The sequence below is a fragment of the Nicotiana tomentosiformis genome, chromosome 11 (assembly GCF_000390325.3).
Source record: "Nicotiana tomentosiformis chromosome 11, ASM39032v3, whole genome shotgun sequence".
Classification (NCBI taxonomy): Eukaryota; Viridiplantae; Streptophyta; class Magnoliopsida; order Solanales; family Solanaceae; genus Nicotiana; species Nicotiana tomentosiformis.
The window spans coordinates 92,382,474-92,454,562 of NC_090822.1; the positions used below are offsets into that span (position 1 = coordinate 92,382,474).

At 36.8% G+C, this 72,089-nt stretch overlaps 1 protein-coding gene across 1 annotated transcript; it reads right to left on the reverse strand.

The window, feature by feature from the left end:
• Positions 1-8,651: 8,651 nt before the first annotated feature.
• Positions 8,652-17,486, reverse strand: LOC104099256 (uncharacterized). Its single transcript, XM_009606192.4, has 4 exons — positions 16,268-17,486; positions 16,088-16,138; positions 15,879-15,951; positions 8,652-9,195 (listed from the first exon to the last, which is right to left on the reverse strand). Exons 1-4 carry the CDS (start codon positions 17,050-17,052, stop codon positions 9,043-9,045), a joined length of 1,062 nt encoding a protein of 353 aa, XP_009604487.1. The 5' UTR covers positions 17,053-17,486; the 3' UTR covers positions 8,652-9,042.
• Between the last annotated feature and the right edge of the window lie 54,603 nt (positions 17,487-72,089).

A 72,089-nucleotide genomic window follows, 5' to 3' on the forward strand; every position in this document is an offset into this window, starting at 1 on the left:
ATAAAGGTAACAAGGGATGAATACATGTTAAGAACATCAAGAAATCAATGCGGACAAATACAGGTAAAACAAATAAGGAAATAACAAAACTTGTTCAACCAACAAGCCTTTTTAACATAGAGTGTGCAACAAAAATCACAATCGAGGTACCGCCTCGATTCCACATTTCACAATTTCAATCACAATCTTTCCTTATTTCACCGCGTGAGCCTTATATTTAGTTTTGAAAATTATTTTTTTCGAAATAGCTACACGGGTTTTAGTCCACCTTATCTCACCGCATGGCTTCAAGTAGTTCCCCTACTAGCAACACACGTATCAAGCCTACCTTATCTTATCGCATGTGTATCAATCCCTAGTCTTATATCACCGTATGTGTATCAATATCACAACACGATCACAACTCGTACCGCAAGTGCCCATATGCTACAACTTGCCAAAAAGTCAACAATATCAATGTTTTCATAATAATTAGCCCATGGCTCAATCACAATGTGTACAACAATCTCAACAATAACAATACGAATGAAAATTTTCTCAACAAGGAAAAGTATCTCAACAATTAACAACTTCACCACAATATGATAATGGCTTTTACAACTTCAACACCAATAACTCAACAAGGAGATATTTAATGAAATAACAACTTCAAGTAAAAGTAATTCAACAATTAAAGAGGTAACAAGACAATAAAGAAGGCAATAACTTCAATTAAAGCATATAAGAGCAAAATAACAAGTAAGAGGTAGAACAAGTGTTAACAACATCAAATAAAATATGTAAGTGTAGATTAACACATGTAAGAGTAGACTCAATACCAATATAGCCCGTGTACACACTCGTCACCACGTGTACACGTCTTCCACATAAACACAAACAACACAAAAATCCAAATCTTAAGGGGTAGTCCTCCCCCTCCCCCCCCCCTACAAAGTTAGGCAAGATGCTTACTTCAACCAGGCCAACTCAATGCTCGAAAATAGCTTTTCCCCTAAAATTTGCCTCCACACAGCTCAAATATAACCAAAATTGACTTAATAACATCAAACAATGCAAGATAAACCAATTACAATAGATAAAGGCATAAAGTTGTGATCTTTATACTTTTCCAAAAAGTCAACAAAAGTCAACTCCAGGCCCGCCCGGTCAAAATCGGGTCCAAGGGTAGATTCCAACTACTCATAACCCCACGAGTCTATATATGTGTTTTGTTTTCAATTCCAAGTCCAAATCGACTCTCAAAACTCAATTCTTCATTTTTCAAAAACTTGACAAAATTTTCCAATTTTTTTGTTTGATTCTCATAAATTTGATGTTAAATCTAAGATATAATCATGAAATATAGTTATACATTTATTAGAATCACTTATCCAAAGTTTGTAGATGAAAATCCTTTCTCCAAATCACCTCCTACTGAGCCTAGGGTTCTAAAATATGATAAAATAATATGAAATCCTGGCTTTCTAACCTTTTGTTCAGTTGCAGATGTTATAATTGTGACACCGGGTTTGCAATTACAAATAATTTCTCGTAATTGCGGCACTGACAAACCAAGGGAAGCATCGCAAATGAGACAGTGGGATCGCAAATGCGAACCATGTTCCCATCGCAAATGTGATAGTAATCATCGCAAATGCGAACTATCCTACCCAACCCAAACTTTGCAATTGCGAACCACGCATCGCAATTGCGACACCTGATCCCCCTGGCTATGTTCGCAATGCGAGGATGGTGCTCGCAATTGCGACATCAGAGCACTAACACACCATGAAGTTCAACTTCAGTTCAAAACATTCTGAATCATGTCTGAAACTCATCCGAGCCCTCAGGACTCCAAACTAAACATCCACACAAGTCTAAAAACTCATACGAACTCACTTGAGTGATTCAAACACAAAAATAACATCTAGAACTATGTATCGGACATCAAAACACATGAATTTCGAAGTAAAGTTCAAAATCTCTAGAATTGCAACCAAGCGTCTGAATCCTATCAAATCAACTCAAATGACACCAAATTTTGCAGACAAGTTCTAAATAGCATAATGGACCGATTCCCAATCCCAAAATAAAATTTTGAACTCGATAGCCAAAAGTCAACCTATGATCAAACTTCTAACCTCAAATTGCCAATTTTCGGCAAAATAATACAAATCAACCTACGGACCTCCGAATTCGATTCTAGGCATACGACCAAGTCTAAAATCAAGATACGAAGCTACCAGAGCCATCAAAATACCATTCCAGGATCATTTTCACAAAAGTCAAAGTTTTATCAACATTTCTAACTTAGGCTTCTAAGCCAAGAACCATATGGTTTAGATCAACCCCAAATCTTTCTGGAATAAAATCAATCAACCCCGTAAGTCATAAAGCCAAAATTACACATGTGTGAAGCATCAAAAAGGAAAATGGGGTATAATAACACAAAATGACTGGTCGGGTCGTTACATATGTATTGGCTAAGATAAGGTTTCTAGACTTGAGATTTGCACTATCATATTGGGATGAGGAATATTAGGAAGAATGATACCATATTTCTGCTCAAAATTGGGCACTGGTCCTTGTCAGATAAGAGAGCTTCTTGAATTGTTGATGTCATGTGTGTGGTTTTAAGTTTCTGCATTTTTCTTTTATCACTAGTAGTATTGCGAAGGTCCAAAATGAGGTTTTATTTGATATGAAGTGTATTACCGGTACTGAGATTGTTGTCGGGCAGTTATAGTGGTCGAAAGTTATTGCTACATGGTATCTGAGTTATGTGGAGTATCACGTGATCACACCTTGGGTTAAGGTTGTGGCTTGATTCAGCCTGGTCATGCTTGTACATTGTATTAATGCACCATTCAGGTCTTATGATGAGTTTCAGATGTTGATGATTGGGTTATAAAGTTTATGAGTTAAGAATGAAGTAAAATCTTCAGTTAAGTTATGTTGTCAGGCTTACATGGATTGGGGTGATGTGGGATCACCCACGGGTATGTGTATGGTGAGCTCATGCAGTGATTTGATGGCTTTGGAATGACTATTGACACGTTCGAGGACGAATGTATATTTAAATGGGGGAGAATATAATGACCCGACCGGTCATTTTGAGCATTTGCATTGAGTTCGGCAGTTAGAGCCTTTGAGGTCATGAGTAGCTTCGTATGATATATTATGACTTGCATGTATCGTCAGTATCGATTTTCGACTGGTTCGGGATTGATTTAGAAGGATGATTCTCACTTGAGATGCTTGAAGTTGAAAGAGTTGACCAAGTTTGACTTTTGGTGTATTTGACCTCATATCAGAGTTTTGATGGTTTCGGAGGTACGGATGGTGATTTTGGGCTTGGGCGTATACTCAAATATGCATTTGTATATTTTTAGAAAGTTTCAGCACTATTTGAAGGTTTGGATATTCATAAGTTTGACCGGGAGTTGACTTTGATGCTATCAGGTTCAGATTTTTGTTCAGGGAGTTGGAATAGCTTTGTTATGTCATTTGGAACTTGTGTGCAAAATTTGAGGTCATTCCGAGTTGATTTGATATGGTTCAGTACGAGTTTTGGAAGTTGAAAGTTCAAAAGTTCATTAAGTTTGATTTGAGGTGCGATTCGTAGTTTTGATACTGTTATGTGTGATTTGAGGCCTCAAGTAGGTCCGTATATATTTTTGGACTTGTTGGTATGTTCGGATGGGGTCCCGAGGGGCTCGGGTGAGTTCGGGGTGGTTTTAAATCATTTCTAATTGGCTTGGAGTTGCTGGTTTCTGTTGTTTGCTGACGTCTCCGTTGTTCTTCGCGATCGCGAAGATGTTGTCGCGATCGCGTAGTGATTCATGGAACTGGGGGATTTTCTTCAATGCATTCGCAACAAGTCGACCGCGCTCGGGTAGAGTTTGGGGTATATCTTCTTCGCGTTCGCGTCTGCTTTTACGTGCTCGTGTAGTGTTGGGCTGGACTGGCAGGTCGGAGGTTCCTCTTCACGTTCGCGTAGGTCTGTCTGTTGTGTGCATCGCGTTCGCAAGGCTTGTGCCGTGAACGCATAGAGTTAATTGAGGCAGTGTCATTTTTGTTTATCATGAACGCGAGGGTTTTTCCGCGTTCGCGAAGAGTTCACCTGGGCAGTGTTTATAAAGTACTCTATTTCGAAAGTTTTGGTCATTTTATCATATTTTGAGTTATGGAGCTCGGATTTGGGCGATGTTGAAGGCGATTTTCACCACATAGATTGGGGTAAGTATTTTTGACTCGGTTTTGATTATATTTCATGATTTCCATATTTGATTTTGGCATTTTATTGATGATTTCAAAAGAGAAATTTGGGGGGGGGGGTGTCTAAACTTTCCTAAAGTGATTAGTTGAGTTTTTAACATCGATTCGTAGTCGTATTTGAGTGAAATTAGTGTGGTTGGACTCGTAGTCGAATGGGTTGTCGGAATTTGTGAGTTTTGTTGGATTCCGAGGTGCGGGGCCAAATTTGACTTTTTGGTTGATTTTGAGTATTTGAATAAAGATTCGACCTTTATCATTTGGGATTGCTTCCTATGACATTATTTGATGATTTCGAATTGCTTTTGGCTAGTTTCGAGTCGTTCGGAGGTCGATTTGAGCGGGATGACGCTTCTAGTGTATCGATTTGGCTTGTCTGAGGTAAGTGTCTTGTCTAACTTTGTTGGGAGCATTTTTTCTACTAATTAATATTATTTCTACTTGCGGGGGTGATGCATATATGAGGTGATGAGCATATATGCATGTGTCAGGGTTAATCATACTTGGAGGTAGATTATACGATTATTTGTTGCCTTGTTGGAATATGTGACCTTCTTGCTTCATGTCTTACTTGTCTTCTAGATTAATATGAATATGAAGTTAAATACTAGAAATCATGATTTAGCTTATTATAACCTAACTAAAATTTGACTAACTTTTTGCGAAACTATTGATGTGCTAAATTCGACCATCACTATACTTAACCACAAATACATTGCTACGACCGCTATTCTTGAGATAATTGGATTCTATACTTGAGTTGATGATCGCTTTTGAGATTTGTTGAGATACTTAAACAATAAGGTTCTTGAGGTTCATTGAATTATTATTAGCTTGAAAACTGTGATTGATGTTCATTTGGAGTATCTTCTTAATCACTCTTCTTGATGTTATTCATGCTTCCTACCTTGCTTGTTATTGATATACATATGCTTGAAGAGGAAGAGTGTAAAGTACGAAGGGTGATGTTATGCCATTGCATATACATTATCATGTGAGGACGAGTGTAAAGCACGAAGGGTGATGCCGTGTCATTTCATATACATTATCATGTGAGGAGGAAAGTAAAGAATGAAGGGTGATGCCGTGCCATTGTATTTTTATTATCATGTGAGGACGCGAGTAAAAGCTCAAATGGTGATACCATTATTTTTATATTATCATGTGTCCATGGCACGAAAGGTGTTTTCGTGCAGGCGAGGACGAGAGACATACATTATATTGTGATGTATTTACCTTGTGTTATGTGTATACATTTATGCCTTTATTTTTAATTGTTCTCGTACTCTTCTCTGTTATGTTTTAGTATTGTTTCTATTACAATTCTAATGCACAAGTTATATCAGTGAGTATCTTTAACTAAAAGTCTCGTCACTACTTCACCGAGGTTAGTCAAGATACTTACTGGGTACATGAGGTCGGTTGTACTCATACTACACTTCTGCACCTTGCGTGCAGATCTTTGAGTTGATGTTGTTGTGTACAGTAGGAGCTGGCGTTGAAGACGTACCTGCATTCCGGTTATAGCTGCCACTTGCCCTTGGTAGCTTTAGATTTGCAAATGTGTTTATGTATATTCCGAACAGATGATGTATCTATTTCGTACCATCTTTGTAAATTCTAAATCTTAGAAACTCATAATTTGTACTACCAGTCCTTGAGTTATTATATGGAATTCAGTTATATCATTTGTTGATCATTTTTATTTTTATTGTACATCTTCCACTACTTGAGGCCTCCAGAAAGAAGGCGTTCTCTTGCATTGCACTTCTTCATGTCTTGGTTCACCGTCATTCAGAATAAATCAGATAGTTGATCGAGAAAGCACCGCCCAAAGGTGCTCATTGAGCCGGTCCCCGGTGGCTAAAATCATCTCAAAGCTGAAGTGAAGAAAAACGACAAGTTATTGCAAAACAACAAAATTAAATTTTATAAGGTAGGGATTTAGTTTTTCAGTAGAAGCTCAGCCTAGAGTTGATCGACAGGTTAACTCCGAAATGAGTTGATCGACCGGTTACCCCCGAAATTGACCCTTAAGCTCGGGGGAATCGAAAACTATTGTATCTTTTCTAAAACGACACTCTCCTTGATTTCCACAATAATGTTTGCTTATGAAACCTTTTTTCACGTGGTTCTGGTCTCTTTTCGATTGCTTGACAAAGGGGAACAAAAAGAAAAACTTTATACACCAAAAGTAAAAAGGGGAAATCCCTTGATCAGGTCTTGGATGAGACCGAAGGTAAAGAGACCCCCCCTCCCCCCATGAAAAAGGGGCTATAAAAAAAGGACGAACTAATTTCGTATTTAAAGATATGGGTTTTTGGGTTTAGAAATTACATCCCCGAAAACCAGGGCTGGAGTATTAACTTGTTCTGCTTCGATAGAGTACTGTAACAGTAAGTGAAATAACAATCATTCGGCAGATTGCTCTTACTCTCATCCTTGGCTTGGGGAGTGCTCTCGTTGGGCTTACCTAACGGGTGAGGTTAGGTGCCATTACGACTAGTTGAATTTTGGGTCGTGACAAGTTTGAGCACATATCAATTAAAAAGTTGAATAGAACAGCATTGTAGCTAGCTAGCTTATTCTTCTGGCGTACTGGACCCTTTTAAAATGCGGTCCTTCCCCGGATTTTACGTGAACACGAGAAGTTTTGTGTATCAGACTGTCTTTTTCTTTACCGGACCCTGTTGCAACTCCCCCATGCTACAACAAGAAGATCACACAAAATTGAAGATTAAGTATTTGATTGGGGTATACACACAAATATTTTGTGTGTAATAAATTAATATTACGTATTACATCATCAACACAAAAAAAATTGTGTTTGTTTGGGGTATATAAATGGGTTAATACATTAATCCTGTTTTATTAAGTAAATTAGTTGATTGGAGTGCCACGGTCAGCTTTTGAGTGTGATTTTGAACAATTCAGCCAACTTTATTTTTTAGTTAACCAGAGCATAATAGCGCATCACATAATACAGCCTTCCAATTGCAAAATAGATTAAATGCTTAATTATAAGTCATACTGAGAGCTCTGAAAGTAAAGTCAAAACATCTCTTTTTCCTACATTTGACTAGTAGGACTAATAAACAACTGTTTGTTCGTTTGTATATTGTCTGTGTGTATACTAGGGTGTGAGTGCATGAAGAGAAGATGCTGTAGATAGATGACCTCTCATGCGATATTCAAAACTTTTTATTTATTTTTTCCCATTCAAAATTATTTATTGATGGTGGGATGAAAACGTAATCTAAAGTTAAAAAATTTGTCAATTCTTATTATATATTGTCGCACGGTGTCAATTTCCCGTTTGTTTAATGGCACTTTCATTGCTATTCGAAATTGAGCTGGACTAATTTGGTGGATGTTTGAACTCCATAATCTTTTTTCCCTGGCCCAGCCTTTTTTTTCCTGGTCCCTTATTTTACACCTAGAAGTAATTGGACATGGATGAAATTTAAAAATTGTCAGATTTACAGGTTTAATTGAAAAATAGTCAGAGTTTTAAAAGTAAACGAAATTTAGTCACTTTTTATGTAAAGATAATCTGAACGAAAATACTGTTCAAAATCCGAAAAATATTCCAGCATAATATACTGGAGTTCCAACATAATATACTGGTCCAGCATTATATAGGTGCTCCAATCTCCAGTATATTATGCTGGAACTTTCTGTGTGTCGGAGTTCCAGCATAATATGCATGAAGTTCATACACAGGTGCACCAATCTCCAGTATATTATGATGGAATTTCCGTGTTGCAGCAAAATACTGACTATTTTTCAATGACTTTACAAACGCTGACTATTTTTTAATTATCAGTTCGAAAACTAGCTAGCCGGTACTATTTTTACATTCCACATTGCTCTCGTGCATTGAGCTCCCAGTTATGCTGATTGTTGTTTGAAACTTCTACCACCCCACTTCCCCTTCTCCCTTTAATTCTTTCCTCTGGGATTGTCTAATGTCTATCATGCACTGTAACACAAAACATACTCTGTTAGTTCTTTAGCCAAAAGGCCGAGAAATGTATCATGGAAATATATGCGTTGTTCAGTTATCTTCTCTTGCTTAACCATGATTAATTGATATGCATTCTCAACTCATTAATTCATTTAGTTATGATAAATTCATATGATTGGTGTAAGCATGGAGTGCGAGTAAAATTTCACGTCAATTGAGGTGAGGTCTGTAGGAGGGATGGTTTTTGTAACTAATGGATAAAGTGTATTAAGTTTCCAATATATATTTATAAGCACTTATCCTTGCGACAAATTAAATGCCTTTTTTGTTTCCTGAAAAAGAATCTCCATCATGAACAGCATGAAAATAAGGAAAAGAAAAATTGGGGAACAATATACACGATAAAGTAAATCGACTAACTAATTGGTAATGAAGAAAAAAACGTCGTTAACTCCACACCCTTATGTGTTTAGGTATAAGTAATACAATCTGGTTAAGCTGTCAGCCCAAAACTTTATACACGTGTGTTTTGGGGTAAAAAAAAAAACATCTTGAAACTATATTTTCCTTTTCTTCATCTAATAAGAGAAGAAAGTTGATCCCCACACTTTCCCCCCAAAGAGGAAAAACAAGTTCCAAAAGAAGGAAAAAAACTACTCTTTGTTGGTGACAAAGATAATAAACAAACATTAGCGAATAGCGATAATTAAAGGTGAGTAAGAAAGTGAAGAAAAGTGGATGGAGTAACAATAGTTTAACAATAATACCATGATAAAAAAAAATGAAATAATTTAAAAAGGGGAAATTGATTGGCAGTTAATTTAAGGAGCAATTCTTCTACCATAATGTAGAACCATGACATGATTAGAAGGTGTTGTGTTGTCAGCAGCATCAGTAGTACTCCATATATGATCTCTTACATGTTGCAATGTCAAGAAAGGTTGTAGCTGTTGGCCTCTACATGTTATCTCTATCTGAAATTACGTACAGAGTCATTCCCATTCCATGCAAAAGCCATCACCACCACCAAATTTTTACATGCACCAACTCAACTCTATTAGTGAAATTAAACAACTTTGAATACAAGTGCAAACAAAACATGTAAATCAATTACAGAGCATAAGATACATAAATTGATTAATTATTTGCTATAATTAATCAAGCAATAGTGATTATGATTCATGATTAACTATAAACTGTGTTAGATGTGTGTATCTTATGCTTTGCATCTTTCTTCTGGATTTCATGGTATTCTTATTTTTCCTATGATTGATGTGGTGATACTAATATTGTCTCCTTTTGTCTTTTTTTTTCTTGAGCCGAGGGTCTTTCGGAAACAGCCTCTCTATTCCTTCGGGGTAGGGGTAAGGTTTGCGTACACACTACCCTCTCCATACCCAATTAGTGGGATTTTACTGGGTTGTTGTTGTTGTGTTAGATGTGTGTAATTCGGTATTAATTAAGTAGGGATATAGTTGGGGATATTTAACTTTTGCTTAAGTTCAGGGACTTTTGAGACATCCTCATAAAATACTCACACCTATGATACACTCGTTAAATGTGGGAATTTTAAAGCAAATGAAAGATCAATATAAGCAAAAAATAAAAATAAAAATGAAGATTAAGCAATTCAAACACTTCTTTCTTTGCTTCAACATGAACATTGCACATTAGATGTGCAATTGGTGATTTAAAATATACATGTAGACATACAAAAGCATAAAATGGACGAGGAAGATGTAATCTATGTTGTTTTTATCAAAAGTAAGATTAGTGGCATGAATTGTCACAAACCTACTGCCTTTATAACCATTTATTCTATTTTCTCTGTTCCATAATACATATGCAGTGCCTGCTTTACCTATCAATTTTCTCCTTTGCTTTACTTTCTTTGCATAACATTTTCGCAAAAGCTTAACATCTATTCAGTAATAGTGCAATTTTCTTATACAATCATGTAATCTAACAGGTTATAAACTAAATGCAACTGCCAATAATAAGTAAAACTAATAACTTGAACATATATCAATAACATATTATAATATTGTAGTATTAAATTAGACTGATAATGAAATCTTTTTTACACTGTATATGATATATACTAGTGAAATCAACATGCAACTTATAAATAAAGGAAAGAAATAAAGCAAGTGAGAAAGAGTGGTCAGCCATGAAAACCGACCAAATGGGTCGGAGCTGGGGCGGCCCACCCAGTCCCACGGTTGAAAACTTCCCCAACTTTAATCATGTTAGAGGCCATTTTAGACTTTGCTCTTTATCCAGAATGATTATACCTTAGACTTCTTCAAATGAATATGTACTCCCTGATTATGATGCAAAGATTTCCCATATTTTATTAATTCCGAGAATATTTATTTATCTTGACATTGACAGATAAATAATTTAGGGCAAAAAACAAAAGACAAAGAAAAGGTGAAGGGCCCAAAAGGTACGGCGAGGAATCGGCGTTTATCTCTATATTTTTCCATACTTAATACTCCAGTAGTCCAGTTATCAAAATCATATACCTATCAAAAAAAAAAAAAAAAACTCTACATGACTTGTACTACATATCGGTTACTTTATTATCCTATATTCATGCACGTCTCATTCACGTTAACCTTATAATAAACCAATAAAGGAAAAAGAACATAAAAATGTGAAATGAAGGTCAATATTCCTTCATGATTCATGAGGTGACTCTCTCCCTTTTTTAAAAACAATTTATGCATAAAACTTGGTTTCATTATTTTTTAAAAAAATTCTATATTAGGGGGAACTAAATATTTATTGATTGGTACATTTATTCCTTGTCTTAATCTGTAGACAACTTATTTATATTAGTCTCTTCGTACTTTTGTCTCTTCTGAATCATTCGTAATGATACTGCTGTAGACTAAATAGCTCATGCATTGCTTTCCTCCGACGTGTTCTTTCTTTTTAATTTAATTTATTTTCCTTATGGCTTGTTTTTTTTTTAAATGGACAAATGGTTGGTCGTGGATGAGATGATGGGATCTTTTTGATTATATCAAAGTGCAGCACTTAAGAGGAAAAAGAGAGGAAGAAAAGAAACGTTTTATTGAATATTAATCCAAAAATAAGAGGGAGTTGGGTCCTACAATTCTGCCATGGGAGAGCTGAGTTGAAACAAGCGAAAGCATGACGAAACTCATAGGCATATATAGAGTCATAATATTGATAACAGATAAGGGCATGCAAATTTGGGTTATTGAGAAGGACACGTGGAGGAAAAAGGATAGGATCCACGTGTGTTTTTCGTGACCCTACGATATGATTTCATGGCTTGTTAACATCAAACTTCTCACCTATGGTTTGTTTACCTACAATATAATTAAATAATTAAAAATAAATTTCTTATCGACTAAATTTTTAGATGAAATAATGAACCTACGATATGATTTCATGGCTTGTTAACATCAAACTTCTTACCTATGGTTTGTTTCAATATAATTAAATAATTAAAAATAAATTTCTTATCAACTAAATTTTTAGATGAAATAATATCACATACTTCAACATGATATTATAATATACAAAGGTCATGTCCTACATGTTTGGTAGGCATATTGAGACATAATATAATTAATTAAATAAAAGTAAACTCTCTTTAGCATTTTATGTTTTTTGATAAAATGATCATATAATTTAACGCTATTAATATATTTAAACACATTTTTATTTAATTACTTCCTATCATATGCACACTTAATTTTTTCATGAGTCAAAGTCAAGTACTTAGAAATTATTCTTGATAATGGGTGATATTAAAACCGTCCAAACAAAGATAAATTGAACATGTTCACTTTCTCTTTCCCTTCTTAAAAGTCAATGCACATTTGCGCTCAACAAAATCATTATTAAGCGCAAAACAGACCGTAGAAAAGGGAAAGAAAAGCGACCTACCAATCTTAATTTTGACATTTACTCTCTCATACAATTTTCATTGCTTAAGACTATTATCCTTAATATCAAAATGCTCCCTACATTGTGCTAATGATAATTACGAGACATAAAAATACGCACATGATATATATAAAAGTACATACACACCCACAAAACATTATAGTGATTAGTATGAGAATAAGTAATCCTAAGCAACCAAATCATTCTTAAGATTCTTTAAGCTACTTTTTTTCCTCTTTAAGCTATTTGCATATCTGTCTTTCTATGTGAAAAATTTAAACCCTACGTCTCTTCCATGCTTAATTCTAAATACAAAAAGAAGGGTATATGTGAGTTATATAATTAGGTCCAATTCGTGATATGGTTATATGCATCATGTCAATGGTCCTAACCGCTTAGATGTAAGTTGTAACCAATAGTGGGTTAGGTTAGGTTAAGGGAGAAGAGATAGAATTGTGCAAAGGAAAGAGAAAGATAATATTACAACATGAATTATCATTGATACCCTATTCCCTACCACTTAAAACTTTAATCATTGGTCACTTAGTTGCCATGACGTGTGGATTTATGGAAGTTTGAGTAACATAGACATGATAACCATGTCCATATATGATACCAAAACTGAAGTCAACTTGGGTAGGACATAAAAGAAGGGGCAAATAACATTAAGACGGCAAGGATGTAGCCGTTCGTGAATACTAAGAAGCAACATTAAATAAGTAAAAGCTACATTCTACGAAGGAGGCCACAATTACATAATGGGAATGCTTACAAATATATATATATATATATATATATATATATATATATATATATATATATATATATATATATATATATGCAGCGAGTAACACATAGAAGTAGAATTGGTTCTTTCTTATTTACTTGGTCAGTAGTTTACGTAAAGAAATATTTTCGTTGAGTTTAGATAGAGATTGTTGTAGATGCATATATTTAGGTGCTTTATTTGCGCTAAAGAACAAGGGTTGACCTCGTGGATACATATAATAAGTCCTAATTAACAAGTAACTAATAAGTAGGATGGAATGTTTAGGAAAAAGAATGTTATGTGTCATACATCCTAACAACCTAACATTAATGTATACAAGGTCTTATTTTTTAGTATGCGCTTTAGATAAAACCCTAATACCAGTTATTTCAGGTAGGTGGAGGATAAATTAATTTATTCCCTAGAAGCAACAAGGAAAAGAGAACGAAAATTTAGTTAATTATTTAGGAAGCATATATATATGGATTCTCAACCATAGCCGGTTGTTTCCAGATAATATTATCATTTAATTAATATGGAATGAATCTTAACGATATTCCTAACATCAAAATAAAAAAATTGAAGAAGAACAACAACTAAATGAGTGACGGTTTCTTTTGTCTACATGCATGCAAATCACTAAGGTCAAAGGAGGAGAAAGAGAAAAAGTAATAGCATCTTCATTCATCAGACATCTTGGTATTTTTATAAGTAATTAAAAAACAGTTAGCCTTGAGGGCAAGTAACAAACTTTCATATAACAAATTGATTTCCTATTTATATTATTAATCTTTTATCTTTAGATTATCAAGAGAAGTTGGCGAGATGTTGAGACAATAAGCGGTAAATATAGCTTCCTTTACATGGCTCATTTTGGCTAACTAACTAATAAAACGCATTAATTATTTTCATCAGCAAATAGACACAACATCATATGCATCTACAACACCATATATAACAAAATTATAAATCATTAATTTCCCATTGATGTACTAAAATGACAAATATAGCCATCTTCCGTTCTATTCTTCTAGCATTTAAGTCATTAGTTAAATGCAATTCTTTTGAAAGGGGAAGTGAAAAAAGAGTCATTGAGGAAGTATAGCTGAAAATCCAACACTCGACAAGAACCAAGAGTAGAAAATTTTCCATTGTTCTAACTAAGGTAAATGCAATAACGGATATTGAAATTATTGAGAATGATAGATGATACAATTTGGAAACATTTCGTAATGCTAGCATGCACTATATCCAGTATGCATCTACCTATAATTTAACGATTATCCTACAACTTAAGCTTGGCCTTCTCCTCCGATCTCTTAACTTGAAAATAACCTAATCTTTTCAGGATAAGCATATTTGGTAAGCAAAAAGAGAACAAATTCTTTTTAAAAAATCATTTCTGACCAGTATGATCAGGAAAAGAGTAGAAGAAAATTTGCAAGTCTAAAGGAGAAAGAACGCATATACAAGTACTGAATTATATTATCTTTTGAAGGAAAACAAAAGTTCTCATTAGCATATTGTTTACCTGTAATTGCTAAGTTTTTCTTTTCTAATTAGAACTTTATTGCTTTCTTCACTAAGGAGAAGAAAAGAAAAAGGTGACCGATCACTATACGAATTCTAGAGACTCTTGAAAACTCTACGCGATAGACTTGTTTGGTCTAATGAGGAAAAGGAACTGAAGAGGGAAAAAGAAGGTTTCATTTAAATAGATCTCTAATGTGCTAAGCATCCATATTCCCTTTGAGCACCTCATCAAAATGGAAAAAAGAACATATAGGTTTGAGCCATGGATGAAAAGGAAAGGTGGCGAGTAATTATGAGATGTCATGAGTGAAAAGAACTATTCTCCAAAAGAAACATAGCCATGATTCACAGAAGATTACAAAAAAAAAAGAGTTTAAGTTCAGATAATGCATTGTTTCTTTCTCGTTCGTGATGCATTTCTTTGATATATATAAGATTATTTCCAGCTCGCTTTTCTCTATACTTAAACAAGTAGTTATGTGCTTAACAATAGACACACTTAATTAACGCCATGCCGCCCTACTTGTTTCTAACGGAAGTCTTGCTACTAACCTTAGCGGCTTCATTTGCTAACTCTATACCAGGCCAGCGAATGCAGGATCTAGGGTTAGTGAGTATAGATTGATTTTGATCTTATATATGTATATATTTTAAATGTTTTTTATATGTATACATAGTTTGAACGGAAAGTAATGAATTTAGTTGACCCACGGAACCGTTCTCTATCTGGTTATGAGTTTGTATATCGGCTGCTTAGAATCCCAAAGGACTAAGTTCTCAAAGCTATCGGAGTAAAATGGCAGATGTCATTACAGAAAGATTGGAACATTACTTTCTTGGAAGTAAGAACGAAGCGAACCGTGAAAGTCATCAAAAGAAATGTGTTAAGGCTTATTCCTATTGTTATGTAATTTGAGTGATTTTGGGGCTGATAAGGTAGTATGTAGTTTTCTCCTGCGTTTCTTACTTTAGCCATACTCTAAAATCATTCAGCAATAGAATAAAAAGCATGGAGCTAATGATCCCTATATAATTTTTAGATATGCATTTCCTTAAGATGGAACAAGTTAAGATCGACCTTAAGCTAATAATACAAAAAGAGAAGAATTAATGTAGATGGCTACCTAGAAATGTACTTCCCACCTAATTATGAAGTTCTCTTAATCCATAAATATTACCCAAAATAAACCATTAATTAGTTCTGCTGTTTCTTTCATGTTTTTTGATCCCCACCAACCGTTGTAACATGTTATGGATTTACTGGTCCAAACAATTTGGTCTTAGTTCTACCTTGGAGTCTTACAGTTAACGGTTTTCGAGGCAAATATAAGGCATTTATACCAACACCATAAGGAAAATATCAAACGATAGAGTAAAATGAAAATAAATAAAGGAGCAGCTGTAGAGCAAAAATGGTACTTTACATACCTCTGATTCGTTTTCCAATTGGAGCTTATTGACCAAATACTTCAACACCAATCGTATCGTCATCCTCCCATCTCTTGAACAATTAGGAACCAACCAGATTAAAAGAAAAGTTGTGTCAAAATGAAAGAAATATGAAGTCCAAAAAAGAAACCAAAAAAATAGAAAAAAAGAAAGGAAAACTTCAAAGTAGATGGGATTATATTTCTTACTTGATTCTAAGGTAGCTCTTCGATATCTGTGGCAAAAGGGGTTCTTTTGCTCTGCATTATAAAGCAAAGTAGACAAATTAGTCATGCATACTTTGAAGTAAAATATAATTAAGAGAGTAAATAAGCAAGAAAAAAGACAATGGAAAAAAAGAAGAAGCAACATTTTTGTTTTACACTTACTGATTTAAGGATGCTTGTAGGGAAAACCATAACCCAGAATGTGGTCTTTTTGGAGGATCAATGACCCTGAAATCTATATTAGTACTTGGTCCAGGAACTCCTATTCCGGCATGAAGTACTGGAAATGGCCGAGGGCTAAAATATGATCCTGCTGCTGAAAGTAGAGGCATAAAATTAGGATCAATATTTTGTTGGATTTGCATAGGTCTAAAACCCCAGTTAATCTCTTGGTGATGTTGTGGAAACATTGGAGAAGAACTCGTAATTCCTGGATTTTGCAAAAACAATGATGTACTAGTAGTCATAACAAGCTGCTGTTTGGGAGGTGGTGGTGCTCTAAATTCAGGAATATTATGATGTTGAAATATGGATTTTCCTTGTAATTCAGAACTACTTAGTTGCAATAGATCAAGTTCCACTGGTCCTCTTTCTGGCTTGTTCTTCTCATTGTTTGTGGCTGTGCCAATACTCAGCTGAAGCCACCCTTCATCTTCCTCCTTGTCTTTAGCCTTTTCTTGAATGTTAATATCGTTGTTATCTTTGGAAGTAGAACCGGTTTCGTTAATACTTCCGGTTCTTGATTCATCTTCAGCCATTGAAGAATTTGGCTGCTGTTCAATCAGTGCTAGATCAGATCCTAATAAACAATCTCCTGCACGTTGGCTATAATATTCATATCCTTCTTCTGCTAATTGGCTCATACGACTAAAACTCTCGTAATAACCATAAACACTGCTCTGATGATTCTGTTTAGAAAGGTTTTGAGAAGGATTAATCATGGTCATATTGAAATCCCCACAAAGTAATTACCAAAACCCAAAAAGGAGAAGAAGGCGCTGTTGTTGAAAGTTTCCTTGATCTCTCTAATGTAAGCCATGAATAAATGAGAACTCAAGAATATTCTTAATCTTCTTGTTTAACTCTACAAATTGGAAAAAGGAGGAAAGATCTGCTTTAGAGGTTCTGGGCAGAAAAACCATGCTTTCTTGGTATTATGGAGATAGAGATACCCATTGACTAGCAGAGGATAAACTGTGTCTAAAGTTGTTTCTTTTATAATATGTGCTGTTTTTATCCTCGACAAAACATCAACGGAAAAGTAGGAGAATAATACCTGCAAATCTCACTTTCCATTAATTCTCTTTGTTTGGAAGCTTGTAAGGGATGAAATAGTTTTTTCCGCAGAGAGGTAAAAATAGACGGTGGTTAGTCACTTCTTCTTGCACATCTCTCTATATAAAATATAACATATACTCTCTCCGTCCAATTTATATAATGGTATTTCTTTTGTAATCTATACCAAAAAAGGTATATTTTTATCTTTAAAAATATTTTATTTTAAATATTTTATTTTATCTTTGATGAGATAAAATAATTTATAACTACATAAATATTTACGGCGTATTTATTTTGACTGTAAATTTGAAAAAAATTAAACTTTGTATCCAGTCAAATTCTATCACATAAATTGAGACAAAGGAAGAAATACTAACTAATAAGTACGCCTTCCATTCACTTTACTTGTCCACAATGGACTTGACACACCCCTTAATAAATGATAAATAAAGTATATATTTTATAATAATACATATAACAATAATAGCATTTTAAGACGTCTTGGAAATAATTTAGGAAATGAATAGTTAATGACGAGAGTAATTTTTTTTTTAATTTTTTCTTTATTTACTAAAATTGACAAATAAAAATAAATATATATTTTTAGTATAACGAACAAGTAAAAATTTGACATTGTAAAACTTAGTCTATTATATCTATCTTTTATTTTTATTGAAGGTCTACAAATATTGATCTTTTGACTTAATTAATGAAAGAAATACATGTTCCACCTTTATAAAAGTGCAGTAGCCCCCCAAGGGGATGGGGTGGAGAGAGAGCGGGGAGGGGGTGGAGAGAGAGAATGTCAGCCCCAAATTATCACAAAAGTTATCTCTTTCTCCAGATATCACATAAAGGTCCTTTTTAGCTTTTAATCCATGTCTTTTGGGCATCTAAGCCTTGCTTGGAATTCGCAATTCTTTTTTGCACTCAATTCATGTTTGATTAGAAATCTAATCTTACTAATTAATTTTCCATTCCGTGTAAGCAGATTACAGATCATTGAAGCTTTTTAGACAAAACGGTAACTTCATTTTCATTAAAGATTTTCTAATACAAGTATTTGTTAATTCAAACAAGCTTATATATGCCCGGTAATCTAGTGTTGGAGTTTGTAAAAACATAAAATAGACACAAAAAAGTAACTAATATTTTCTTTATCTTTTTGCTGCTTTTCTTTTTTGTACTAGTGCGTTCAGTAAAATATATGTACACGAAAGAAATGTAAATTGCCTTTTAAAATATGTGTCTAGAGTCAATTAGTAAAGAACATGCAAAGAATTTTAAAATGACTACACTAAGTTAATATTAAACAACAAGTAACTTAATAAATAAAAATATATAAGAAGTTGTCATTTGTTAAAGTGAGTACGAAAAGAAAATTAATGACAATCCACTTAGTATTATTTTAATTTGTTTTATTCTTATTGCATAAAGTTTGAATTTGCACCAATTGGGCTTTTAATACTATATTATACAGATTTATATGATAAATTTTAAAAAAGATGACTGGCTTGTTTTTTTTTTAATTTTTTGCAAATTAATTAATTTACAGATTTTTTTTGTTAAATTGATTCAAGGACTTAATAATTTGTTCTAAACATTAATGAAAATAAATTGTTGTTGTTGATTCAAATCTTAATATTAGCTCATCCTAAGTTTAAGTGTATGTTTGTAATTATAATTATTATTCAATAAGAATTTTATGCTCAAAAGAATAAAAAAAATCATGGCATTTCACTTTTGGTTCTTTACTTGAGTAGTATCATTAGTGTTATTGACTTTTACCAACAATTCTTTTTATTTTATATTCTTAAAATTAAAATATTCTTACTTAAGCTTGATACATAAATTTTAGAAATTTGAAATCAATGAATTTTGAGATTACTCTTAAGCATGGTTTAATAACCAAAACTTTATTTAATTTTAAAATTCTAAAACATAAGAAAAATAATTAATGACTATTTATTATTTACAAAATTATTCATAAACCTTTAAAAAAGAACTCCTAAAATTGGAAAAAGAAAAGAAAAATAAGGACTCCTAAGAAAGAAAAGAAAAACAAGGATTACAAAACTAATAGTCGGAAACATTAAAACATGACACCTAAACTGCTACATCCAAATGTAGCTGATGATATGAATGACCCCTAAAATTGGAAGGAAATTGAAAGTAATGGAATTAAATGATATAATTTTTCATATCAAAATTTTAAATATTAGAGAAATAATTAAATAATTATTTCAAATATTAGAAAAAGGAATTAAATGACTATTCCCACATATTAAAAAAATAACTTAAATTACTATTTTGTCTAATATAAAAACTTCTTTTACTAGATAAAAAAGATGCTTCTTTCCTCAACACATACCAGATAGGAATATGTAACTTCTAAACTTCTTCAGAAATCATGATCTTTCTTCGTAGAAATCTTTGGCATGTCTTAACTGTTAATAAGTATGACAGAATAAGCAAAAAGGAACTAAAATCGTAGAATAAAACAACCCTCACTTACTTAGTTTTCATACTATGTCTTTCTTTGCTCCAAATACTCAAATTGAGTAACACCAGAGAAGGACCACTCTCGAGTTCATCACCGAAGAACTCATGGCAAATAAATAACTTGATGATAGGTACAACCGATATGTATCTTTGGCCAAAACAATGAAATAATTCTAAAATTTAATATTTATTCACTTCTCCTTATTCGAAAATCTAAATTATGTTGATGAATACATTAACCAACCATAATATAAACCCTGGTGTTCATAGAGAATACAGAGTTATTAACCTCTTTAATAACGATATTAAATAGTAATAAGTCTCCTACCAATTTTTACGTATTCTTTTTTCCTTTTGAAACCACACAATTTTAACTTCTCTTTCATAGGGATATATTATATAATATGTTTCCTGTTATAATATCCTATATATTTCTTTCCCTTTTTTTAACCTACAGCCAATCTTTCTTCGTATGGGACTAATTATTTGAGGAACGTTTCCCACTTCTTTGTTTTCCTTTTGTCTTATGACAATTTATTTTTTGCTATAAATATTTGTATATTAAATAGTAATAAGCTTCCTACCAATTTTCTCGTATTCTTTTTTCCTTTTGAAACCACACAATTTTAACTTCTCTTTCATAGGGATATATTATATAATAAGTTTCCTGTTATAATATCCTATATATTTTGTTTTCCTTTTTTTAACCTACAGCCAATCTTTCTTCGTATGGGACTAATTACTTGAGGAACGTTTCCCACTTCTTTCTTTTCCTTTTGTCTTATGACAATTTATTTTTTGCTATAAATATTTTTATTTGTATTTACAATTCTATCCCATTTAGAGTACACCTAACGAAGGGTAAAAATGACGAACGACATTTCGCTAAGGGCATTCGTGCTTTTAATATAACTAGCTTTACTGTATGTGCGTTGCACTTGAATTTTACATATGTCAATAAAAGTATATAGAATATAGATTTAAAAAGAATTATGAATATAAACTTGAACTTATAATAAGGATTAAACAAGATTAGAAAAATTTAATCTTTAACTCTCTGACTAAAATAAAATAATAACTAAATTGCTTTCAATTACTGTAAACCGTGTTCATAAGCTAAATATTCAGTAGTATTTTTCTATAATTTATAAATATTTATTAACCTTGCTTGATGGTCTAATAACTATGGAGAAAATTACAAAATGTCGTAATGCACTTCAAAGTATCTATAACTAACATTTACATTTTTAAGTTTCTTTATTATATTTATATTTACGTTAACTTCTCTTCAAATATATACATCATAAAGAGTCTTAGCAAGAAAATCATTGTTATTTGGTAAACCCTTAATTTAAATAATAATTGACTTCTTAAAACAAATTTAAAGCGACAATGATGTTCTACGAGGTAATACATAGAAGGAAATGGGTTCAAATATTATTTTAAGGAAATAATTCTAGTTAAAATAAGAAAAAAATTAATAAGTACTAAAATTTTAGTTGATTTCAAAGTACTATATTTTAGGAAAATGATTAAATCACTATTCAATAATATTAGGGAACTAATTAAATAATTAATCCTACATATTAGAAAAAATATGAACTCTATTTTTAAAGGAATAAAAAAGGCGAACACATTTCGGTAGGAGGTTTCGTGTTTATATATATATATATATATATATATATATATATGATTATCTATTTTTCCTCGCAGTACGTGCTTCGTAGGAAGATCAAAGACTTTAGCTGGAGAAAGATACTCATAACCAAGAAATGGAGGCTTTCCGAAATCTTCAAGAAAAAGTTCACCTTTTTGCAAAACTTTCCCAACAAGTTAATCGTTTTGTTTGTCCAATATAATGTGTACAGAAAACTATAGTCTAGGGTTGATAAATTTGGATTAATAATCTTAGAATTATTTAATAAGTACTTATGATTTGCTTGGTTTATTGAATTAAAAAGTGATATGCGTACGAGATATAATCTAAAATGTTTTTGGTCTTAACTAGATAGATTTAGATAAATTTTTGTTTTCAATTATAACCTTAATATTTTTTATTTTAAATTGGATAGATTTAGACAAATTTTTGCTTCCAATTTTAACCTTGATCTTCTTAAGAATAAATCTGGCAGAAGGGCGATTTTGTCATTGTACTTACTTAATCCATATATGGCTTATCCTAGAACTGTAATCACAATCCATGTATAACCGGTATAAGATTATAACCAGATTCAACGACAACAATTATACCTCAATCCTACATGAATATTTAATATCATAAATGTGTTGTTTGAGTCCATCATATTCCAATACTCCTTATTACATATTATTTCGCAGTAAGAGTTCTCTAATATACTGTAGTGGTTATATTTTTAATCAGCTAAGAAAATTGGAATCACCTATAGGGATGTTCATCTTCCATTATTTTCTATCTTACACTAAATCTGTCTGGATTCTTAGATTCTTTTCGAGCTAACTTTTTGTTACTCCCTCCTTTTCAATTTATTTGAACTTATTTGACTGGACACGGAGTTTAAGAAAAAATGAAGACTTTTGGAATTTGTGATCCAAAACAAGTTAAAAAGGAATCTAGAGTATTTGTGTGGTTATAAAAGCTTCTCATTAAAGGTACAATTGTAAGTTTAAGTTAAATTATTACCAAATTTAGACATGCGTCATTTCTTTTGAAACGAATAAAAAAAATAGATTCATATAAACTGGATCTGAGGGACTATATGATTATTTACATACTCCGGGTGACCAACGAGCCCTTAGATTTTTTTGTAGTCGACTGATAAAAACTCAACAATATAGGCTAACATGATTTCTGTGTCCAACAATAATAATCAAAGGTGATCCTGTCAATCCTTATTACTTGGCATTTAATATTTTGGCACATTTATCACGAAAAGAGCATATTTCTGTTCACTGATAGAATAATTTTTTTTTTCTTTCTCTATCAGATTAAAATGACACGTGCAAGGTGAGCTTTGGCGTAACTGGTAAAATTGATGTCATGTAACCAAAAGGTCACAGGTTCGAGCCGTGAAAATAGTCGGACTGCGTATGATAGACTTTTGTGGTCTGACCCTTCCCCGAACCCAGCACATAACATGAACTTAGTGCAACGGACTTCCCTTTTTAATTAAAGTGACCTGTATATAACAATTATCAGTGGAATGACGTAAAGACATATAATTAGTCTATATACATAGGGTTATAGTATAGTAGTCAGTACTTAGTAATAGTATATACACTGCCCATATACGAGTGCAATGAAAGGCTCAAATTACTAAGTGTGCAATTATAAAGAAATGAATGACATAAAAAGAAAAGAAAAACATAAAAAAGGGAGGGTTTTGGAAAACATGATGGCGTTTTCTCAAAACACTAAACTGCAGAAGACATTCCCTTCTTCCTCTGAGTTTTCTCCTTCACCCGATGCTTTACATTCAGAAGCATGGAGCATGTGCTTCCCACTCTCCCTGCAAACCAACTGTACATTTTTAATGACTTGTCTAACTATTTAAACTATTTCTGCAATTTTGTTGTACTAAAGTTATTGTTCAAAAACTCAAATGCTTGTACTTGAGAATTTATTTTTAATGAGTGATATCAGAAATGGAAGCCATTGCTGGTCTTTGCTGCCTCTCTTGCTAAAAAGCTGAATCTTATTCTTTTCCAGCTAACCCCATATATATAATACTGTCAACTTCTCTTTCTTAATTAGCTTGGGGCCATTAGGTCACAAGGATTTGTGGTTATCCTGATATAAAATTCGGGATTAAATTTGTGCAGTGTTTAGTTTTGAAAATTAATTAAAATCATAATCAAAATTTAAGCAAAAATCTCGAAATTATCTATTTCATATAGAAGGTGAAACTATAATTTCTGGATAATTTTATCTTGAATTAACTAACAGATACCTTTAGCACTTTCTTTCTTTTGTATGTGTGCGCTAGAGCGTTGGTCTCTCAGCATATAAGTAGGTTGTTCTCATAAACTAAACATTTATACCTTAAGAGATAGAAACTTATTTCTAATAATTAATGACGCCATTGGAAAATTGTTGTGGACATCAAGTTAGGCATAAGTTAACTGCCGCAAAAAAAAAAAAAAGATTGGAAATATTGCAGTATACAACAATAAAAAGAAAAAAAGTTGAGGCAAGGAGCTAGGGTCGGAAGGAGCCGGGTTTTATTGTCCTATTTCCCCTTTGTAAGAAAAAATTTAATTGATAGCAAGAGAGATGAACTGTCAATATTCCTCATGATTTTACCTTTTGTCTGCGAACAAATACATACTTTAGGATTAGCGAATGAAGTTTCTTAGACTGACGTTAGTATGAAGTTGAGGCACATAAACAAGTAAGTGTTATATCGGGTAACCTAAAGTGAAGTTACACTACACCGGGGCGGGTTCAAAATTATAAGAAGATGAGTGCACTGTTACATGAGTATGGATTGATTTTGTCATACCCTTTAAACTCATCCAGCTTTGGAATTCTAGTTCAACCATCGAGGAGTATCGTTAACCAGAGTTATCGAATTTAAGCCCTACAAATGGAGAACTTTTTGAAGAGGAACATTTGACACCTTTATTGCGGAAGATTATGGATCAACTAGCATATAATTACACAAAGTAAATAGAGAAGAAAAAATTACAAAAATTTAACAAAGTTCAATTAAGCCTAATTCTCCGGATAGAAACAGTAAACAGTTTTAATAGACCTATTTGATCGACACAGATCTAAATTAATGAGTTTCAAATATTGAATGATTTAAAAGAAAAAAGGACTCTAGTTCAAAAAGATCCCTTTCGGGGACCCGTTTGTGTTTTCCTTTCCATTAGAGCAAGTGGTAATGGCTTTTCTTTTTGTTTGTTTAGTAAAATTGTAGTCCGTGGTGTGTCCCCGCTTGAGATAGTTGAAATGAGACTTGACTTGAAAGCAAATTCATGCAAATATTGTTTCATTTGTTTTTCTTAAAAAGTTGCACTCCATAAAAAAGGATGGATCTTTCCATCTCGTCATCATACCATCATCATGACTTCTCAGTTCCACACTCTAAGTGCGATCGGAACTCTCAACTCCTAATTCTCATCTTATATTTTATGTTAGACGGATTTTAGTCCTCTGATCTCCATCATTCTAAATTCTTACTTGAATAAGAGATACATGTCTGACTTTAAATTAATGTTCATAATTAAAAAATAATAATGGTCTAGCTTTAATTAATTAAAACTAGGTCTTAACCAAAAATAATTTCATGTATAATTTTCACAATTTTTGATATTTACTCCTACAGACTTCATCTCTAGCACCAAGATTTATCTTAATAATTTGATAACAAAGAAAATCCTGCATTAGAGAAATCTTATAGATTTTTACTGTAGAAACTTAGTTATTTAGGAGAAGAGAATAAGCTTGTATTCAGTGTACCACAGTGAGTACATTAAGCTGTCACGATCCCAATTTCCCTCAATAGGATGTCGTGATGACACCTAGTCTCTAAGATTAGGTAAACCTAACACCTACCGAAATGATAACAGATTCTACTAAACAACTATTAAACATCAACTGAAAATTTCGATATAAGCCAATAATCTCAACATGATACAGTATCCCAAAATCGGTAGTACAAGTCATAAGCTTTTCTAAGAGTCACTAGAAATAACAATACATCACTTTCCCGGAATAATAGGAAATATTGGAAATAAAATACAACAGAAGGTGACTTCGGAGCCTGCGAACATCCAACATGTGTACCTTGAAGTCTCCGGCCGCACATGCATAAGTCTCAGAACCAACTCGATCCGAAGTACCTGGTTCTGCACAAAAATATGCAGAAGCGTAGCAGCAGTACACCACAGTGGTACCCAGTAAGTAAAAAACCTAACCTCGATAGAGTAGTTACGAGGCTAGGTCAAGACACCTACCGGATATGAAAACCTGTACAGGATATGACATAAAGGTAACAAGGAAGGAATATCAAAGTAGGCTAATATCATAAAGAATTCAAATTACAATAAATAGTGAAGATAAGGGGAACACGAATGGCAACAAGAAATAGCCAAGTAATTAAGTAACAACATAGTCGGAGTACATATGAAGTATGAATGTGTTCAAGTAGGAAAAATAATGACAACTCAACCAATCAAATCATTCTTAATACACGAATTTCAATAATCCCACTTCTAGTAATCTCAGATCATAAATCACAACTTCCAAACCTTTAACACATATGGTACCTTGCGCCCACATTTTCCATATCACTTCGCATGGCAAAGTCCACGTGCTACCAGGTACATAGTATCCGTGTCAAATGCTATAAATAATATTCGAGAGATCTATTCATATATAATAAAGTAAAATTACAATTTCTGAACCAAACAAGAAATCAATGAGAAATGAGTTTATTTTGGAAAATATTTAGGTGAAGAGAATAACATTTTCAAATAAAATAAGGCATCGGATAAGCTACTGATTTGAATACAAAATTTAATAAATTAAAACATAATATCAATTCCTTTTTAAGTAAAATAGAAACATCATACAGGGTAAGGAGATTAAGTTGAGATATCGGTTAAAGTGAAATATGACGACTATTAAAAATAGTAAGTTACTGAATGAAACAACGAGTTTTAACTTAAGAGTCACATAAGTAAGCATGTTATTAATTATTTTATTTAAAACTATTGTGTTACTAACAACTCAACCGGGTATGAGATAATGACTCAACGTAGCAAATTCATCTTGAAAATTAATTCACCAAAATAATAGTAATAGGAAAGGAAAACAGGAAATGACGGCAAAGTAGTAAACTAATAAAAATAACTCAATCCTCGAAAATCACTAAATACAAAAAATACTAATCCTCAAAATCTCGTACGAAAGAACCGAAGCCAACATAATACACCAAGGAATACAAAACATATAAACTGTTGCGGCGCGCAACCCGATCCCACCGTACAATAGTATCCTCCCTTATTCCACTATGTAAATATTAATAACAATAACTAAATATATGTTGCGGCGCGCAACCCGATCCCACCATATAATCAGAGTCAATATCATAATCCTCCCTTATTTCACCATATCAATCCACCCTTATTTCACCTATTGCAGCGCGCAACCTGATCCCACTGTATCAATACAAATCCTCCCTTATTCCTCCTGTTGCGGTGTGCAACTCGAACCATAAATAAATCAATAAAATCAACAATCCAATACTCAATTTCCAAGAATTTCTACAATCACAGGGTATGAGTACACGACAATGAAAGAATCACGTAAAAATTAAGGAACACAACAAATATTACAAAAGCAACATGACAAATGAAGCACGAGACAACTAAGGCGTGCAATTACAACAATTAAAACAAGTAGCAGATAAGCACGAAGACATGGAAGGATCGCAACAATTAAAAGGTCATAAGACAATAAGAAAGGCAACAACTTCAACTAAAGCATATAAGTGCAAAATATCAAGTAAGAAGTACAATGAGTGCTAACAACGTCAAATAAAGTATATAAGAGTAGATTAACGATGAGAAACATAACAAGTCATGACAATTAACTTAAAGGCATGGAAAGAGTTTAGATAACCTAAACTGGTAAAATACCACATATAGCCCGTGTAACCACTCATCACCCTGCGTACACGACTTTCACATAACACAATTAGCACAATCAACACGAATCCTAAGGGGTAGTTCCCCCCCCCCCCCCCAAAGTTATGTAAGACACTTACCTCAATTCGGCCAATCAATATTCAAATTAGCTTTTTCCTTTATAAATTCCCCTATGCTCGGCTCAATATGGCCAAAGATGACTTAAATACATCAAACAATACTAGAGAAAACAATTTCAATTAACAAAGCTATGATCTTTATACAATTTCTAAAAGGTCAACAAAAAGTCAACCCTAGGCCCGCCCAGTCAAAACCCGAGTCCAAGAGTAGGTCTTGACTACCCATAACCCCACGAATCCATATACGTGTTTTGTTTTCAAATCCGATCCAATTCGAATTTCAAATCCCAAATTTTCATTTTTCAAAATTTTAACAAAATCCCCAAATTTTTCCCTTAGATTCTCATGAATTTGATGTTAAATCTAATGTATAATCATAAAATATAATTGAAAATTGATTAGAGGCACTTACCCAATGGTTTGGGATGGAAAATCCTTCCAAAACATCGCCTCCCATCGAGGCTAGGGTTCAAAATATATCAAAATGAAGCTAAATCTCGGAATTACTCAGCTATATGCAGGCTGCAGATATCGCATTTGCGAATGCGAACAAGGCATCGCAAAATCGAACCAGGAAGAGTTATGCTAAAGTCGTATTTGCGACAAAAATATTGCAAATGCGAAGACAACTGCCATCGCAAAAGCGACATAAATCTTTGCAAAAGCGAACATCCCACACTCACAAATGCGAGGAATATCTTCGCAAATGCGAACTCTTCCCCAACAGCCCAGTTTTGCAAATGCGAGGGCTACTTTGCAAATGCGATAGCCGCATTTGTGGCAAAAACATCGCAAATGCGATGGAACCAGAACCAGAACCAGCACTCAAAATTGAAAAAAGCAAATCCTAAACCAATCTGAAACTCACCCGAGCCCCCAAGGCTCCAAACCAAACACCCATACCAGTCCAAAAACATAACACGAACTCGCTTGCGTGATCGAAGTACCAAAATAACCTCTAGAAGCACGAATCATATGCCAAAACGCATGAGAATCACAATTAACTTCAAGAACTTCTAGAAACACAACCAAGCATTTGAACCATATCAAATCAACTCCAAATGACACCGAATTTTGCAGGCAAGTTCCATATGATGAAACAGACCTATTCCAAGTCACAAAATCAAAATCCAAGCCCGATAGCCTTAAAGTCAAACCATGGTCAAAGTTAAGAAAATTCTAAACCATTAAATTGCCAACTTCCGCCAAATGATGCCAAAACCCTCTAGAAATATCCAAATGCAAATTTGAGCATACGTCCAAGTCCAAAAACATCATTCGGACCTACTGGAACCATCAAAACTCTGATCCGATGTCAAATACTCAAAGGTCAAATCTTGGTTAATTCTTTCAATTTCGAGCTTCTCAAATGAGACTCACTCCTTAAAAATCATTTTCGAACCACTCAAAAACCTGAGTCGATGATGCACGCAAGTCGTAATACACTATATGAAGTTACTCTGACCTTAAACTGCCAAACCAGACGCAATTGCTCGAAATGACCAACTGGGTCGTTACATCCTCCCCCACTTAAATATATGTTCATCTTCCCCCACTTAAATCACTACATGACCTCACCATACATATACCCCGGGGTGATTCCATGTCACCCCAATACATGTAAGCCTGGCAATGCAACTTAACTAAAGATCTCACTTCATCCTTAGTCCGTAACCTTAGGATAGAACCTAATCCTCAACATATGAAACTTATCATAAGGCCCGAATCTGGCATCAATATATTGTATAAGCCTAAACAAGCTGAATTGAGCCACAATCCCAACCTAGGATACAACCACATGATGTTCCACACAGCTCAAATGCCCGCAACAATAACTTCCAACCACCATAGCTGTCCAATAGCAACCTGGGTACCGGTAATACATTTCATATCGAATAAACCTTGTTTCGGACCTCTGCAATGCTGCCCAGGTAAAAGAAACATGCAAAAACTCATAACCACTCATGAAATCAACAAGCCAAGAAGCTTTCTCGTCCGTCAAGGGTCATTGCCCAATTCTGAGCGAAAATAACATCATCCTTCCAAACACTCCTCATCCCGACACGATATACAAATCTCAGGTCTAGAAACCTCATCTCAGTCAATAAAAGCATCCCAACTGGCAACTCATCCCGAGACCACACGGATTCTCACACAACACGGTTTGTACACCAAACTAGCAATGACTCAGATATGCAGCAAAAATAGAAGGAAAACAAGGTACGAGGACTATCTAACAAGTACGACAAATATAACAACAAAAGTACAGTTTCATAAATTTATCCCATAGAGGGAGAACAAAACACCAAATAAACACAAGGAAAGGTATCCCACATAATATCCGATGCGGCGTGCAACCCCAAACTAACTAGATAGGAACATATATTTCTAACTCTTATCTATATCCTCAACACTTTCCTTCAAGTTAGTGAGGGGTGTTTTCACTACTCCTAGCTTGCCTCAAAAAGCAGTGTATTGATCCTTAGGAAGGGCCTTTGTATGGATGTCAGCAAGTTGATCTTTGGATCGCACAAACTGAGTAACAAGTTGCCCTTCTGCCATTGTTTCTCTCACAAAATGATAATCAAGTTCTACATGCTTAATCGTGGCATGCATGAAAGGATTTGAAGTCATGTAAAGAGCATTGAGATTGTCACAGAATAGTATTGGAGGTGTTTTCAAGTATATGCCAATATCATGTAGGATATATGTGATCCATGTTAGCTCAACTACAGTGGAAGCTAATGCTCTATATTCAGCTTCTGCATTAGACCTAGCTACTGTATGTTGCTTTCTTAAAGACCATGAAATGCAGTTTGCTCCTAGGTAGATAGTGTGGCCTGTAGTTGATCTCCTTGTTAAGGAACAACCAGCCTAACTTGCATATGAAAACCCATATAATCTGAGAGGTGATTGTTGTATAAATCTCATACCATAGTCCAATGTACCCTTGATATATCTAAGTATCCTCTTACTCCATGTAAATGTACTTCAATGGGCCTCTGCATAAATTGACTAGCTAGATTTACTGCATGTGTGATATCTGGTCTAGTAAGATACTGCATAAATTGACTAGCTAGATTTACTGCATGTGTCATATCAGTGAACAACTAGATACTGCAGACTGCCAACAATGCTTCTGTAGACTGATGGATCAACTGGATTCCCAACTGCTTCTTACAGTCCATGTTTTTTTAGCTAAGGGAGTCTTAATTTCCTTGACATATAGCATATCAGTTTTTTTTCAACAAGTCAGTTGCATACTTGCTTTGGTTTAGATGAATACCCCTGTGAAGTATGTAACTTTAATGCCTAAGAAAAAATTCAAGGATCCAAGATCCTTCATAGCAAACTCTCTTCCAAGCTGCTGAATTATCTCAGAGATAAGCTTAGAGATATTTTCTGTTACAATGATATCATCTACATAAAGAAGTATTGTCTCCTTCTTGTAGTGTAGAATAAATAGAGAAGAATCTGCTCCACTACACTTAAAACCAATGTGAAAAAGATACAGACTAAACTTCTCAAACCGGGCTCTAGGTGCCTGTTTCAATCCATATAATACTTTCTTTAGTAGGCACACTTGATATGGATATTTGGGATCAATGAATCCTAGAGGCTGGGACATGTAAACTTCCTCTTGTAAGGAGCCATAAAGAAATACATTCTTTACATCTAGTTGTCTTATAGGACAATATAGTGACACAACAATGGGCAAAATAACTCTTATTGTGGTGGATTTAATAACTAGACTAAAAGTTTCCTCAAAATATACTCCTTCAAGTTGAGAATATCACTTTGTAACTAGTCTAACTTTGTATATTGCTATATCACTATCTTGTTTTATCTTTGTTCTAAACACCCATTTAAAGCCTACTATATTTATACCTGCATTCTTAGGAACAAGTGTCCAAGTTTTATTTCTATTAAGTGCATCTAATTATTCTTGCATTGCTGCTCTCCAGTGAGGGATAGATAATGATTCATTTACTGATTTTGGTTCTACAACACCTCCTTCTGCTGCAGTTAATAAGATATGGGAAATTGACAATGTTCTTGCTTTGTATCTGATTACCATAGGATGCCCTTTTTCTTCCTTTAATTGATCCTGCTAGGAATTGTAGTATTCTGAGTTGATTAATTCTCAAAGAAATGTGAGAGATCCACCTCAAGTTGAATGCCTTGTGGATCTTCTACAGAAAACATCCTAAGTTCTTCATTGGGACCAGAAGTGGTTTCAGCATCACCATCTTGTTCTTGAACTGAAACAACATCACCATCTTATTCTTGAACATCACCATGCTCATCATTTTCATTATCTTGAGTCTGAACGACATCTACATATTCAACATCTATATCTGCAATTGAAAATGAAGAATGTGTTGTCTGATTATCCAGTTACACTTCCCCCGAAGGCTGAGATGGCGTCCCTACAACATCTAAATTTATAGAAACATCAGAGTTAGAAGCCTTAGAGAGAAACTCAAAATATGTTTTCATATGACTAAAATCAGTTGTGTTGTCTCCTTATTTGTCCATATGAGCATAGGGCAGTGTTTGCTTATTAAAGACAACATGCCTGGATACATAATTTCTCCTGCTAGCTGGATGATAACACATATACCCCTTGTGAAGATTGTTATAACTAATAAACCCATAAGGATATGTCTTGGGTGAAAACTTATTTTTGTCATTCAAATATGAAAAGCATCTACAACCAAATATGTTCAAACTATTATAGTCTGAATGTTCACCAAATAATTTGAAGAAAGGTGTTTGTATTTTAAGCACATAGGATGGCAATCTGTTTATCAGATAGACTGCAATTAGAAATGCTTCAACCCAAAGAAATAGAGGTAACTTGGCATGAAATAGCATTGTCAAACAAGTCTCTACTATGTGTCTGTGCTTTCTTGCTACAATGCCATTTTGTTCAGGTGTATTTGGACATGAAATATGCTTCATAATACCACAATTGTCCAAATGTTTAATGAAATCAGTTTTACAAAATTCTCCTCCACCATCACACTGGAAAATCTTTATATTCCTTGAGGAATCGCAGCCGAAGTTTGCTAAAGAGTCTGCCATTTTGTTATTTTCTCTAAATGAATAGGCGATTTTGAAATGGCCAGCCGAAAATTTGGATGAAATGAAGCTCCACCATGAGTCTAGGTAATTGGTTTTCTGCCATTTTTTGGAACTTGAGAAATATTTCAAAGAATTCAGACTTACTTCTCAAGGGATAAATCCAGTTATACCTGGTATTATCATCAACAAAAATAAGATAATACTTCATACATCGGGATGATTCAACAGGAGTAGGCCCCCATAAGTCACAATGAATTTTCAACATAGGTTCTTTCTCAATCTTATTTCTTGAGTCAAATGACAATTTACAACTTTTTCCTAGTTGACAGCTAGCACAAATAGTAGGATTCTTATTCCAACTACTAATATTAATGCACTTATAGCTATTTAAAACTTTCACTGATCTAAGGTTTGGATGTCCAAGTCTTGTGTGCCAGTTATTATCTGAATCCTTCTAACTTTGTATTGCTGTCAAAGCCTGCAAATTGTTCTCCTATAATGCATAAAATTCATTCTTCATAGATCCCTTGGCCACCATCATCCTTATTTTCTTGTCCTTAACAACAAAATCAGAATAAAAAAACTCAATTGTGCAGGCATTGTCCTTTGTTAGCTTACTAACTGTGATAAGATTCTTCTTAAGTTCAGGTACTACAAGCATTTCATTTACTTTTAATCTAGACATTTTTGTACTTTCAACATTTGTTATACCAAGTTCTGAGCCATTCCCTACTACAATTCCATCTTTTCTTTTATAAGTTTTGAATTTTGACAGATTACCTACGGAGTTTGTCATGTGAGTGATTGCACTTGAGTCAACATACATGTTCTTATCCTGATCTCTCATTTTGCAGATTCATTGTGGCAATGGCTTGAGGAAGGTCTTCTGCTGCCTGATAGGAGAAATCCTACCTGTAGAAATACTTAAGAGCAGTATGATTGTTCCTTCCATATATCTTACAAGTTGCAGTCTCCTTCATTTTCTGTTGGTTTTGATTCTGAGCAGCCTAAGTGCCTTGAGAATTGCCTTGACTAGCAGGTCGAAAACCTATTCCACTAGATGATGAAAATCTGATTTCCTTTTTTTTTTTTGTGAGAAACCACCACGACCTCTATTTCCATTTTCTCTTTGCACTTGAAAAGCCATGTTGTAGTTTGTCTTCTTTTCGGAGCGGACCAATCTTTTGTGCCGACCCCCTACTCTCTCTCTCTATAAAAGAGCATACGGTAAGCACGAAGAGCTAAGCCACTAATGTCGTGGCGAAGGTTAGACGCGTCCTTTCTCAAGAGATGGAGAAATTGTCACTCCACAGCTCAAAGCTGACTGATACAACTCGCGTGCTTGCCTACTCATCTTTCATCGGCCTATTTGTACCCAGCTACAATCTCTTCCCTTATAAAATCAAAAGATCCACTCGGCCAATCGTCACTCGATAACTCGAAAGCGGATAAGTACAAAACCATGTGATCTGTACTTGCTTATGTACTGCCCTTTAGGCCTAGGGCTTCGTCGTACCCTGCTTACCCCTTTTTCACTTTCACTGGCTTCTACTTATCTTTTTTTATTGGCTTATTTATAAAATGGTATCAACATTTGAGACGATTTTCCTCGGCCAATTTTCACTCGTCCGTCATTGTTAGGAAAAAACCGAACCACTATCTCTTGATTGATCTATTTTTTTCTACCTTTACAGCCCGCTCTATAATTTTACTAGCAATACACCAATACAACACTAACACTAGCTATAGCAGTAACCAGTACAATGAGTCAGGAGTCGGGTGAATTCAATAATAGACGCCTGTGGGCGGTAGTATGTAGTCCCGAATGATTCTATATCGATGGTTATTCTAGAAGTGGTCTAGGTCTAACTCGCCCATTCTATTAAGAATGTTGTTCTTTATATCCACAATTCGGTCTATCTCAGAATTGTAAATCGAGAAATTCCTCTGATGACCTAGGCGGTGCATAAGTAACCTCTGCTTGATGACACCTCTAGCTGCTCTACCTCTCTATTTTCAAAAGCCCTGCTCACTTATAGCCCTATAACCAAGCAGGCAGGCGAGACATCAGAGCTGCTGTAGAATGGAGATTACAATTCCATTTTTTTATATGAAAGGGGTGGCATGCTAATAGAATATATCGTTCATACACATCTCCTTACTTTATAACAGTTATTTCTTCGGTTCCACAAGGTATAACTCTCGCATCAGCTTTTTCTTTGAAATTAGAGACTGTTCCAATTTCCTACTGAGATAGGCAATCGGAGGGAGAACTAGACGTATCTTACTAGGCAAAAACAGGTTAGAAGGGATAGCTCACAGGTGGGATTGACAGGATAGATCACTATTACAGAAGGAGGTAGAACCGGGGGAAGAATTATGGCTAAATGTCCTCGCCCTCTTAGGCACATGGTACTATCTTCATCTTCTCTTATATCAAATCCTCTCATAGCATTTACAAATTGATTCAAAGTGAGATAAGGAGCATTGCCTAACATCACAGTCCTAAAAGTCTTATATTTAGGACCTAATCCTCTAGCAAAGTTAATCACTTTGTTGTACTCGTCCTCAAGCTTGTGTATGGCTGCTAAACCATTACAGATGTTCTTGAACTCCTTCAGATATTCATCAGTTGTTCTGGAACCAAATTTGATGTTCTGCAACTGTTGTTTGAGTTAAAATTCCTTTTCTTTTGTTGCCTGAAGATAGGTTTCCTCAATATTGTCCCACATTTCATTTACTGAGGAACATCCAACAATCAGGTACATACTTTCTTCTGTCATTGTACCTGAGATCTAACTTCACAGCAAGACATCCTTTTCCTCCCAAGCATTCATCGCTTCTATAGTTTCAACAGTGGTTGATCCTCCACCCACAGTCACAACAATGCTTGACTCTGCTTTGCCTTCTTTGATGAAATGAGTTTGTTTCATGGCTTGAATCAACTACAACATTTAGGAGCGCCAAATCAAATATTTTGATGGCTTCAACTTTATTAGGCATGAGGCAATGAGGTGGTGAAGTGAGGCAGTTGAGAGTGTGGTTGCTGGGGTTGGTGTTTGGTTTGATGGAGTAGAGTTGCGCAATGGAGAGCAAATTCCATGTAGAAACTTAGTTATTTTGGAGAAGAGAATAAGCTTGTGTTCAGTGTATTAGATGAGTACTTTAAACGTATATTTATACGAACAAATAGATGACTGCCTAAATGTTCTACTCTTCCTAGGATACAATGAGTTCTACTCTAACTCAAATATAATAACATCTTGTATCTTTATCAATATAAATAATAACTAACTAGATAAGAACATATATTTCTAACTCTTATCCATATCTTCAACATTTACAATGGAAATCAAATTTTTGACAAAAGTAAATGTAATGACCCAATCAATAGTTTTGTGTAATTTCACCCCGTTACCCATTTTTATGCTTCACATGTGTGTGTTTATGATTTTATGACTTATGGGGTTGGTTAGTTTCGTTCCAGGAAGCTTTCCGGTTGATTTGGACCCTTTGATTCTTGGCTTAGAAGCCAATATTAGAAATGTTGACCAAACTTTGACTTTTAAAATGACCCCAGAATTGAATTTTGATGGCTCCAATATCTTCGTATCGTGATTCCATACTTGGGCGTATGCCCAAAATTGGTTTCGGAAGTCCGCAGGTTGATTTGTGTTGATTTACCAAAATTTGGCAACTTGAAGTTTAAAAGTTTGATCGTAGGTTGAGTTTTAGATATCGAGCTCGGAATTTGATTTTGGGACTTGGAATAGGTCCATTATTCTATTTAGAACTTGTCTTCAAAATTTGGTATCATTTGAAGTTGAATTGGTTGGATTCAGACATCTTGTTGCAATTCTAGAAGTTATTTAAAGTTACTTTGAAACTTATGCATTTTAGTGTTCGATTCGTACTTTTAGATGTTATTTTTGTGTCTCGATCGTGCAAGTGGGTTTCTATGATATTTTTATACTTTTTTGGATGTTTGGGTCTCTAGCCCCGAGAGCTCGAATGAGTTTAGGAATAGATTGCATTAAAAATGAACTACTGGTGCTGCTAGTGCTCAGGCATCGCAATTGCGAGCATAGCATCGCAATTGCGAGCATAGCATCGCAATTGCGAAGGTGACAGTATGGGCTCAGATGTCGCAATTTCGACAACCCCTTCGCATTTGTAATTTTGCTGGCTTATGACTTGGTTCGCATTTGCGAACATTTGTTTGCTTTTATGATGCTGTCATGTTCGCAATTGTGAAGCCTCTTCTCGCAATTGCGATGTTGCATGAGGCTGTAAGGGTTCGGAAATTCAAGCCCTTGTCCGAAATTGTTATGGTTCGCAAATGCGAACCCTGTATCGCAAATGCGAACCCTGTATCGCAAATGCGGCAACTGCAGCGGGTACAAAGGGCTGGGAGATGAGATTTTTCAAAACATTCTCTAATTTTTGAACCCTAGACTCGGTAGGAGGCGATTTGGAGAGAGGATTTTCATCTACAAACATTAGGTAAGTGATTATAATCATATTCCATCAATATATCTTAGATTTTAACATCAAAATCATGTGAATCAAAGTGAAAAATTGTAAAACCTTGTCAAGTGTTTGAAAAATAAGAATTTCAGTTTTGAGAGTTGATTTGGACTCGTATTTCGAAACTAATCACATATATGAACTCATGGGGTCATGCGTAGTCGGAAACTACCATTGGACTCGGGTTTTGACTGGGCGGGCCCCCAGTTGACTTTTGTTAACTCTTTGGAAAAAATGTAAAGATATTAGCTTTATCTATTGTAATTGATTTTCCTTGCATTGGTTGATGATGATAAGTCGAATTTGGTTAGATTTGAGCCTTGTGAAGGTGAAATTTAGGGAAAAAGCTACTTCTGAGAGTTGAATTGGCCTACTTGAGGTAAGTATCTTGCCTAACTTTATGTGGGGGAACTACCCCTTAGGATTGGTATTGATTGATTCATTTGTGCTATGTGAAAGCTGTGTACGCAAGGTGATGAGTGGGTACATGAGCTATACGTGGTATTTGACCAGCTTAGGCTACTTAGACTCTTTCCATGCTTTAATTGTATTGTCGTATCATGTTCTAAATTCTCATAGTCAATCTATTCTTACTTGTGTTAGTCTATCCTTACACGCCTTAAATGATTTTGTTAACCCTTGTTCTACATCCTAATTGATAAATTGCTCTCATGCTTTAGTTGAACTTGTTGCCTCTTTTATTGTTACATGTTATCTCTTTCATTATTGATTATCATTATTTGAAGTTATTGTATGCATTATCTCTTTCATTATTGATTGTCATTACTTGAAGTTATTGTTCTTGTTATCTCTTTCATTGTTGATTTCCATTATTTGAAGTCATTGTTACACGTTATCTATTCCATTACGAGTTATTCTTATTTACTATTGTGGTTATACATTACCTCTCATTGTTGAGTTATTGATGCTAAAGTTGTGAAAGTCGTATCATTTTGCAGCAAAGTTGATAATTGTTGAGATATTTTTCTTGTTGAGAAATTTACATTCATTGTTATTGTTGATATTCTTGTACACGTTGTGGTGGAGCCGTGGGATATTGTTGTGATAATATTGATATTGTTGATTGTTGGCAAGTTATGATATATGGGCACTTGCGGTGTGAGTTATTATTGTAGAGTGATATCGATGTGCATGCGGGGTATAAGGCTTGCGGTTAATGTGCATGCGGCAATATAAGGTGGAACTTATGTGCGTGTTTCTTATAGGGGAGCTACGTGAAGCCACGCGGCTTAATAAGGTGGGCTAAAGTCCATGTAGCTATTTAGGAAAAACTATTTTCAAAACCTATTTCAAATGTAAGGCTCACACGGCGGTATAAGGAAAGATTGTTATTGAGATTGTGAATACTGAATATGAGGCGGTACCTCAGTTGTGATTCTTTATATATATACACGAGGCGGTACCTCAGTGGTGATTCTTATTGTACACAAGGCGGTACCTCGTTGTGACTCTTGTTATTTTGTTCTTTATTTTTGTTAGTTATTGTCCGTACATGATCATTGTGGTTCTCTTCAACTTATTTCTTTATGTTATTTCCGTGCTTACAATTCCGGTATTAGTTCATGCTGTTAACTGTTTCGTATAAGTTATTTCTCCGCGTTCCATTATTTATCCTTATTACATTTTCATACAGTTTATTTATATCCTAATAGGTGTCTTGACTTGGCCTCATCACTACTCTACAGAGGATAGGCTTGATACTTACTAGGTACCGATGTGGTATACTCATACTATGCTTCTGCACATCTTTTTCTGCAGATCCAGGTACGTCTGCTCGTGCCAGTCGTTAGTGATCATCTGTTAGCTGCTTTACAGAGATTTCAAGGTATACCTACTCGGCCTCCGCAGGAATCAAATTCACCTTCCTTTACTTTTATTACTGTTGTATTTTTCATTCAGATAGTGATGTAGTAGATACTCTAGTATTACTCTGTAGCGTTTATGACTCAGTTCCACCGGTCTTAGGGAGCGAATTGTTGAGATTCTATTTCGGGAGTTTATATCAGTTATTCAACCTTGTTTAGTATTTTGTTAATTTTTTTTGTTCAGTTATATTAACTGTTAGTCTTACCTAGTCGTAGAGACTAGGTTCCATCACGACCTTCTACAGATGGAAATTAGGGTCGTGACATGTTGGTATCAGTGCTCTAAGTTTATAAGTGTTACGAGTCACAAGCAGGTTTAATAGAGTCTTGCCGATCGGTACAGAGACACATGTACTTATCTTCAAGAGGCTATGGAACTGTTAGTAAAACTTCACTTCTTTGTATCATTATCGTGCGAATTGGTTGACTTCGAAAAACTGAATCTTCTGAATTCTATTCTCTCACAGATGGTGAGGACACGCACTGCTGGATCCGGCGATCATACATCTACGCCTCCTGCTAGATCCGCAAGAGGCAAAGGCCAGGGGGAGGGGTTAATGAGGGGCATGTGGTGCAGCCAGAGCACCTGCCCGAGCTGTGACATAGGAGCCACTAGTAGCTCCAGTTGGGGGAATAGAACTCGAGGCGCCAATTGCCACCCCAACACTTCAGGAGACCCTTGCACAATTCTTGAGCATATTTGGAACCTTAGCTCAGGCGGGGTTGATTCCCTTTGCACCAACCACATCTCAAACTGGGGGAGGAGTTCAATCTTGTACTCCAGAGCAACATGTCCATGTTGATCAGGTCCCAAGGGTTATACCAGTACAACATATTTTTCTGGTTCAGCCTGCGGTTAGGGAAACAACATCTGAAGAGGAGCAACTTAGACTTGATAGGTTCAAAAAGTATCACCACCTACTTTTAGTAGTTTAGTTTCAAAGAATGCGTATGGGTTTCTAGAAGAGTGCCACCGTATTTTTTGCACCATAGGTATTGTGGAGGCGAGTGGGGTTGCTTTTACTACATTCCAGTTGTCAGGAGTAGCATATGAGTGGTGGCGGGTGTACGAGGAGGGTAGCCCAGCCGATGCAGCTTCACTTACATGGACTCAGTTTTCAGAGTTGTTCTTGAGAAAGTTTGTTCCTTAGATCCTTCGGGATGTATGGTGGCAGAGTTTGTGCAGCTGCACCAGGGTACTATGATAGTGTCAGAGTATGTTGTCCGATTCATTGATTTGTCCAAACATGCACTTTCCTTGGTTTTTACAGTCAGAGAGCGAGTCCGTCGATTTATCGAAGGGCTTAACTATGATATTAAGTTTACCATGGCTCGAAAGTTGGAGACAAATACCCCATATCAGTAGGTGGTAGAGATTGCATGGAGGTTGGAGGGTATGCTGGGCCATGAGAGAGAGAGTATAGGGAGGCCAAAAGGCCTTTACGAGAAGATTTAGTGGTGGCCACACTGCAGCTACATCCCGTCATGGTAGAGGTTATGTGAGCCTCCCCAGTTCATTCAACATTTCTAGCTTCTAGTGGTGCTCCGGTTGTTCCGAGATCTCAGGTTGCATACTTCGCTAAGTCACTTTCTAGTGCACCTCCTACACAGGGTGCCTTCAGCTGTTAGTCCAACCGATAAGACCCGAGCCAGTCCCAGTAGCCACACCCACTGAGAGCTTACTTTGAGTGTGGCGGTACCCGTCATATGGTTAGAAACTGACCAGACTCAAGAGGGGTGCACCTCCACAGACTACTAAGGATACACGAATTCAGTCAGTGCTGTCCCAGTTGTCACTCCACATGCACAACCATCTAGGTTGGAGGACGGGCGGGTAGAGGTTGACCTAGAGGGGAGGTCAGGCCAGATTCTATGCTTTTTTGAGTAGGATGGAGGCAGTTGCTTCAGACTCAACAATTACAAGTATGGTTCCGGTTTTCCATAAAGATGCATCAGTCTTATTTGATCCGGGATCCACTTATTCATATGTGTCATTTTACTTTTCTCTATATTTGGATATATCCCGTAATTCTTTGAGTTCTGCTGTTTATGTGTCCACACCTATGGGAGATTCTATTATTGTTGACCTTGTGTACTGGTCATGTTTAGTTGTTATTGGTGGTTCTGAGACTAGAGTTGATCTATTGTTACTTTGTATGGTAGACTTTGATGTTATCTTGGGCATGGACTGGTTGTCACTCTATCATGCTATTCTGGATTGTCACGCCAAGACGGTGACCTTGGCTATGCTAAGTTTGCCATGGTTAGAGTGGATGGGGTGCATTATATTATGTTCCTAGCAGGGTTATGTTATTTCTAAAGGCTCAACGGATGGTTGAGAAGGGGTGTGATGCTTATCTAGCCTTTGTGAGGGATATTAGTGCTGATACTCCAATATTTGAGTCAATTCCAGTAGTGAGAGACTTTCCAGATATATTTCTAGTGGATATTCTAGGCATGCCGCCCGATAGGGATATCGATTTTGGTATTGACTTGTTGCTGGGCACTCAACACATTTCTATTACACCATATCGTATGGTGGCAGCGGAGTTGAAGGAGTTATTGTCATGGGGTGCTTTGGTCTTGTTTGTGAAGAAGAAAATGGTTCTATGCGCATGTGTATTGATGATCGGTAGTTGAACAAGGTTACAGTGTAGAACAAGTATCCATTGCCATGCATTGATGACTTGTTTTATTAGCTACAAGGTGCTAGGGGGTTCTCAAAGATTGATCTGCGGTCATGTTATCATCAACTGAAGATTCGAGATCCAGATATTCCGAATACTGTCTTTAGGACTCGGAATAGTCACTATGAGTTCCTTATGATGTCATTTGTGCTAACCAATGCCCCAACAACATTTATGCACCTAATGAATAGTGTATTCCAGCCATATCTTGATTCATTCATCATTGTTTTATTGACGACATCTTGGTGTACTCTCACAATCAGGAAGATCATGAGCAACACTTGAGGATCGTGCTCCAGATCTTGAGAGAGAAGAAGTTGTATGCAAAATTCTCAAAGTTTGAATTCTGGCTCGATTCGGTGCCGTGTTTTGGTTATGTGGTGTCGAGTGAGGGGATCAAGGTAGTCCAAAAAAGATTGAAGCAGTGCAAAATTGTCCCAGATCATCTTCAGCTATTGAGATTCAGAGTTTCCATGGTTTGGCCGGGTATAATCATCATTTCATAAAGGGTTTCTCATCTATTGTTGCACCTATGACTAGATTGACCTAAAAGGGTGATCCTTTCAGATGGTCCGAGGAGTGTGAGGTGAGCTTTCGAAAGCTCAAGACTGCTTTGACTATAACCCAGTATTGGTGTTGTCTATGGGTTCAGGATCTATACTGTGTATTGTGATATGTCATGTATTGGCCTTGGCGCAGTGTTAATGGAAGACGGTATGGTGATTGCCTATGTATCTCGATAGTTGAAGACCCATGAGAAGAATTTTCCTGTCCACGACTTGAAATTGGAAGCTATTGTTCATGCATTGAAAATATGGTGGCATTACTTGTAGGGTGTCCCTTGTGAGGTCTTTACCGACCATCGGAGTCTACATCGTCTGTTCAAACATAAGGATCTTAACTTGCGGTACCGTAGATGGTTAGAGTTGCTTAAGGACTATGATATCACCATTCTATATCATTCTAGGAAGGTCAACGTGGTAGCCAATGTCTTGAGTAGAAAGGCGGAGAGTTTGGGTAGTTTAGCATATGTACCAATAGTATAGAGGCCATTAGCATTGGATGTTCAGGCCTTGGCCAACCAGTTTGTTAGGTTGGATGTTTCAGAACTCAGTCGAGTTCTTACTTGCGTCGTTTCTCTGTCTTCTCTATATGATCGTATCAGAGAGCGTCCGTATGACGACCCCCATTTGCTTGTCCTCAAGGACACGGTTCAGCACGGCGATACCAAGGAGGTTACTATTTGAGTTGACGGTGTGTTGCGAATGTAGGGCCAATTATATGTGACCAATGTGAATGGGTTGCGTGAGTTGATTCTTCAGGAGGCCCACAGTTAACGGTACTCCATTCATCCGGGTGCCGCTAAGATGTATCAGGATTTGAGGCAACACTATTGGTGGAGGAGGATGAAGAAAAATATTGTGGAGTATGTAGCTCAATGCCTAAATTGTCAGCAGTAAAGTATGAGCATCAATGTCCGGGAGGTTTGCTTTAGCGACTTGATATTCCCAAGTGGAAATAGGAGCGTGTCACCATGGGCTTTTGTTGTTGGGCTCCCATAGACTCAGAAGAAATATGATGCGGTATAGGTGATTGTGGACAGGTTGAACAAGTCCGCTCATTTCATTTTGGTAGTGACTACCTATTTTTCAGAGCAACTGGCTCAGGTTTATATCCGCGATATTTTCCAACTTCTTGGTGTACCAATATCCATTATCTCTGACCGGGGTACACAGTTCACATTACATTTTTGGAGAGCTGTACAGTGTGAGTTAGGCACACGGGTTGATGAGTACAACGTTCACTCCCAGACGTACGGACAGTCCGAGAGCACCATTCAGATATTGGAGGATTTGTTTCGTGCGTGTGTTATGGATTTCGGGGATTATTGGGATCAATTCTTTTCACTTGTGGAGTTTTCCTAAAACAACAACTACCAATCGAGTATTCAGATGGATCTTTATGAGGTATTATATGGGAGAAGGTGTCGTTCCCCAGTTGGTTGGTTTGAGCTAGGAGATGCTAAGTTACTAGGCACATATTTGGTTCGAGATACCTTGTAGAAGATAAAGTTGATCCAGGATTGGCTTCGTACAGTCCAATCTAGACATAAGAGTTATGTGGATCGGAGGTTGAAGATGTTGCATTCATGGTTGGAGAGCGAGTCTTGCTCCGGGTTTCACCCATGATGGGTGTGATGAGGTTCATAAAGAAGGGAAAGTTGAGCCCTAGGTATATCGGACCTTTTGAGATCCTTGAGAGGATTGGTGAGGTGGCTTACAAGCTTGCATTGCCACCTAGTTTATCTTCGGTTCATCCGGTGTTCCATGTTTCTATGCTTCGGAAGTATTATGGTGATCCATCTCATGTTTTAGACTTCAGCACAGTCCAGTTGGATGAAGATTTGACTTATATTGAGGAGCCTATAACTATCTTTGACCAACCGAGCATGTAATGCGGAGTTGTTATCCTCATCTATTCACCACTTCAGGTATGTCCTTATGCACGTTCAAGGACGAATATTTGTTTTAAGAGGGGGGAAAATAACGACCCGATTGGTCATTTTGTGTAGTTGGGCCCCGTTACCTCTTTTCATGTTTTACATGTGTGTGTTTATGATTTTATGACTTTCGAGGTTGGTTAGTTTTGTTCCGGGAAGCTTTCGGGTTGATTTGGACCCTTTGATTTTTGGCGTAGAAGCCTATATTAGAAATGTTGACCAAACTTTGACTTTTGTGAAAATGACATTGGAACTCTAATGTGTTGGCTCCGATAGCTTCGTATCGTGATTTCAGACTTGAGCGTATGCCTAGAATTGGTTTCGGAAGTCCATAGGTTGATTTACCGAAATTTGGCAATTTGAAATTTAAAAGTTTGATTGTAGGTTGACTTTTAGATATCAAGCTCGAAATTTGATTTTGGGACTTTGAATAGGTTGTTATACGATTTAGAACTTGTCTGCAAAATTTGGTATCATTTGAAGTTGAATTGTTAGGATTCAGACAACTTCTTGAAATTCTAGAAGTTATTGAAAGTTACTTTGAAACTTATGCATTTTAGTGTTCGATTCATAGTTTTAGATGTTATTTTTATGTCTTGATCGCGCAAGTGGGTTTGTATGATGTTTTTAGACTTGTGTGAATGTTTGATTTGGAGCCCCGAGGGCTCGGATGAGTTTGGACATGTTTCAGAATGGGTTGGATTGAAAATGAACTGCTAGTGCTATTGATGCTTAGGTATCACAATTGCGAGCACCAACATCACAATTGCGAAGGTGACAATGGGGGCTCAAATGTCGCAAATGCGATAACCCCTTCTCATTTGTGAAGTTAACTGGTTTATGACTTAGTTCGCATTTGCGAACATTTGTTCGCTTTTGCGATGCTATCCAGTTCGCAATTGGGAAGCCTCTTCTCACAATTGCGATGCTGCATGAGGCTATCAGGGTTCGTAAATGTGAGCCCTGGTCCGCAATTGCGATGGTTCACAAATGTGAACCTTGTGTCGCAAATGCGACAACTACAACTGGTACAAAGGGCTGGGAGAAGGGATTTTTAAAAATATTCTCTAATTTTTGAATCCTAGACTCGGTAGGAAGAGATTTTAAGAGAGGATTTTTATCTACAAATTTCGGATAAGTGATTCTAATCTATTTCTAATCATATTCTATCAACATATCTTAGATTTTAACATCAAAATCATATAAAATAAAGTGAAATTTTTTGAAACCTTGTCAAGTTTTTGAAAATAAGAATTTGAGTTTTGAGAGTCGCCTTGGATTAGAATATTGAAACTAATCACATATGTGAACTCGTGGGGTCATGTGTAGTCGAAATCTATCATTGGACCCGGATTTTGACCGGGCGGACCCCGGGTTGACTTTTGTTGACTTTTTGGGAAAAGTATAAAGATCTTAGCTTTATCTATTGTAATTGTTTTTCCTTGCATTGGTTGATGATGTTAAGCCGATTTTGGTTATATTTGAGCTGTGTGGAGGCAGATTTTATGGAAAAAGCTACTTTTGAGAGTTGAATTGGCCTAGTTGAGGTAAGTATCTTTTCTAATTTTGTTTGGGGGAACTACCCCTTAGAATTGGTATTGATTGATTCATTTGTGCTATGTGAAAGCCGTGTACGCAAGGTGACAAACGGGTACACGGGTTGTACATGGTATTTGACCGGTTTAGGCTACTTAGACTTTTTTCATGCTTTAATTGAATTGTCGTATCACGTTCTAAATTCTGATAGTCAATCAATTCTTACTTGTGTTAGTCTATCCTAAGGGTGGCATGTGAACCGGGCCCAATCCTAAGTGGGCTTTGTGGGCCCGGTCATAAGTGGTCCCGGGCTTCGTGAGCTTCTTGTTGGAACCGGCCCGGGACCGGGACCACGAACTAACGGTCCCAGGCCTAAGTGGGCCCAATGGTTACTTTCTATTTTTTAATTTATTTTATAGAAGTTAGAGAAAAAAAATGGTAATAACAATATCTAAGGCAATTTCTTGTAAATTATATTATAGAATTGTGACCTAATTTTTTAATTCAAATTTAAAGACAAAAATATTTTAAAGTGATATTCAAAGCAATGCGTTATAATTTTATTATAACATTAAAAAAATATGGCAATATCTTTCTTAGTCTTCCTCCCCCCTATGGAATGAGCACAACAAAGTGCTAATACCACCATTGAGAAGAAAAAGAAACTAATCAAGATGTGCCAAAATACAAGTTACATATTAATTTTTGTTCATATAAGTTACATGGTATCCCTTACAAATTTCATAAATCATTCAAGGTCCGGAGGAATTTTCGTTGGTGGTGGCGGAAAAAATCTTGGTCATCACCGCTTCCGAGCGAAGCAACATCCTCCGCAAGTTCAGCTAGCATTTCTTCGTAAGCTTCGTCTACCTCTGGTTGTGATTCAGCAAGTCTAAAATTTCTTCTTTTCGAACGGATCCAATCTCTGAAAAGTACTGATTTTTCCAGGATTTCCCTCATAGATGCTCTATAATCACCGAGTTGAAGTCTTGCTTGACTGACAGCGCTCTCTGATGCCACTGTTGAGGCTTGAATAGTTAAAATATCTCGGGCCATCCTTGAAAGAATCGGAAAGTGTTTTTCTTTGTCCTTCCACCATTCCCAAATGCAGGACTTAGTGTAGTGGTAAGCAAGGCTACAACATTTGTGTTACTAGTAGCATTATCCATTGAAACTGAAATTATTTTATCACTAATGTAAAAATATCTACAAATATTCGTAACCGTGCTAGAAATAAACTCCTATGTGTGACGTGAATTAATTATTCTATAAGCAATAATGACTGGTAATAGTAAGGTAATCATAATCATTACCACTTCTACCAATATCAGTTGTAATAGTAACACGATAATTTATATGAGTAAATAAATAACGCAAATATTTTTCATATTCATGTTTATATTTATAAATATCGCTCTTTACAGTTGTGCGAGGAAAACTTTTATAAGTAGGATTATAAACTTTTCTAATATAATGCACAAAGTGAGGGTTAGAAGGAAAACTATAGGGTAAGCACATAACAGTAACCATTTTTGCCAATTCTTCTCGACCTTTTTTTGGATCATAATATAAAATACCACCAGTAACAATGTTAATTTTCGGTTGAAATTGATTTGACCCGGTCTAAGGTCAGCCTGACTAGGTGCACTTGTCCCCTCGGCCAAAACTTTTATACGAAAATATCTAGCTTTATCTTGAGGGTATAGCAATATGTGTCTAGTCAAACTTCCCGTCCCCCCCCCCCCCGACTTCGAACATATTTAAAAACTAACTCTTTTCCACAAGTTTTACACTTAGCCCTATTTTTTTCTCTTAGTTGAGTAAAAAATGGCCAAACAACAGATGTTTCTACCCGTTTAGAAGGTTGTCTAGAAAAAGTAGGGGCAGAAACAGGAGGGTCAGATGGGGCATCATTTGGATAATTATTAGTTGGGTTAACTTCAAGAGCAGAACTAGTAGATGTATCGTCATCCGGTTGCGTTTCATCAAAATCTATTTTTTCATCATCATTTTCATCAATAGTTGGATTACCATAAAGAGCATTCATATATTCATGGTTTAATTGTTCACCGGATACAATATTATGGCAAAATATTGCTCCCAGTAAATTGTAATAAACTATTGTCGCTATTAAGAATAGGAGGTGTAGGACGGGTAATAAATTTGGGTCGGAAAGCCGAGGGAAATGGAGGAGGAACAAATTGGCCACTAGATTCACCACTCTTGGATTTTTCCTTATTTTTACTAGACATTATTTTTAAGGAATAAGCCATCTTAATTAATCAAGCAATACAAAGTAAATAAAACAAACAAAACTATAATATTAAAACTTAAGAGTTGGAACGAGTTTACCGAATTGACGAATAACTTGTTGAAAATTAATTATCGTTGAAGACTTGAAGACTTCAATTCACCAACTTCACAATTTTGCATAACTTGTAACAATAAAGTAAGCAATTATAGAAGAAAATTAGAGGGATATTGAGAGAGATTGATGATTTTGTGAGAAAAATGAAAGAATGAGGGGGTATTTATAGTTGAAAATAGGGAAAAAGTGTAATTATAAAAAGTTTGGGATTAAAACAAAGTTGGGGAGAGTTAAATGACTATTTTATAAATAGACAATAACTATTTTGGCACGTAAAACGACCATATTTTAAATGCCATAACAGCTATAATGTGGCAGATTTTCTTTTTTAAAAAATTAGCTGTTGGGCCCGGATAAGCATGTTTAGGACCGCTTGAATCGGCCCACTTTTCAGCCGGTCCCGGTCTCGCGAGCCTTGCCTATGGGACCAGCCCACTACCTATCCCACCTCTCCACTATCCCGGTCCTATCCGGTTAGGACCGTTTAGGCCCATCGCCCATTTGGGCTTGCTGTCCTGGGCCGGACCTGGTCCTAACCGGCCCACATACCGTCCTTAGTCTATCCTTACATACCTTAAATGATTTCGTTAACACTTGTTCTACATACTAATTGATAAATTACTCTCATGATTTAGTTGAACTTGTTGCCTCTATTATTGTTACATGTTATCTCTTTCATTGTTGATTATCATTATTTGAAGTTATTGTACACGTTATCTCTTTCATTAATGATTGTCATTACTTGAAGTTATTGTTCATGTTATCTCTTTCATTGTTGATTTACATTATTTGAGGTCATTGTTACACGTTATCTCTTTCATGGTGATTTATTCTTGTTTACTATAATGGTTATACATTACCTCTCATTGTTGAGTTATTGGTGTTGAAGTTGTGAAAGCCATATCATTTTGAAGGAAAGTTGATAATTGTTGAGATATTTTTCTTGTTGAGAATTTTACGTTCATTGTTATTGTTGATATTCTTGTACACGTTGTGGTGGAGCCGCGTGATATTGTTCTGAAAACATTGATATTGTTGATTGTTGGCAAGTTGTGATATATGTGTACTTGCAGTGCTAGTTGTTATTGTAAAGTGATATTGATGTGCATGTGGGGTATAAGGCTTGGGGTTAATGTGCTTGTGGAAATATAAGGTGGGACTTAAGTGCGTGTTGCTTGTAGGGGAGCTACGTGAAGCCACGCGGTGTCATAAGGTGGGCTAAAGTGCGTGTAGCTATTTCGGAAAAACTGTTTTCAAAACCTATTTCAAATGTACGGCTCACACGGCGGTATAAGGAAAGATTATTATTGAGATTGTGAATTGTTAAATCGAGGCGGTACCTCGGTTGTGATTCTTCATATATATACACGAGGTGGTACCTCAGTGGTGATTCTTATTGTACACAAGGCAGTACCTCATTGTGACTCTTGTTATTTTGTTTTTCTTTGTTTTTGTGAGTTATTGTCTGTACATGATCATTGTGGTTCTCTTCAACTGATTTCTTTATGTTATTTTTGTGCTTACAATTCCGGTATTAGTTCATACTGTTAACTGTTTTGTATTAGTTATTTCTCTGCTTATTATTTATCCTTATTACATTTTCATACTGTTTATTTATATATCCTAGTATATGTCTTGACCTGGCATGGTAACTACTCTACTAAGGTTAGGCTTGATACTTACTGGTACCGCTATAGTGTACTCATACTATGCTTCTGCATATCGTTTTGTACAGATCCAGGTACGTCTGCTCATGTCGGTCGTTAGTGATCATCTGTTAGTTGCTTTACAGAGACTTCAAGGTATGCCTGCTTGGCGTCAGCAGGCCTCAGAGTCACCTTCCTTTACTTTTATTAATGTTGTAATTTTCATTCATATAGTGATGTAGTGGATACTCTAGTATTACTCTGTAGAGATTATGACTCAATTTCACTGGTCTTGGGGAATGTATTGTTGAGATTCTATTTTGGGAGTTTATATCAGTTATTCAGCCTTGTTTAGTATTTTGTTAATTATTTCTATTAAGTTATATTGACTGTTAGGCTTACTTAGTCGTAGAGACTAGGTGCCATCACGACATCCTATAGAGAGAAATTGGGGTCGTGATAGTGTCACAACCCGGAATCCTCATAATCGGGACCGTGATGATGCCTAAAATTTCACTTGCTAGGCAAGCCAACGTTAGAATAGTTTTTAGCCATTGTTAACAAATCAAATTAACTGATACCAATTAAATTGAAATAACTGAAATAGAGTGAGTAAAACCATAATAACCGCAATACCTAGATAGAATCCCAGAACCGGTGTCACAAGTGCACGAACGACTAGAATAATACAGATAATGGTCCGAATGAAAGTAAAACTGTCTGAAATGAAATAAACAGTTTGGATAAGATAGAAGGGGACTTCAGGACTGTGAACGCCGAGTAACTGTACCTTAAGTATCCAATCCGGCAATCAATCCAAACGATATACTAACCGCCGCTAGGACCGACTCCAAAATCTGCACAACAAGTACAGAGTGTAGTATGAGTACAACCGACCAATGTACTCTGTAAGTGCCAAGCCGAACCTCGATGAAGTAGTGACGAGGCTAAGGCGGGTCACTTATAATAACTATACGCAGTATAATAATAATAACAGGAAAGAAACACAGAAAAAATAAGGCAGTTAACTTATTAAAGTAAACTTAACCCTCGAAATTAGTAAAATCAGAAATGTCAGTCCTTAGAATTTCGTATGAAAACACTGAAAGCTAACACACTGCACAATGAATACAAAACACACAATCCATTGCGGCTCACAACCCGATCCCACCGTACAAACACAATCCTCACTTATTTCATCATATAAATATTAAGAATAATATGTAAAATCCGTTGCGGCGCGCAACCTGATCCCACCATATAATCAGAATCAATATCATAATCCTCCCTTATTTCACCATATCAAGTCACATATAAAACCCGTTGCGGCGTGCAACCCGATCCATAAACAAATTCAATAAATGTAATCAATTCAATAACTCAATTCACAAGAATCTCTATATATAAAGAATATGAAAGCAAAGCCATAAAGGAATCTCGTGCCAAATCAAGGAGTGCTACAATTTAATACAAAGTTGCAAGACAAGTTAAATATATGACAATTAATGTGTACAAGTAAGACAATTAAGGCAAGTAGCAATTAATCATGGAAGCATGGAAAAAACTAACATTTTGATATGAGAGAAATAAGTGACAAGTAGCAAGTTAAGGCATAGGAAGCAATTAAAGCATGTAACAATTAAGACATGAATAAAGTAATTAATGAAATACGGGAATGCTTGGAAACAAGTAATTTGACGGCATATATACACTCGTCACCTCGCATATATGCCGCTACTCATGTAATTCACATAGCACATAGCTCAAGAGATCCTAATTCCCTCAAATCAAGGTTAGACCCAACCCTTACCTCGCTCTGCAAGTAAATCAAAGTTCAACAGAGATCGTTTCTCTAAAATCCACCTCCAAACCAATCGAATCTAATCAAAATCGACTCAATAAAATCAAAAAGTGCTAGGAAAATTAATTACCATACATAAAGTTAAGATCTTTACACTTTTCCCAAAAGAGTCAACAAAAGTAAACCCAGTCCCTCTTGGTCAAAACCAGAGATTCGTACCAAAACACATTTACCCATTCACCCCCGACCCTGATTATGTAATTGGTTTCAAAATCTGACCTCAATTTGAGGTCTAAATTCCAAATCTATAAAAATCCCTAATTCTTCCCAAATCCATAATTTTCTACCATGAAAGAACATAAATTAAGGTTTGAAATTAATGGGTTTTGATGGAAATGGAAGAAAAAAAGTTAAAGCATGCTAAACTATGAAAAGGTGATGAAATTTCTCTTCAAAATTGCCTCTAGGCCGAGCTCTAATGAAAAGATGGTGAAAAATGGGTGAAATCCTGTCTTTGGGATATTTAATAGACTGGGTGTCAGACTTCTTCGCTTTCGCGAAGCGCAGGAGCCAGAGTGGCCTACGCATTCGTGAAGGCTTCTCCCCCAGGCCTTCGTGTTCACGAGCCAGGGTTCGTGTTCACGTAGAACAAACCTCAGTTTCCCCTCCCAGGCCCCTTACTTTTTGCGTTCGCGTAGTGTTGGTCGCTTTGCGAAGGGTGATGCCACCACAACTTCGTGTTCGCGTACACAACCTCGGATTCTCATATAGAAAAACCTTCCCTAGCCCAGATTACTCTTCGCGATCGCAGGAGTATCTTCGCGATCGCGAAGAAGAACACACCAAATACAGCACTAGCCCAAAAATGAGAAATTTTCCCAAGTTCAAATGGTCCGTATCCCATCCGAAACTCACCCGAGCCCCTGGGGATCTAAACGAAATATGCACACAAGTGTAATAATATCATACGAACTCATTCGCACGATCAAAACATCAAAATAACACCTAGAATCACGAATCGGACACCAAAAATTTGAAATTTTCCACGAAACTTAAGAACATGAAATTTTACAACTGGACGTCCGAATCATGCCAAATCAACTTCATTTTGCACCAAATTTTGCAAACAAGTCATAAATACTGAAATGAACCTATACTAAGTTCCGGAACCAAAATCTGAAACCGGTGGCAACAAAGTCAACTAACGTTCAAACTTAGAAATTCTTTAAACTTTTTAACTGCTAGTTTTCAATAAATTACGTTAGATCATGCTAGGGACATCCTAATTCAATTCTGGGCATACGCCCAAGTACCAAATCATGATACGGACCCATCGGGACCGTCAAAATACTGATCCGAGTTCATTTATACATAATATTGACCGTAGTCAACTCAAGTGAGTTTTAAGACATGATTTCACATTTTCATCAATTTTCTCATAAAAACATTTCGGAAAAAGGACATGGACTGTGCACGCAAATCGAAGAAGGATAAACGGAGCTGTTTGAGGTCTCAGAACATATGAATGAAGGGTAAAACTATAAATGACCTATCGGGTCATTACATTCTCAACCTCTAAAACAAACGTTCTTCCTCGTAAGGACAAAGAAAGGTACTTGGACTAGTGAAAAGGTGTGGGTATCTACTCCGTATGTTCGACTCAGACTCCCATGCTGCTTCCTCGATCAGCTGACCTCTCCACTGTATTCGAACTTAAGAATAACTCTTAGACCTCAACTTCCGGACCTGCCAGGCAAGAATAGCCACTGGCTCCTCCTCATAAGTCAAATCCTTGTCCAATTGGACAGAAATCTAACACATGGGATGGATCACCGTGTTACTTCTAGAGCATGGACACATAGAACACCAAATGGACTGCTGATAAACTAGTTGGAAATGCCAGCCTTAAGGCCACCTCACCCAGACTCTCAAGAATCTCAAAGGGTCGGATAACCTAGGGCTCAACTCGCTATTCCTTCCGAACCTCATCACACCCTTCATGGGTGAAACTTGGAGCAATACCCTCTCTCTAACCATGAATGAATCATCACGAACTCTACGGTCGGCATAACTCTTCTACCTAGACAGAGTGGTGCAAAGTCGATCCTAAATAATCTTGACCTTATCCAAGGCATCCTGTACCAAATCTATACCCAACAACCGAGCCTCCCACGACTCGAACCATCCAACTGGAGAACGAAACTGCCTCACGTATAATGCCTCATAGGGAGCCATCTGAATGCTCAACTGGTAGCTGTTGTTATAGGCGAACTCTGCAAGAACTGATACCAAGAGCCCTCGAAATCCATAATGCAAGCGCGAAGCATATCCACCGATATCTGAATAGTGCGCTCGGACTGCCCGTCTGTCTGGGGATGAAATGTTGTACTCAACTCCCCCCGTTCCTAAATCACGTTGTACGGCCCTCCAGAAGTGTGAGGTAAACTATGTACCTAGATTAGAAATGATAGACACGGACAAACCGTGAAGACGGTCGATCTCACAAATGTAGATCTCAGCTAACCGCTCTGAAGAATAGGTAACTGCCACTGGAATGAAATGCACCGACTTGGTCAAACTGTCCACAATGACCAATACCGCATCGAACTTCTTCTTAGTAAGTTGGAGTACAACAACAAAATCCATAGTGATACGCTCCTACTTCTACTCAGGAATCTCTAGCCTCTGAAGCAAACCACCAGGCCTCTGATGCTCGTATTTTACTTGTTGACAATTTAGATACTAAGCTACTTATGCAACTATATCCTTCTTCATCCTCCTCCACCAATAATGCTGCTGCAAGTCCTAATATATCTTGGCGGCACTCGGATGAATAGAATATCGGGAACTGTGGGCCTCCTCGAGAATCAACTCACGAAGCCCATCCACATTATGCACATAAATACGACCCTGCATCCATAAAACCCCATCATCCCCAACAATAACATTCTTGGCACCACCGTGCCACACCATGTACATAAGGACAAGCAAATGAGGATCATCACAATGACGCTCACTGATGCGCTCATATAAGGAAGACCGGGAGACTGGGCAAGCTAGCACATGACTGGGATCTAAAACATCTAACCTTATGAACTGATTATCCAAAGCCTAAACATCTGCTGCAAGAGGCCTCTCACAAACTGGAATATAATCAAGGCTACCCATACTCACAACCTTTTTACTCAAGGCATCGACCACCATATTGGCCTTCTCGGGATGATACAAAATGGTGATATCAGTATTTCAACAGCTCCAACCACCTCTTCTGCCTCAAGTTGAGGTCGTTTTGCTTGAACAAATACTGTATACTCCGATTATATGTGAATACCTCACACGAGATGCTATAAAGATAGTGCCTCCAAATCGTCAGCGCATGAACAATGACTGCCAACTCTAAGTCTTGCACAGGGTAATTCTTCTCATGAACCTTCAACTTCCGCGACGCATATGCAATCACCCTGCCATCATGCATCAATACTGCACCGAGCCCAAAACGAGATGCATCACAATACACCATGTAAGATCCTGAACCTGTGGGCAACACCAACACTGGCGTCATAGTCAAAGTAGTCTTGAGCTTCTAAAATCTCATCCGACCATCTGAATGGGGCACCCTTCTGGGTCAATCTAGTCAATGGGGATGCTATGGATGAAAACCCCTCCACGAACCGGCAATAATAACCCGCCAAACTCAGGAAACTCCGGACCTCTATAGCCGAAGTAGGTATAGGCCAGTTCTGAACTGCCTCAATCTTCTTAGTATCCACCTTTATGCCCTCTGCCGATACAACATGCCCCAAAAAGGCGACAAAGTCTAACAAAAACTCACACTTTGAAAACATGGCATATAACTGGCTATCTCTCAAAGTCTGAAGCATAATTCGAAGATGCTGCTCATGCTCCTCTAGACTGCGGGAGTAGATCAAGATATCATCAATGAATACAATCACAAAAGATTCCAAATAGGGCTTGAACTTCATCAAATATATAAATGTTGCTGGGGTATTTGTCAACCCAAATGACATCACTAGGAACTCATATTGCCTATACCGAGTCCGAAAATCCATCTTAGGGATATAGAATGCCCTAATCTTCAACTGATGGTATCCAGACCCCAAATAATCTTTGAAAACACTTTGGCACCCTGAAGCTGATCAAATAAGTCATCAATCCTCGTCAATGGATACTTGTTCTTGATAGTGACCTTGTTCAATTGCCGATTGTCTATACATATTCTCATTAACTCTTTCTTCTTCACAAACAACACGGGCGCACCCCTGGGTGAGACACTAGGTCTAATGATCAAGCAAATCTTGCTACTGCTCCTTCAATTCCTTCAACTCCGGCGGGGCCATACGGTATGGTAGAATAAAAATGGGCAAAGTGCCCGGAGCCAAATTAATACAGAAGTCAATATCTCTGTCGGGTGGCATCCCCGACAGATCTGCAGGAAACACCTCTAGAAACTCACGCACAACCGGTACTAAATCTATGGAAGGAATCTCCGCACTCGAATCACAAACATAGGCCTAATAAGCTAGACACCCCTTCTCGACTATTCGTTGAGCCTTTACATAAGAGATAACCATGCTGGTAGAATGGCCATGAGTCCTTCTCTACTCTAATCGAGGAAACCCCAACATGGCTAAGGTCACAGTCTTGGCATGATAGTCCAATATAGCATGATAAGGTGACAACCAATCCATACCCAAGATAACATCAAAATCTACTATGTCAAGAAGTAGAAGATCTATGCTAGTCTCAAGACTCCCAATAGTAATCACACATGAGCGATATATGCGATCTACAACAATAGAATCTCCCACAAGCGTGGACACATACACAGGAGCACTCAAAGAATCATGAGGCACAACCAGATATGAAGCAAAATAGGATGAAACGTAGGACTAAGTCGAGCTCGGATCAAATAGAATTGAAGCATCTCTATGGCAAACTGGAATAATACTTGTGATAACGGTGTCAGATGACTCGACCTCAGGCCTAGTTGGGAAAGCATAACATCCGGGCTGGGCCCCACCACTCTGAACTATGTCTCTAGGATGACCTCTAGTAGGTTGGCCTCCACCTCTAACGACCTGACCTCCACTTCTGGCTGCATGACCCATACCTATAGATGGCTGAGCGGGCAGTGGCGCAACCGGTGCTGGAACCATGGAACGAGAACTCTGTTGTGGCATGCCGCCTAACAATCTCGGATAGAACCTCCTGACGTGACCCATACATCTACACTCAAAACACCCATCATGTTGTTATGGCTACTGAAGATGACCCGAATGGGCTAGAAAACCACAGTGATAGCTCTGAATCGGAGGTTCACTAATAGGAGCTGATGGTGCACTGTAGGCTGGCTACCCAGAATGAGGCACATAAGGACCACGACTCCCTAAAGCACTGTGAGATGCCTGAAGCGCTGAATGAAATAGTCTGGGAGGATGGCCCCTACCAAAAGTACCCCTACCTCCATATGAGGCACCACTAAAACTAACGGAATGATAAGGCCTCTTATCACACACCAGCCCCTTCTCCTGAGCATGAACCATCTTGATCCGTCTAACAATATCTATGGCCGTCAGGAAAGAAATATAACTTTCAATCTCCTTTGCCATCTGTAACTTGATACTGAAAGTGATCCCATCAATAAATCTCCTCACTCTCTCCCTCTCATTAGGAAGCAAGATAATGGCATGGCGAGCTAGGTGTACAAATCGAGTCTCATACTGGGTAACAGTCATACTACCCTACTGAAGACGCTCAAACTGCCTACGGTATTCCTCTATCAGAGTGACATAATGATAAAAGTTATATTTATTATGACTATTGGATTGGCCTAGGTTGTTAAGGTGAGCTATATGACTTGTCATTCAGGACTCTCTGTTAGTTGGTTTTGCGTTCATTGATATGAAATACCTGCTTTACTTCTATTCATGTCTTTTCTGCTATTATTATCATTATTGTGTACAAGTTAATGTAAGTGACCCGAGTTGTCTTTTTCCTTATTGTGTACATTATTCTCATTATTGTGTATATTATTGTCTTTTTCACTATTATTATAATTATTGTGTACTCATACTATACTCTGCACTTCTTGTGCAGATACCCGAGTTGGTCCCAGCAACATTCGGTAGACTTGCTCGGATCCAGCTACTCAGAGGAGACTTGAGGTACAGTTACATGACGTTTGCAGCCCTGAAGTCCCCTTCTACTTCTTTCATATGTCTATTTGATTCATACAATTATGTTTATTTCAGATCACTATCTGTAGTATCTTAGACGCTCAACTATTCGTGACACTAGTTCCGGGATTTATAGTTGGATTTCGACGCTTATTAGTTTATTTACCTTATTCTAGACTATTCAGCTTCTTTATTGTCATCATATTTGAAAATTTGTTAAAATGGTTAATAATTACATCTAACGTCATCTTGCCTAGAAAGTGAAATATTAGGCGCCATCACGGTCTCGAGGGTAGAAATTCCAGGTCGTGACATGCGCGCACCATCACTTTGCCATCTCCATACTTGTTGCGCTAAACCTGGTCTTTGATACCAGTTGTTGGGCTAAACTAACCCAAATATTCTCTTAACATGATGTGATATTGTCCTCTTTGGTCCAAGCCCGCACGATTTTTCCCAAAAGACCTCACACTATTAAGATATCCCTACACCTTATATGTAGGCTCCCATTCTTTTCAGCTACCAATATGGGATTTTGTTTTTGTACACCCAACAATCTCCCCCTCGAACTAAGTTCCACGTGGTTCACTACCATGATTCACGGGTCTGCACCCATGAACTAAGTTCCATGTGGCCCATTGCCATGATCCACGAGTCAATTTTTGAGATTCACCGCATGCAACAGAGAAGGGGAAGATTTGTTATTTGTGGATTGAATTATTTTCTTGTATTTTTAGGAAACCCATAATCAGTGTAGGTTTAGGAATACCCATTGTCGTAATAAATTTGGGAAAGGAAAGCTTATTGTCCTTGTCAAATTGAGAAAACTTTCTCTTATAGGTTTAAGACTATTTGGCATCTATATATAGGGGTTGTTGTTGGGGATTATATATATTATGTTATGTTTTTCTTCTCATTCATAGTGAAAACCTTTCTCTTCTTCTGCCCCTAGGATTAGGCTTAGCCGAAACTCGTTAAATCCTCGTGTTAATTTTTCCTCGCTATTTGCTTTGTGTGTTATTGTTTGCTAGTTAACCCACAATCTTCTGCAATAATTGGTATCCGAGCAAGGTTCGGGTTTATACATAAAATCTAGGGTTAAGATGTCTTCATCATCTTCAACAAAGTACGAAGTAGTGAAATTTGGTGGGAGTTCTATCTTTAGTCTATGGATGATTAGGATGAAATTGTCCCTAGTGTTACAATGGTTATGGAAGGCAATTAATGAGGATTTTTGAAGAGATGAAAGATACAAAGAAGGAAGACATGAAGGAGAGGGTTTGAGTGCGATCTTCATGAGCGTTACAGATAGCGTTCTTCGGGAAATTGCTGAAGAAACTTCTGCAGCGACAACGTGAAAGAAATTGGAAGATCTGTATTCTAAGAAATCGTTGACAAATCACCTCTACCTAAAAAAAGAGTTATACAATCTCCGTATAAACGAAGCTACACCTGTTAAAACTTAACTTGATGAGTTTAATTCAATTATAGTGGATCTGAAGAAAGTGGATATCAAAATTGAGAGTGAGGTCAGGCCTTGACTGTGTTATGTTCTTTACCACCATCTTATGATACTTTTGCCGATACGCTGCTATATGGGAAAGACATCATTTCACTAGAAGATGTTAGTAATGCACTAAAACCTAAAGAGTTGAAAAAGAACTTTCTAGACAGTAGAATTGAGGGTGAGGGTCTTGTGAGTAGAGGAAGAACACAACAAAAGGACATTAACAGGAAAAAGTCAACCGCTAGATCAAAGTCTAGAGCAAGGAAGCAAAACTGTTATGAGTGTAAGGAGCAAGGTCACTACAAGAGAGATTGTCCTAAACTGAAAGAGAAAAAAGGGAAGTAGAAAATAGATAATTCGGCAAATATTGTTGACACTGACAATAATTCTGATGATAGTGACTATGTAGGGGAAGTCTGTGATGTGAGTTCTAGTCATGGGCAGAATTCTTTGGTTCTTGATTCTGGTGCTACTTTCCACATGTGTCCACACAAATATTCGTGTGTAATTTACAAGTATATGAGTGGGACTCTCTACATGAGAAATGATAATCCATTACCAGTAGATGGAATTATCAGAAATATTGAGTATTGGCATGGTCCTCGGATAAAGAGAAATTTGATCTCTCTTTCGACTTTGGATGATCAAGGGTATAAGTTTCACTACGAGAATAGTTAAAGTGTGTAAAGGCTCCATGGTACTCATGAAAGATAAACTGCACTCTAAATTGTATCATCTTCAGGCCAGTGTAGTTGAAGGGGAAGCTATTGTAGCTTCTGGGAAAAGTGATATGAATCAGTCTCAGTTGTGACACTTGCGACTTGGTCATATAATGGTAAGGGATTGTCTTTGTTAAGTAAGCAGAATTTACTTAATGGGTACAAAAATCAAGTTTTGAATATTTGTGAGCATTGTGTGTTTGGTAAATAGACAAGGGTAAAGTTTAGCAGGAAGGCCAAGCACAAGACCAGAGACAAGTTAGATTATATACATTCAGACTTGTGGGGTCCAAACAGAGTTCCCTCCAAGAGCGATGCTAGGTATTTTATGACTTTGATTGATGATTACTCAAGTATGGTGTGGGTGTATTTTTTTAAAATAAAATATGAGGCATTTCCAACATTTATTAAATGAAAGACTAAGGTTGAGAGGCAAATAGAAAGAAAAGTTAAGCGTCTTCGAACTGACAATGTGTTGGAATTTTGCAATTCCGAGTTCGATAATTTCTGCAATTTAGAGAGAATAGTGAGACACCGCACTTGTGCCAGAATACCACAACAAAATGGTATTGCAGAACGTATGAACAGAATGCTTTGTGATAGGGCACGAAGAATGCTTTCACACTCATGTGTTAGCAAGGATTTTTGGGCTGAAGCAATCAATACAGCTTGTTATGGTCTGGTTCGCCTACTGATTATTCAAATTTAAGGATATTTGGTTGTCCTGCTTATGCTCATGTGAGGGAGGGAAAACTTGAGCCGAGGGCAAATAAGTGCATATTTCTAGGGTATGCAACTGGAGTGAAAGGTTATTGGTTATTCTACACTGATCAAAAGACTCTAGGGCTAATTATCAGTAGGGATGTGACATTTAATGAATATGCCTCACTGGACAGTAAGAGGGAGAAGGCAATAGAAGAAACAAATCATGGTGTCACTGACTGCATAGAGCTAGAAATTGAATCTCCACTAGCTCAACCCAGTAGTTCTAAAGTAGAGAAAGTGGAGGAGGTGCAAAATATTGATCAAGATGATAATGTTGATGCACCTGCGCAACAACAACCATATAACATTGCAATAGGCAGAGAGAAAAGAGTGATCAACCGACCACAAAGGTTTGGAAATGTAGTTGATGGGAATATTTTTGTATATACAAATCTTGTGGGATTTGCTTTGGCAGTTGCAGACCGTTGATGTGTTTGAGTGTTATAGCTATCTAGAAGCTATTCCGAGTACAGAACCAAAATGACAGATTAGTGCTATGGCTTAAGAGATTGAGTCTCTTAACAAGTTTAGGTGTTGCCTAGACTTGGTTGATATGTGCGGCAGTGGGTAGAGCCCTTGCGAGGGTTGAGGGCAAGGTAGAGAGATATTGTTCCTGTTAATGAAGAGAATTCAAGCCTAGGGGAAGATTTGTTATTTGTGGCTTGAATTATTTCCTTGTATTTCTAGAAAACCAATAATCCCTATAGGTTTAGGAAAACCCATTGTCCTAATAGATTTGGAAAAGGAAAACATATTTTCCTTGTTAAATTGGGAAACCTTTCTCTTATACGTGTGGGACTATTTGGGATCTATATTAATGGGTTGTAGTCGGGAATTATATAGTTTGTATTGTATTTTTCTTCTTATTCATAGTAGAAAACTCTCACTGCTTCTGCCCCGAGGATTAGGCTTAGCCGAACCTCGTTTAATTCTTGTGTTAATATTTCTTCTCTATTTGCTTTGTGTATGATTGTGTGCCAGTTAACCCACGATCTTCTGTAATAAAAATGGTAGTCTCCAAGGTGTCTTCTTCCAAGGAGTGTCTGTGGTCTCCAAGCTGAAATCGTGTTGCACTGAAAGCCCTTTCGGAAGCTACTGATGAAGCTTGAATAGTTAGCACATCTCGGTCCATTCTTGAAAGAATTGAAAATGTTTGTTCGTTCATTCTCTAATATTTCATCAAGTCTTCATTTCCTTCATCATCGCAAATATGTGAAGATTGTGATTGACTAATCATTTGTTGAATAGCACCAAAAGGTCTATTTGCAGTAGTCTTTTAAAGAGGTTGAGATGATGAAGAATAAGAGGCACAACTAGTTGGTGCAACAAAGTTCATTTGTCTTTGCACCAATAACTTTAATTTGAGGAGGTAAAACAACAACAGTAATGTAAATAATAGGAATGGAAAAAAAATATTTTTAAAAATTATCAACCATTATTTTAATATCGTCTTTATAATCTTCTTTGATTTTATACTCAAAAAATAACATCAAAATTCCAGCTATATAAATTAACATGCTAGAAATAGTTGGATAATATACCCTAGAAAATTCTTTAGTAGCATAGAAAGTTTTTCTAAAAAATGAATAAGATGAAAAATGGTATCCAAATCATCATCTATTATCATATCGTGAACAGATTGAACATGTTGGTAATAGATAATCGATATTCATAAGCAACAAATAACATATCATATACTGAATTCTATCTAGTTGCATCTTTTTAGGAATTTTTCTAATGGGTAATTGTAACGACCCGACTTGTCGTTTTGAGTATTTATATCCCGTTCAACAAATTGAAGTCTTGAGCAGCTTCGTAATGTGTATTATGACTTATGTGAATTGTCGTCTTTGGTTTTCGGATGATTCAGGATTAAATTGAAAGAACAATCCTTATTTAGAAGCTTAAATGAAAAGAGTTGATCGAAGTTTGACTTGTGTGTAAATGACTCCGGAATAGTGTTTTGATGGTTCCAATAGCTCCGTATGATGATTTTGGACTTAAGAGTATGTACGTAGTTGATTTTGGTTTGAAATGGCGAAAGTTGGAAATGGAAGGTTTAGAAGTTTGACTGGGAGTTAACTTTATTGATATCGGTGTCAGAATCCAGTTCTGGAAATTTTGATAGGTCCATTATGTCATGTATTACTTATGTGCAAAATTTAAGGTCAATCGGACTTGATTTGATAGGTTTAGGCATCGAATGTAGAATTTGAAGTTCATTAGTTTTCATTAAGCTTGAATTAGGGTGCAGTTCATGTTTTAGTGTTGTTTAATGTAATTTGATGCATCAACTAAGTTCGTGTCATGTTATGGGACTTGTTAGTATACTTGGTTGGGGTCTCATGGGGCTCAGATGAATTTTGGAAGAGTTTTTGGAAGAGATTGGTGTTTTGAGCATAAGCATGCAATGATCCAAAGGTCCATTTTTAGTTCTAGAGATTGAAATTCGATTTCAAGACTTTCGGGAGTTTGGTAATGAATTATAGGAATGATCTGGAATGTTTGGTATAATTTCATCAAGTCACGATTGGGTTTTTAGCGTGAAACATGAGTTAATAATTTAACAAGAAAAATTGATATCGCATTGAGCAAATGAGCTCCTAATTGAGTTTCGATTCAATGACTAGGTTCGTATTATTATTTGTGACTCATAGGAACAAGAATCATCGAATTCCGTGTTCGTATGATGGAGTTAGAGCCTTTTTAGTGAAAAGATAAATTGCTAGTGCAAGTAGTTTCTGGTGCGAACCGTTAGTGACAGAAAATGGACTTGTAGTGACGGAAAATAGACTTTTAGCGACCAGATTAGTGTTTTTATTGAGCAGTTTTGTTTTTAGCTCATTTCAACATTTTTGGGCGAAAGAACACGGCCTAGGGCAATATTTTAGAGAAATTGCATGGAAAATCTTGAGGTAAGTTACTTGTGATCATTGTTAGTCAATAATATTGAATTATCATCGAATATTCTGACTAGATTACGTGTTTTTGAGGTGTAATTCGAGAATTTGGGCCTAGGGATTGAAAATTAAGATTTGAAGATTTGAAGGTCGAATTGATGTCGGAATTCGGTGAATTTAATATGGTTGGACTCGTGGTTGAATGAGCGTTCATATTTTGTAACTTTTGTCGGGTTCTGATATGTGGACCCCAATGTTAACTTTTTGTTAACTTTTTGGATTTATTGTGAAATATAGGATTTTTATATGGAATTGATTCCTACACCTCGTGTTGATTGTATCAAATTATTTGTGACTTGATTCGAGACGTTCAGATGCTGAATCGCGAGGAAACGACTTATTGGAATAAAGAATTGCACGGTTTGAGGTAAGTAACATTTCTAAACTTGGAGCTGAGGGTATGAATCCCTGAATTTCATGTTATATGAATTGTTTGGAGGTGACACACATGCTAGGTGACAGACGTGTGGGCGTGTACCGTGGAAATTTTTGACGTAATTGATTCCGTAGAATTTTGCAATCAAATAATCTTGGCATTATCCATGTTCTTTCATGTGTTAAAGAAATTGAGCTGAGAATCATGTTAAAATTCATGCTGAGGCTATATGTCATTATTATTGAGACAAACAAAGGTCATATTATTGTTGAATTATTTGTTTAAATTGTAATTTCATTCTCAATCATGTTCATTAATTTCATATCATATCGCAATCTCTGTTGCTAATTATTGATACATCATATTATTATTTTTGGACTGATTGTCATGACATTTTGAGCCCAAGAGACTGGAGAGATTGATGACTGAGTGAGGCCGAGGGCCTGATTGTGAGGATATTTATGGGATCGGACTGCACGCCGCAACATGCCATATTGGCTTTATATACTTTATTATTATGGGATCGGATTGTATGCCGCAGCATGCCAGATTAGCTTATTATATAGCATGTAAGTTGTCCGTGCGGATCCAGATAATGATACTATTGCACATGAGTTGTCCGTGTAGCACATGAGTTGTCCGTGCAGATCCAGATATTGATACTATAGCACGTGAGTTATCCGTGCAACATGTGAGTTGTCCGTGCAGATTATATCGCTTGCGGTTAAGGAGCCCCTCCGAAGTCTACAGCCCACACAGTAAGCGCAGTTGATATTTATATTCGAGATGGATCTTCCCAGGGCATGGAGTTGCCTTATTTATTTATATTTTATTTATATTTGGGTTGGATCTTCCAGATACAGTGCCGAGTGACTGAGTGTGCTAAATAGTGAGCGTGATGGGTGGAAATATTAGACAGTGAGATTGAGTACTCTGAGAGTGTGAGTACATGAGTTCATCACTGTTTTGCATTACATTAGACATGCATACTTGATATGTAGACATAGAAAAGCATTTTTCCTCATGCCATCTGATAATGGAATTTCTTATCTGTTGTTAAAAGTTTTGAGAAAAATCACAGATTTCACACTTACTCATATTTTCGATGACTTCGGCAAAAGATTTTAGTTTTACTGTTATAATTGAAATAAAAATGTTTATTTTTCGAAATTGTAAATGAGCTGAGCATTTTATCATTGAGTTATTACATGTGCTGCTTTAATTATATTGTTATGGATTGTTACTGGCTATTGGTATGGACTGTGACCTTTGTACAAGCTCGTCACTACTTTCAACCTAAGGTTAGGTTTGTTACTTGTTGAGTACATGTGGTCGGTTATACTCATACTACGCTTTTGCACCTTATGTGCATATTTTGGATGCCGATGTTGTTGCGTATGGTGGGAGGTGGCATTGGAGATGTACCTGTATTTCGTTCATAGCTACCTCTTGATCTTGGTAGCTTTAGATTTAAAAATATGTTCATGTATTTTATTTCACACCAGCTTTGTAAATTCTTAATCTTAGAAGCTCATGATTTGTACTACCAATCCTTGGGGAGTGTATTAGAGTCAGTTTAATATTAATTGAATTAGATTGTGTTATTTGGATTACCTAGCGGGTGAGGTTAGGTGTCATCACGACTAGTTAGATTTTGGGTCATGACAAGTTGTTATCAGAGCCCTAGGTTCATAAGTTCTACAAGTCATTAGCAAGTGTCTAGTAGAGTTTTGTGGATCGGTATGTGTGACCTGAGTTGTGCGAGTATATGCTTTTGGACTTATATGTCCGGTAGTTCCCTAATGAGTGGGATCTGTGGCTCGTTGAGTGGTTGAATGGTTATGTGACGAGTATGATGTGACAACGAGATGTGTTCTGGTGGCTTGAATATGATGAAAAATGGGCTATTGGGTGCTTGGTGTCTGTCTCAATTTGTGTGTTGAAGGGTCTTCATCTTGTTTAATTGTGGAACAAATTAAATTCTCATGTCCTTTTGATGAGTTCAGACTCAAGAATATTAAGTGATTGCGTAGTAATTGTGGCTGCAAAAGGGTATAGAAAGATGTAAGTTTGAGGCTATGCAGGTGGGTTATGACCTGTTGAGCAATCTACGGATGTGTGATCCCTATCATATTATGTGGAGGGTTTCTTTTCTACCAGCAGGGTACATGAGTTTACGAAGGATTTAGTTGAATTTCTGTACGGGATTATAGCAATAGTAGAGTATGGGAATGGAGAGTTATTAGATGTTTTACTCTATGGCTTTGAGCCAAGTGGGGGAGCCTGCTATTTGGGTCTGAGGCATAATTGCGGATCTATCATGACTTGCGGAGGTTGAGATCGAGGATGACTCGAGTAAGGAACATTCCTGGATATGGGTTATATTGCATGTTATGAGTATATATAAAAAGAATCCTGGGATGAGTGAGTTGTTATTTGTGAAGGATGTAGTGCACATGGAGTATGAATTTGCTCGGTTGCGATAAGGTGGGAGTCACTTCTTTGAGTGTTTTTGTGCTGACGGGGAACATGTATTTTGACCCATTTGGGCAGTGCAATTTAGATTTGAGCAGAGTGGATGACTCTTAAAAAAGTTCTAAAGGGTTAAAGATTCATATGTAGCAATTAAGAATTTTCAAATTTATATATTGCTAAAATTGGTTATTTACATTGGATGGTGCTGAGACTTTCGGTAATTCTGTATGACTAGGGATTCTACATTCCAGTATAAGAAAGGTAAAGGAACAATTTTAAGTTCACATAAGGTCTTTTCAGAGTGGGTGTCTCGGTTGTGGTATTTATGGGGGGTAATTATGATGTGGTGAGGCTCTACAGATGTTTTGGTGGCAATATTCTTGTGTTTGGTGACCTGCGTTGATTGGTCGAGTTAGAGTAATTCAGTTCTGATAGCTTGGTTATGTGCAAATGGATTTCAAAGTGTTCTTGATGGTTTCTACCATGGTTTGAGCCGAATATTTTCTGCCGGTGTGAGGAACATGTTGTGTATTGTGATTTCCTCCTGGATGAGAGCGAATGGAAGGTCTCTAACTAACCGAGTATGTAATTTACTGGTGACTCAGAGTTGATAATGAGATTCTCGTGCTTTTCACATGATGGCATGAAGATGTGGTATGTTGTGTGAGATCAAGATTTACATGTACAAGGTGGAAGTTCAGTCTTGAATGGAAGGTCACAAATTTTGGACAGCATGGTCAGTTTCAGATATTTAGATTAATGTTATAACTGCTCAGTAATTCATGAGAAGGATGTGCATTTCAGAAGTCGCATTGTGTTTTGACTTACAGATGTTCATTGGTATTGCGGTACTCACCTGGTTGATAGACGGCAGGTATTCAAATTATTTCTATGTGGCACGGAATAATTACGGAAGTATTCCTAGTGGGATGATCATGCATGAAGGATGTGTTTGTCATTCGAGTGCTGGAGTTGTGATCAGTTACGGTGGTTCATGTGTTCTATGAATTTTGGGACTGGGAGTTCTCAAAAGTAAATTGTTTCGTGGTTGCGGACTGTGAAGATGAGTCCAAGTTAACTAGATAATAGTACGTGTTATGGTTAAGTCATTGAGGACTTTTTAGAGGGCTATTTATCCATGCTCGAATTGCGTTTAGGCTATAATAAGCCTAGAATTAGCTGTTAAGCTTTAAGCTATGATGTTTCTCATATCTGTAACATTGTGTAAGCTATTTGAGCCGTGTTTGAGGGTACATAGGGGTTAAAATCCCTGAACAAACTTGATAAATTCCTCAGTGATGAAAGATTTCCGATTTGAGCTACGATAGCATACTTTGTACATGCATACGCTTTGGCATGTCATTTATACCAGTCCAGGAACATGAGAATCTTATCCTACTCATCATATACCTATTTAAATGCACCCATATGATATGTTGGACTGGAGGCCTGGGACTATACCAGGCGGATTATGTTATTAGCACGTCAGTTGTCCGTGCAGATCCATATATTGATATTATTGGCACGTGAGTTGTCCGTGCGAGTTATATTGTTAGCACATGATTTATTTGTGCAGCGTGTGAAATTCGTGTTTCCTTGATCATTTATCTGACTAATTGTTTCCTTCCTCTACATGCTATGATATTGCCTGATCAGGGCAATTTGAGAAAATTGTGCACATGCACACACAAATGTTCTTCTCACGGAATTTGATGAGTTGGTTTTAAATAATGTTCTGTGCTGATTTGTTTATTTTAAAAAAAAGTCAGGATTACACCGGAATAGCTAGAATAGTTGTGCTTTGTGATATATGGTCATTGTACCTAGAATGGATACTATCAGGTTTGATTACAACGAGTTGGAAGAATAATTAGAATTCGGCTTAAATAATTGGCTATGGTACTTGTTGAACGAGGGAAAGCTCCATGACATGTTGATCTGGTGAGTGGTTGTGAGTTCATGTATGTTTCTTTCATTATCGGCAGTGTACGGAAGTTTTGGAACGACATTATGTGGAATGTGTGGTTTAATACTAGTACTTGGTTGGTTTTGAGTAGTTACTGTGATCGGAAATAATGTTGTGAGTATGCGAGTTGTGTAGTATGTTATGTGATTATATCTTGGGTTATGGTTAAGGCTTAATATAGCTTGTTCAGACTTATAATGTGTGTAGATGTGAGATTCGGGTCTTGAAAAGATTTTTGGATGTTAGAAATTGGGTTCCAAGGTTTATGGACCACAGTTAAAGTAATGATTTTCAATTATATTGTGTTGTTAGGCATATATGGAATAGGGTAATGTGGGATCACCCCAGGTATATGCGTGGTAAGGGTAACGACACGGCCGGTCGTTTTGAGAGTGTTAGCCCCGAACCCCTATTTATTGCTCCCTTATTTAATTTTGTGGTTACGTAACTTCCCGGGAGGATTAGTTTTTGGTTTCGGGGTGAAATGGGATACATAGCCCCAAAAATGGAAATTTAAGTCTTAGAAATCGACCGTAATTTGAATTGTGTAAAGACGACTCCGAAATGGAGTTTCGACGGTTCGAATAGCTCCGTAGGGTAATTTTGGTCTTGGGAGCGTGTTCAGATGTTGAATTGGAGGTCTGTAGGTCATTTTAGCTTCAATTGGCAAAATTGTGCAAAATTTGAGGTCAATCGAACTTGATTTTATAGGATTCAACGTTGAATGTAGAAGTTTGAAGTTTTAAAGTTCATTAGGCTTGAATCGATGCACAATTCGTATTTTTAGCATTGTTTGATGAGATCTAAAGGCTCGACAAACTCTGTACAATATTTTAGGACTTGTTGGTAAGTTTAGTTGAGGTCCCGGTGCCTCTGGTGGATTCCGGATGGTTAACAGAGTAAATTTGGACTTGTGAGAATGAGTGAAGGCACCAGCTATGGTGTAATCGCACCTGTGCAAGATTGACCGCATGTGCGAGCTCGCAGAAGCAGCACGTTGATCACAGAAGTGGAGGCAAGGTAGTCTGGGCAAAACCGCATAAGATGTGTATTTTCCGCAAAAGCGGGACCGCAAATGCAGTCAAGTGATCCACAGAAGCGAAACACTGGGCAAACTCTATTAATTAGAGGATTCGGGATTTTTATCATTATTAGACATTTTGAGCTCGGGTTTGGCGATTTTTGAGAGCATTTTCGAGGTATTTGTTGAGGTAAGTCCCTTGTGCTTATTTTTAGCAATAATCTTGTTTCCCCATTGATTTTCCCACCTAGTTAGTGTGTATTTAAGGTGGAATTTGGGAGTTTGAGGCTAGGGATTTGGAGAGTTAAATTTGGGTTTTTGAGTGTCGACTTGGTGTTAGATTTTAGTAACTTTGGTATGGATGAACTCGATATCAAATGAGTGTTCGTATTTTGTGACTTTTACCTGATTCCGAGACCTGGGCCGGGTCGACTCTTTGAGGTAATATTTCGATTCTTTGCTAAAGTCATATATTTATTATTTAAATTAGTTTCTTGTAGTTGTATTCATGGTATGTAATTGCTTTCAGCTAGATTTGGGCCATTTAGAGTCGGAAAATCGAGGGAAAGGAATCATTATTGATTGATTGGGAGAGATTTGAGGTAAGTGATTTGTCTAACCTTGAGTGGGGGAAATCCCCTTAGGATTTGGATTTAATCCAGTTCTTGCTGAGTTGTCTTTTCTTAAGTTCCTTAATAGGGTTGCCTTAGCATATGTAGTAATCATGATTAGCCTAGTATCGCATGTCTATGTGCCTTAACGCTTACTTGCAATTTGTGCAACATGCTCAGTTGAATTACCTGCTTTCCCTTGATTTGAATTAAATCTGTAACTGTAAGATTTCCCGCTATAAATTCGTTGTTCCTTCGATTTTGTTATCTGCTTGATATTTACTTTTGGACAACGAGGCGATTCATCGGGAGATCCCCCAGTCTTGCATATTTACATTGAGACTACGAGGCGTTTACTCGGGAGATCCCCCCTGTCGTGCACATTTACATTTAGGACTATGAGGCGGTATCTCGGGAGCGCCACTGTGGTTTACCTCTATTTGTTGTGCTGTTATTTTCTGAAACTTCTCGTTGTTTAAATTCTCGATCATTTCAAAATATTACTATATCTTCTGCCTTGCTTACCTTTTAAACTAGTAGGGCCCTAACTTGACCTCGTCACTACTCTACCGAGGTTAGGCTTGACACTTAATGGGTACCGTTGTGGTGTACTCATACTACACTTCTGCACATCGTTTTGTGTAGATCTAAGTTCTTCCCACCAGACCAGATACCAGTGAGTTGGACCGCACGTGGAGACTTCAAGATATATCTGCCTGCGTTCAGAGACCTCGGAGTCCACCTCTATCCTTATTATGTTGTTTTCCATTATTCTTATTAGTATTTTCTCTTAGAAGCATGTGACTTATTTCTACCGGGTTTTAGGAGTTGTAATTGTTAAATCGTAGTTTCTATTTATATATTATGTGTTTAGATTGGAGTTCAGTTAATTATTCAGTTTTTCCGCAAATATTTAGGCTTACCTAGTCTTAGAGACTAGGTGCCATCACGTCATTCTACGGAGGGAAATTGGGGTCATGACAAGTTGGTATCAGAGCACTAGGTTTATAGGTGTTATGTGTCACAAACAGGTTTAGTAGAGTCTCCCGGATCGGTACGGAGACGTCTGTACTTATCTTAGGGAGGCTATGGAACTGTTAGGAAAAGCTTCACTTCTTTGAGTCCTTATTGTGCGAGATTTTAGTTTCGGATTCTAAATTTCTGTCTTTCTATTCTCTCACATATGGTGAGGACATGTAAAGCTGGATAAAATGACCAGACACCCCCGCCCCCTGCTTGAGCTGCGAGAGGTCGGGGCTGGGGTAGAGGCCGAGGACGTCCACGTGGTGCAGCGAGAGCACCCATACGAGCTACTATAGAGGAGCCACCCGTAGCTCTAGTTGGAGGACAGGCACCTGAGACACTTGTCACTGCACTAGAGCTCCAGGAGATTTTAGTCCAGTTTTTGAGCATGTTCAGTATTTTGGCTCAGGTAGGATTGATACCACTTGCTCCTACCATATCTCAGGTCGGGGGATGAGCACAGACTCCCATTCCAGTACCCTAGTGCAGCAGGTTCATTTCTACCAGGTTCCAGAGATCATACCGATGCAGTCGGTAGCTCCTGTTCATCCCGCGGTTAGGGAAGTAGCTTCTGAGGTGGAGCAGCTCAGGCTCGAGAGGTACAAGAAGTACCACCCTCCTACTTTCAGTGGCTTGGCGTTAGAGGATGCCCAGGGTTTTCTTGAGGAGTGCTACTGTATCCTCTGTACTATTGGTGTTGCGGAGACTAGTGGTATTTTTCACTACGTTCCAACTTAGAGGAGCGGCCTATCAGTAGTGGTGCACATACAAGTTGGATAGTCCGGCTGAGGCAG

Excerpts from the sequence above, each read along its gene's own strand:
- LOC104099256 (XM_009606192.4), bottom strand. The coding sequence starts at position 17,052 with ATGACCATGATTAATCCTTCTCAAAACCTTTCTAAACAGAATCATCAG. Across the intron at positions 16,139-16,267 it reads CTACAAGCATCCTTAAATCA|AGCAAAAGAACCCCTTTTGC; the intron begins GTAAGTGTAAAA and ends TTTATAATGCAG. Across the intron at positions 15,952-16,087 it reads AAGAGCTACCTTAGAATCAA|AGATGGGAGGATGACGATAC; the intron begins GTAAGAAATATA and ends TAATTGTTCAAG.